A 69,068-nucleotide genomic window follows, 5' to 3' on the forward strand; every position below is an offset into this window, starting at 1 on the left:
TTATGGGGCCAGGCTTCCAGCATGGACCCATATTGTTATTGGCATTATTCCGTTTCTTCTTCTTCTTCTTCTGCCGTTTTTGGCAGTTCTGGCTGAACCGTGCAGTCGCTTTTTATGAAACTCGGCCATATGATAGATGGTCATGAAAAACGATCAAAAAATAAATCTCACAATCTTTTGTCAAAAGGTGGCGCTATAGCACTCAGTTGAAAATGACAACTTTGAACAGGTACAACTCATGCCCTGTTTCACCTACAGCCATGAAACTTCGATGCACACATGCGTCTCCTCATGCTGAACAACTTTCACACTCTGACTTTTGACCTCTGACCTTTAGATCTCCCACCATTTTGAATTATATGAAAAACAGTTAAAACCTATCTCCTCCTGGGATTTTTGAGTAATCTGCACGAAACTTTTTACACATGAACTTTGGACCTATACCAAAAAACGTTTGCAAAATATCTTCCATAAGTGAAAAAATGAAGCTTTAATGAGCCAATGAATATTGCAGTTTTATGACAATTATTCATCTGCCCCTAACACATACATGCAGACTTACCATTCTTTGAAACTTTGCAGAAATGTAAAGGGCCATTCCAAATATCACTGAAACCAATCTTACTCCAATTGGTCAAACGGGGGCGCTATAGCAATTTTTTGAAAATTGAAACTTTAAACAGGCAAAAGTCATGCCTCGTTTGGCCGACAGCCATTAGACCTGCTTACACATGTGCCTTGACTAATGAGGAACACATCTATCACGTTGACCAGTAAGCACCGCCCTTAGATTGTCCGCAATCTTGAGCAGTTTGAAAAACACTTAAACCCAGGATTTTTCAGCTATTTGCGTGAAACTGTATGATCTGTGTGATCTCCTTTTTCACAGGTTCTTGTCTGTTGGTGGCTTCTCGCTTAAATGTGTGCCCCACAACCTGAAGGTCACCAGTTCAAGCCTCACTTGGTGCAGACTTCATCTAAGTTGCATTTCACACAACATGACTATCAATGAATACATCTGCAATTGTTAAAGATAACATGAAATACTTAATTGAGTGTTTTTTACATACAGCTGATCTACAATCTCACAACTTTTCAGATAGCAATGAGAGTATGTTTTTTCAATGTATAACATACTTCATTGTGAAAATAGCCGATGTACAATCTGACAACTTTTAATGGTTTGTGAGCTTGTAGATCGGCTACTTTCACTAGTTTTGCTTCTGAGGAGATGTACAATTTCTTAATTGGTAAATGGTTTGTGAACGAGTGATCTTAGTGTTAGTGAAACAGGGGCTTGGGTCATGACAGAAGGCAAGAGTTTGTGATCCTCAACAGACAATATCAGCCTGGACAAAGCTATAGCACTATAGGTAGTGTTACAGCTACCTAAGAGTGCCTCACGACCACAAGGTTGCTGGTTCAAGCCTCACTTGATGCACACTCATTTAAGTTGAATTGCAAAAAACATGACTCAATCTATTCCGTTTCCATGGCTCTCTCTCTCTCTCTTCAATCTATTCCGTTTCCATGTCTTTCTCTTCAATCTATTCCGTTTCCATGTCTCTCTCTCTGTCTCTTCGATCTATTCCGTTTCTATCTTCAATCTATTCCGTCTCTCTCTCTCTCTCTCTCTCTCTCTCTCTCTCTCTCTCTCTCTCTCTCTCTCTCTCTCTCTCTCTCTCTCTCTCTCTCTCTCTCTCTCTCTCTCTCTCTCTCTCTCTCTCTCTCTCTCTCTCTCTCTCTCTGAGGGTCGGCCATAGCTGAGTGGTTAGGGAGCCAGAGGCTCTGGTTGCCCCAGGTACGATTCCAGGCCAGGTCAGCAAATGTGTCGATGAAATTTGTCCCTGAGCAAGACTCTTAACCCCTAATTGCTCACAGGCCCTCATTGGAAACAAGACCGCAAGGACTTTCGTGAACTGACCTGTTAAAGGAATTATCATTTCTCTTTCTCTCTCCTGGCCCCATATTATCGCTGCTTGCAGCTATATTTGTAATTGTTTTCCACCTGTGTCCTGTTGTGCCCCAGCCAATCCCTGTGCTGATTTGTCTTGTGTTCACCTGTGTCCAGTTAACCCTGTGTCTATATATATTCCCCTGTTTGTTCAGTTCCTTGTCAGGTCGTCATTTAATGTTAGCGTGTTATGTATTGTGCTTTGGCTACAAGCCATTCGGTATTTTGAGTACTTGTTTTGCCTTCCCCATTTTATGGGTAGCCTCTGTTTGGTTAATGAACCTCAAAACTTTATCTTTGCTGTCTGTCGTACTGCTTTTGGGTCCTCTGAACTCGCACCCTGACAGTTGGCTGTGTTCTGTTCTGTCTAGGGGGCGGTGGATGAGGAGGGTCCACGGTGACAACCCCGCACGCCGGGGCCCACTGTTGCCTCGTTACGCCGCTGCAAGAACCCCCAAAATTGTATGTGATATGATATTTGACCGCCGACCCCATCTGAAAATATTTTGTTCCAGGGACCCCCAGAAGCAAAGATTTTTTTCAAAAATAGCAGATCTACAAGATCCACTATTTTTGGAATAGGCAAACATATGCATAAAGTGGTTAAAATTATTGTGACCCTATATTAACTACTTTTTCTGAGGACCAGGGCCCCATCCCCCAAGGACCACTTTGATAACCAATGTGCCATATATACTGTATACTGTATCTCTAAAATGACAGAGATGCTTCCCCGGTTTTAATGGGTTAAAAAAAGAAAATCAAAATTTTCTCTGGCACTGATGAAATCGTATCTTGAAGGAAAAACCCAGTGTGACAGAGTGGTGGATGATGATGTATCATCTGCTCTGAGATATGACACGGGAGTACCCCAGGGTTCTATTTTGGGACCTTTATCATTCAGCGTGTATATCAGTGATCTGCCTAGTGTCTGCAATGGGTGTGATATTCAAATGTAGGTTGACGACACAGTTACGTATCTATGGCCATGCATAAAACAATGAGCAGGCAAACTTGTAACCAAATGGCCTACAGATACCTGCCTATGCCTGAATATAAAAAAGAGTATGTCTTACGGTTGCAACAGTTAATCAAACTAATCTATTTAATCAATTATAAAATAATTCTATTGAAATCAATGTAAAATGTTTAAACATTTTCAAAGATAACACAAAAATCATATACGTTTTAATGTCAGCTCTGCAAGCTCACAATGCGTTGCATCGTGACGCGTTGATCTGCTATTTTCGAAAAGCCAAAATATCTAGCTCCCTTAGAGGAGCGAGTTACTTCCGGGGCCATTTTTGTGGGTTCGCTACACCTGTAACAAAGTATTTTTACATTGTGGTATTGATACTTTTACTTAACCACTTGTACACCAGCGTCCTTATTCTAGGGGGGAACATTAGCCAAAAACGGCAGATCTCTAAGACGGCAGGGGCTTAAGCATTAAAACGGACCTGAGTTGCAACAGCACTTGGACCGCTTTCTTACGTGTACACCACATGTCTTCGTCAACAAAAGCCTACAAGCTCAAAATGTGCGACACATTGAGAGCTTGTAGATCTGCTACAGAATAGAGTTGCTGGGGTTCAAGTGGTTAACACAACCTTGGAGAAGGGCTTATTGCCAATCAGTTATGTGAGCATGAATTATAACTCAACTCCTCAATGCACAACTCTGCACTGCAATAGTTGTGTTTTCTCTTCTTGTTTGTTATTCGAGGCCTGCTGTCCCCCTTCTCTGAATAATCAATTACTGCTAGATTAATTAACACAAAAACAGGCTTTTGCTTGCTTACAGTGTATCTTTGCCGTCAGACAGAAAACTTGATATCGTCTCTCTTGGGTGGAAACATCATATGTCCATAACGCCCCCCCCCCCCCCTCATCTAGACTGAGTGGCAAGACATTGAGCAGCATGGAGCATTGGAGTTTGGAAGTGCTCGTTGGAAATCACGTAACGGTCCTGCTTATCACCTGTTTCTAAATGTCACATAATGCAGGAGGCAGCAGGACGTTGCGTTTTGGAAAACAAGCGCTTCCAAACTCTGACACTTAGAAAAATAATCACCTGCACGGAATCTATAGGCTCTATGCACAGCAGCCATATTATCACTTCCTTCACAGGTGTTACCAATGATACTAATGAGGCTCTGTTCCATTTAGTGTAGCACTGTGGTTTCCACGACCCCCATAACTCTCAAAGTTACACACCTGTAAGGGGCCATTTGGAAGCCCATGAGGGTCCCTGGACCCCAACTGTAGACCCACTGGTGTAACAGAGTGTTTCCAGTGGGCCAACATGCACAATATCAGCACCCTGTCACTCTGTTTGACCAGAATGGAACAGAGCCTTCATTAGTATCATTGGTAACACCTGTGAATGTCTTCATAATATGGCTGCTGTGAATAGAGCCTATTGACAGAAAGTAGCTCATAACATGTCTACGGTGGATTGCTTTAAGCAGGGCTGCCAGCAGTTGAAAATTAGCCACTTGGCTAACACTGCCACATTTATTTTGTGGTTAATTATTGCCTATTGTCCCTGATTAATAAACAAACGAAACAAAACAAACTAATTCTATTTATCGCAGTTGGAGTTAATTGCATTTACATGTCAGCATTACTGCATTTTAATCTCTCGCAAAGGCGGTATTATCCTCTGATTGCAGAATTAGCTGCTGCCTTAAGACATCAGGTGTTCATTTGTGGTGAGGCACTTAATAAATGTTAAGCAACCTGGTATTGGTAGTGTGTTAATCCCACGATTTTTGTAACATTTTTTCACCCAGTGCCAATTGCATATAAGCTTGTAATCCTGAGTCCTACTCTCCCTCTGCCAGCCTGGGGAGAGCCCCTAAGAGCCCCGAACTGAGCTCATGCTTCTTTCAATGCATGAGGAGTGAGCAGGCCGCTTCTTATCACCTGACAGGGGGGAGTTTCCCCGGTAGGACGTAGCGCATGTAGGGAACACGTTATCCTCGTTGTACCCGATACACGCTGACGAGGGCTTAGTGGACTATACTAATTATCAGTACTCGGAGGTCACTCTATGACCTCAGTACTATGATTTCATATGTTGTAATGGCCCACAATGGAAACACGCTTCAGCTTTTTTGTGTTTACTTCATTTGCCGCTTTTAATTGGTGATACTGTGTCTTTAATTGTTGCCAATAAATACCTCTATTCTCTTCTATATTGACAACATCAAGGGGACACTGACTAGACAGACACACAGACGGACAGATCGAGAGTTTAGGGTTTAGGGGATTTAGGGTTCTGGACACTCATTTATTCTATACCGACATCCCACTCAGCACTGCACTCCGTTGGGAGCTTGGCATACACACCAAGTTTGAAGTCAATCAGTCGGACGGTTCTGGAGAGATGGACATTAAATTAATTAATTAATTATTAAATATTTTATTTCTCTTTTGGGTCTCGAGCTGAAAGCATTCGTGAATCCCTGGTGTAGTGGTATTTTGTCAGAAACGGAAAGTCTTGACCTTGTAAAAACGAACTGTCCTAAATCGGGTATATCAAGTGTCAAAAAAGAATCAGGGATGTAACTGAAACTGCGGGCCGGAGAATAACGATATATAATAATAATGATAAACTTTATTTGTATAGCACCTTTCATGACATGAAATGCAGCTCAAAGTGCATTACAGAGCAAGAATAAAGCACAAGTGCTTTACGGGGAAACTACAAATGATTAACAATAAAGCAAAAGATAAAAGAAAAAACATAAAACAACACTCAAAACATAGCAAAAAAGGCAGTGAATCAGGTAAAAACAATGAGGACATGAATAACAACACAGAGATTTTAAAAATCGACTAAAGGAAGAGTGAAGAAATAGGTCTTAAAGCTATCTACAGAGGCTGCCTGTTTTAGGTGTAATGGGAGTTTATTCCAATCCGTCGGCCCGTAGTAGCAGAATATCATTGTCTGTCTGCCTGTTGCTTTCTGTCTCTCTACCCTGGCCTTGTTTTTGGACTTTGATTATTCTGCCTGCTGAGATCTACAAGCCCACAACGCCTCGCGCTGCGAGGCGTTGTGGGCTTGTAGATCGGCTATTTTTTGGCAAAGAGGTATAGGTGTGTAGAGGGAAAAAAGAGCAGACCAAGTAAACAAAAAATATATAATTTACTTGAGCACCTGCCCCTCAAAATGTCTGTGCACGCCACTGAGTAGCAGCTTGGAGCCTCTGCAGTCACCACCTCTCAATGCAAGTTAGCTTGAGCTGCTAAGCTAAACTGCTAAGCAGGAGGACATAACTACACATAAAAACAAACATTGTGGAGACAAACGGCCACCATCAAAATACCCCCTGGTCATAATGCTACTTCATGTGTGTAAGATTAGCCATTTTGTTACCTCGATGACCTGCAACAAGACAGTTAAAACACATAACAAGACAGCTAAAACACATGATTTGTATGCATGGGGATCTCATCTTAAACAAGCTTAGTGCTTAATGAGCTTTCCAGTTTAGTAGACCTTGTATTGTGAATTTTTACTTCCATGTACTGTTATGTACTGTTGATAAGTATGAAATAATGAGAGCAATTATGATGCCCTGATTATCCCAGGCTTATCACTGAAACCCGGACCCTGTGTGATTGGTATGATTTGAGGTAAAAAGGTGATCGACTATAAAAGGTAATGTTTCAATAAATGAGACGACAACGACAGGTCAAAATAGGGTAATTATTATTACAAAAGAGTTATTAATTACAGTTATATTAGTTACAGTTATATTGAGTTTGCACAGAGCTATGATATAGAGGCGATACAAAAATAGCGATCAATAGCGACCGTAGTGTTAGAATAAAAGTCACAACTGGAGTTCCATGAGGCAGAGTTTCAGATATTAAAGGGGCAGCTTAGGGTTCCTTATCACAAGCAGGGGGTTGCTGTGACCTCGCAGGCCACAGTTCCCGGCAGTAGGTTGACGTCAGAGGGCCCAGGCTGGTAGCTGCTGTAGAAGGTCTTGTGAATCATATCCATGATCCGGGGCAAGAGTCAATTTTGATAGGAAGGCTCCAGGAATCCATAACAAGACAGTTTCTCATGATGGGATAGACACAACTTTTCATGTGCAAGCGACGCCTTGGCCAGGCAGTATACAGTTCATGGCTGCACACTTGTGTGTGTCCGAGGAGGGAAAGATGGCCTTCTGTATTTCACGTGATGTTAAAAACCTTTATGCATACATATGTCTTATACCAACAAATCATTAACAAACAAGCAATAATTAAGTTATCAATTCTCCCTTTATGTTCATGATTTCAAGTATATGACATCACAAAAAAAATAAAATGCATCAAAGTGTTTCCCTGCGACATGTTAAGATACATATGGGCTTAATGACTTCAAATGGATTGGAAGTACAATGTATTTTAAGGACTGTATAATTTAAATCGAAATGTAGATTAACAAACCTTACATTGTGACAAAGTGGCTTAATGCCTGTAAAAAAAATAAATGGTTATTTATTTATTTAATATATATATATATATATATATATTATTATTTTTTCTCAAAAGGGTTGTATAAGTTATTAACTTAAATTTATTCTTCAGATATTACTTAGAAATGTTTTTACTTCTTTGAAAGGACTGTATATAATGGTTATTCATTCAATTAGGAAGCAAAACAGGGTTATACTTCATGAGATTTCGAGACACCACACAAAGTTCTCCCCGTGTAAAAGCAGCACAACTCGAGCTTTAGCACATGGCAAACAACACACTGTCAATGTCCAATGTCAAGGACCATCCTGTTGTCAGGATGGCTTCAAAATCGGAAACTACTCAAGCCGGCTAGGGTTGTTATATCTTTCATACCTTCATGCTGAAAAGCTACCCACCACATACACCATTTTCAATTTACCAGGGGTCTGCTACATTGGCAGCCCTCACACTGACCAGGGGTCTGTTATTAGTACCCCTCATACTGACATTTGAAGCAGTGAGTGGTTGGGTCTCGGTGGGATCTCAGATCCATCAGGACGTGCACTCATGATTCACCCTGGGGAGAACCACGGCAAATATTAACAACCTTACCAGCGGTCTTCTTGAAGTAGTAGTCCTACCTCAGTTCAGTGGAGGGACATTTGAACAGTGTGGTTTTGCCATGTGACAAAACTACAACCTGGTGCTTTATTTAGGGAAAACTTACGTGGGATGGTCCCAAAACCCAAGAAATACTTCCCGATTGCAATACTTCCTGATTGCATGTACATGGGGTTTATTTTGGTAGGAGGAATCATGTAAATGGGTTAAGTACAGCCTGAATTAAATAGATTAAATATAACCTGAATTAAATACAAACTGTTTGTGCAATTTTCAATCAAATGTTTTCAATCTAATGTATATTCAACAAATCAAATCAATTATTCATCTACAAATCTCTCCCCTTGTCACATTCAATGGGTAATGGAGGTGACATGGAAAAGAAACAAATCAGATTTAAACACAATGGGAAAATTAAAATGTAAAAGAAAATATGGAAATATTAATTTAAAGTTTCATTCTGAAGGGTACATTTATTTCCACCGAGCTTAGGACAACTGTGAAAACGAATGACTCTTCACTGAGTTATTCTTTTATCTTTCATCTAAACCCTTAAAAACAAGCAAATGCATTCCAGGATTCGTATTAATATGCAAATCAGTTGTGGGGTCCAGCCCACTTACCTCAGAGGTCAAACTATTTACAGCGTAATACGAATTGGCCTGGAACGTGAGCATACTGTGTTTTGTTCTGAAAATAGACAAACAACAAAAGTGAAAGTACAAAAAGAAAACAAATAAATAAATACATATATTCATATATCTATATACATATGTATGCATGGCGTAACATCGCATAAATACATATATAAATAAAAATTCAACTTTCCAATATATTTATATATACCTCCATGCATGGCGGGACATCGCATAGATACAGTATATATGAAAGAACTATAATTAAAATATTTAAACTTAAAATATAACAATGAAAAAATAAAAACAAACATATTCGTTGTGAAGAGTTGGAGTTAGATAAAGTACATCAAAATAAATTGAAAAGAAAACACAAACTTTAAAAAACAGCAGATCTACAAGCTTAGTTAAAAATGATCAAATATCTTTAAAACTTTAAAATAGTTCTTCTTATTCATCGTTAAAATGTTTCCAAAGAATAGTATAAAGAATATTATAATATTGTAATTTATTAAATCTAATATTCACTGATAAGTATTGAATTTAATGGAATCTGTAGGAGGGACGTGGTAAAGTCATGTGGCAGGGAAGCTGATACTTCCTGTTGAATTATGGGTAATGGAGTCTCAGAGAGGCCATCTTTGATGTATGAGCATACAAATGGAGTCTAAGAGAGGCCATCTTTGATGGACGAGGATACAAAATTAAAGAAAATCAAAAAAATGTAGAACTTATTAGTTAAGGAATATATATATATATATATATATATATATATATATATATATATATATATATATATATATATATATATATATATATATACATATGTACATGTCTATTATATATAAATGCACACCCATACATGTGGCTAATGAGAGATGGAACTAGAACAGTCAAAATATGGTTATAGAGGGGGAGTTTAAGATGTGTTTCCATTTTCACTGCCGCAGCAGTGAGAGGGGAAATAAAATGAGTACTGCTTCTTGCAGCATGAATAAAACCACAGAGAATAATCACATACCTGGGTTGAGTTTAGTAGTTGACTTAGTCTGTCTAGCAGACAAAATGAACTCTTGTGATTGCTAAGCAACCATTTTTATCGATTAATGGTCTACCACAACAATAATTTATGAAAACATATACACGAAAGTAACAATTTGAACTAACAACTAATACTCACATCCAGTCCTACACATCGTACACCGCTAAGTGTGTAATGGCGGTTATACAGATATATACAGAGTAAAATAGATATATTAGTTCTCGTGACAAACATTAACCTATGTTTCACATAGTACACAAAAGTAATTTACGCGAATGACGAGGGGTCCGCACACTTATCTATATTTGATCACCACCCTCCTCCTGGTGTGAGACCAGCATAATGATTTATACATGCACCGAAAACCAATGACGTGGTATTTCAAAGGTACATACCATAAATCCATATACATATATACATATTTATGCATGGCGAAACATAGCATAAGTATATATATATAAATAAATAACTGGGAATATTCATAACTGAGAATATCCAGCTGCTTAGTCAAACACCAGTGTAAAAAAAATGTTGAGGATGTCGTGGCATACAGACCGTGTGCGGTAATAACATAACCTTCGTACGTCATTTTTCTACGCTTTACCATAGCACAAGAGTGGCTGCCCTCGAGCAGCCTAAATGTTAACCGCGGAGAGGAAGGAAGAGAAAAAGAGAGAGAGAGAGAGAGAGAGAGAGATAGAGAGAGAGAGAGAGATAGAGAGATATATAGTGAAATATTGTATTTTTAACTCATTCAGTGCCAGGCTTTTTCAAGCTTGTTGATCCCTGTGCCAAGGAATAGGCTATCATTTTACCTTTTCAATTGGTCACAGAGTGTTTGTCTTCAGTGTGATTGATCCCCTGATGGTTGCTAATCACTGAGTCACTTCAGGTGTGGTTTCACAAATTTCAACGAGGTCATCGTGACCTCGTTGACATTTGTTTTTGATGTTTGAATGTGGCATGTCACACTCAGAAATACAGGGTTTACAATGGTAGGAAAAAAGTTTTTTTTTTCTCCGTTTCCTTTTTAACATTGAAGTGGATGGAGCAATAAGTTTTTGAAAATCGTTTTCTCCTAGTTCCTTTGAGATAAAAATAAAAAAAAAATACCCCCAAAAAAATAAAAATAAAATAAAAATTTTATTTTGAATTTTTTTTTTTTTTTTAGGAGACGTCAAAAGACGTCATTGGCACTAATGGCCAATTGAAAACAGCCGTCAAAAGACGTCATTGGCATTGAATGAAGAACGTTTAGTCTAGAATCTCTTCATGGCAGTGGAGAGGGGCGCTCTAACAGACTATAGTCAGAGTTTGGCACGCTCAAAGCCCTGAAAAGCTTCCCCGTTCAAAAAGCTAGAAAAACGAAAATAAATAATGACCTATATAAGTGACAGTCTAGACCATATATAAAATATATATATATATATATATATATATATATACATTATAGATATACATTCAAGAATGTTTTTCATGAATTTAAGGGGATTATAAAACATTTTAGTTTAATAAAATAATAAAATAAAATAAAATAAAATTAAGGGGTAGTCTGCTCAGAAAGTCTTGTTTGTGTAACATAAATGAAACAAATTACAGTGTAAGAAAAATAAGTAACTCTTGAAACGTAATGTCTAATGATTATAACAATAAAATGTAAATCAATTCCCTCCTTTGACCCGACATAAAAGTCAGGAAAATGAGCGATTGGATGACAAAGGGTATCTGGCGTTTATACCTATATATACATACATACATACATACATATGCATGTCGATATACATATAACCACAGATACAAAGAATTACTGGTATTTATATCCATACGTACGCATCCTGTAGGCATCAAGGTAGACCCATGCCGGTACACATACTGTACGTATGTATATACATACAAAAAAAAAACACAGATCTACGATCTAAAAAATATTATCTGTATTTAGAAAAAGGTTCACCAAAAGCGTCCTTGTAAGCGTTAATCTGATATAAAGGTTAGTGTTGTATTTTTAGCATGAATTCGTTTCTGACAAGCATGTTCGACAAAAATATGTTTCCCATGCCAGATGACCCCGGAAACAGAAGCTACCGGGTTTTCCCATAAATCGCCCCGGAAGTATAAGCCCGCAATGATTTATGGGAAATGAAGTCATCTATCTAACGGTTGGTTACATACATAGAAAAAAATCAGCATTCAAAGTATTTACAATTATCTGAATTTATGGAGCATAACCGAGAAAGTTGAATAGTTGACAAAGAGAAAACGTATTATTTAAAACTTATTATTAAGGCAAAATATATTTACTGGTTCAATGAATTAGAACAGAAGGTTCAAACAAAGGAATATAAAATGTATTATTAAGGCATTAAAACTTATTGTTAAAGCTCAATATATTAAATGGATGGATGGTTTAATCTACAGTGGTCAAAATAAAACCGGTCAAAGGTAAATAAATATATATATATATATATATATATTAAACGCTCACCCCCCGCACCACCCCGGCCGGAGGTGGTGAGAGAAAGAGACAGATAAGATATAGTAATCAATAAAAATACATTAGAGTGTAGCGCTTCACTCCATTCATGAATAACGAGCTACATAATGACCACAGTAGATAAGAAAATGTATGAGACATTTAGGAATGTCCTAATAACCGACTAAGTTGAATAGCCGACAAAGATTGTCTTAAAGATTGTCTTAAACTCCCTAGGCTCTGTACGCCTGTCATAAAGAGACTTCATTTTGCTCTGAGACTGTCCTAAATTCTCCTTTGCACATTCCACTGCCAAAGTCAACCGGTGTCTAAAACCATTGACATAATCAAGGAGACTTTTAGGGGGTTCAGATACTCTCCAGCTGTCCTCCAAAATAGCCATAGGGCCTCAAACTTTGTGACCAAACACCAAGTCATTTGGACTGAAACCTGTGCTCTCTTGGACCACCTCTAGAGGCTAACAAAAGCCATGGTAAACCCTCCTCCCAATCTTTCCCAAGCTCTGTACAGTATGAGCGCAACATGGCCTTAAGAGTTTGATGGAACCGCTCTAAGGCCCCCTGCGACTGAGCATGATAGGCCGAAGCCTTGTTATGCTTAACATGCAGCTGCTTGAGAACTTCTGCAAACATATGGGAGGTGAAGTTGGAACCTTGGTCACTTTGGCAAATTCGAGGAATTCCAAAGACAGAGATAAACTGCGTTAGAGCTTTCACGACTGACCTAGTGGTTATGGTTCGAAGTGAATAAGCTGCTGGGTAACGGGTTACTTGGCACATAACTGTGAGAAAAAAATTACTGCCCTGCTTTGAAGGAGGCAAGGGCCCAACACAGTCAATAATGAGATGTTCAAATGATTTCTCCAGTGCCGGAATAGGAGACAGTGGAGCTGGCTTAATTGACTGGTTCGGCTTGCTTTTCAACTGACAAGTATGACACTCTTTGATGTATGCAGAAATGTCACACTTCAAACGGGGCCAGAAACAATGTCGCAAAACACGATTGTAAGTTTTCCTCACACCCTGGTGCCCAGCAATATTGTTATGACACGTTTGTAACACCAATGTCCGAAATGTCTTTGGAACCACAAACTGAAAAAATGGATCCCCTCCAAGAGCTTCTGCATGAGGAACCCATTTGCGAAACAGCAAACCCTCCTGCAGAAAATAACCATGCACTACTGTTCACCTTGTCAACAGACATGACTTTACCAAACATCTCTTGCAAACTGGGATCATTTTTCTGTTCTGCAGCCAAATCAGCATGTGACATAGACTTAAACTGCTCAGGTAGAGTCAAATCCAATAGACCAGAAGAACCCATATCCCGATCCGTAACGCAATCTGAGGCGGCCATGGCACGTGTAACAGCGCAAGCTGGATAAACCACTGCCCCCTCAGATGCAATGTCCGGCCGTATAGGACCAGGCCACTTTCTAGTCACAATATTTGGTACCTGATCAGCCCAGACACGTTCGCCACATAGGTCGTTACCGAGAATGATGTCAACCCCTGCAACAGGCAACTCGGGCCGCACCCCAATGTGAACCTCTCCACTAACCAAGTCTGAAATGAGAGACAGTTCATGTACAGGAACAGAAAACACAAACATGCCCATTCCCTGAATCAGAATACTCTCGCCTGTATCAGTTTTAGTTGTAAAAGGTAACACAGACTCTCGTACAAAAGAATCAATCGATCCACAGTCTCCAAGACTTTCACTGGCACTTTTTTGTCGCTTCCCATCACAGATACAAACCCATTAGAAATGAATGGCAAGTATGCCTCAATAGTTTTTGGCTTAAGAGTGCATTCTGCTGTCCTAAAGGTAAAGCCACAGGGCTGAGTGAGTTGGCAAGTGCAGCTGGTTTCACTTGTGAAATGGTGAACTTCCCTTTAGATTTAAGGACTGGACACTCCTTTTTCCAGTGTCCCTCAGCCTTGCAATAATGACATGCCTCTGATTTGTCATCCTGCACCTGGTGTCACCTTGTTCTCAACCTTGTTGTCAACCTTGTTGCCATGGAACTCTGAACCACCCTTTACACGAGAAAACCTCTTATCAGTACCACTGTAGTTACCACTGTAGTTATGCCTGTATAACAACACATACTCATCTGCTAAAACAGCAGCCTCAGCAGGTGTTCTTACTTTGCTCTCATTGATATAGGTGGCCACATTAACTGGTACTGTATTCTTGAATTGTTCCAAGACAACAAGATTAAACAATTGTTCAAAATTCTGAACCTCTGAGGATGAACACCAGCGTGAGAATTGTGTAGTCAAATCTCTGACAAATTCAACATGGGATTGTTTGTCCTGTTTTCTCCAATTACGAAACCGCTGCCTGTATGCCTCTGGCACCAATTTATATTTTTAGGACAGCTGCCTTCACGTTTGTGTAGCTCATGCTATCAATAGGGCTTAACGCTGCAAAAGCCTCCTGTGCTTTACCTGTGAGTACAGATTGCAACATTAAAGTGCGGTCTACATCAGGCCAGTGTCTTGCATCTGTGATTCTTTCAAATAACAAAAAAAATGTGTCAGGATCCTTTTCGTTAAACCTGGGTAATAGCCTCAAGTTTGTACTGATGTCAGAGGATTTGGGACCTCCCCCCCTTTCAGGAGTGAGAGAGAGCAATGCATCGGAGGTTAGAAGGCCTTGTTGAATCAATTCAATTTTTTTGTATTCAACGTCCAATTTTGCCATTTCAGTTTGCTGTTTTATTTTAGCAACTTCCACCAAATGCTGTTGTTTAAGCACCAAAAGTTCTTTCTTTTCTTGAAACCCAAGACCAGAATCGACAAAAACATCATCTTCGTCACTCTCCTTCTCCTCAACATTACTCTCATGAATGTTCTCCTGCACTTCCTCCTCTTTTAGAATGCCTTTAGTTACCAAACTCCCCAATACATTGGCCTTTACCGCATCCTTCAGAGTTTCATTTACTGTTATTTCAAAACGCCCTGCAATTAACAGCAATTGGTCCCTTGTGCACTTATTCAATAACTCCACTGAAGGAGATTTAACAAAATCCTCAACGACTGAGCTCATTGTGTGCAGATTACAAAAGAAATAATACGAAATGCAAGTGTTGGAACTGTGAACACAGGGCGCGGCACAAACTTAACAAAGTGGAGCAAACCCCTACCTACCTAATGTTGGCCCCCTGGGTATGAGGATTCGTCCCTCGTCACCTATTGTGACCCCCAGGATCTGGCCCTACCCAAAATCACCACTAAGGGGAAATAACAAAATGAACAAAACACTAGCACTCTACCAGTACCAGCCTAGGGATTTGCACCAATTAACCAAAACCTATGCCCTGAATTCACCTCCCAACACTTACCTTAATGTTGAACCTGCACACACTAGGGCAAAATGCTCCCTCTCTCTCCAGGACCTAGTAGCAAAACAAACAAACACTTGTGTGAAAACTCCAAACAAACAAATTTCAACCAATGTCAATTTCAAAGGACTCGTGGTGGTAGGGCTCGTGGTAGTGCTCGTTGTGGTAGGACTCGTGGTGGCAGGGCTTGTTGTGGTAGGACTCGTGGTGGTAGGGCTCGTTGTGGTAGGGCTCGTTGTTGTAGGGCTCGTTGTGGTAAGACTCGTTGTGGTAGTGCTTGTGGTGGTAGGGCTTGTAGTGGTAAGGCTCGTTGTGGTAGGACTTGTGGTAGGACTTGTGGTGGTAGGGCTCGTTTTGGTAGAACTCGTGGTGGTAAGGCTTGTTGTGGTAGGGCTCGTTGTGGTAGGACTTGTGGTGGTAGGGCTCGTTGTTGTAAGGCTCGTTGTGGTAGGACTCGTGGTGGTAGGGCTCGTTGTGGTAGGACTCGTTGTGGTAGGGCTCGTGGTTGTAGGGCTCGTAGTGGTAGAGCTTGTGGTAGGGCTTGTTGTGGTAGAGCTTGTTGTGGTAGGGCTCGTTGTGGTAGGACTCGTGTTGGTAGAACTCGTTGTGGTAGGACACGTTGTGGTAGGACTCGTGATGGTAGGGCTCGTTGTGGTAGGACTGGTGGTGGTAGGGCTCGTGGTGGTAGAGTTTGTTATGGTAGGGCTCTTTGTGGTAGGGCTCGTTGTGGTAGGGCTCGTGGTGGTAGGGCTTGTGGTGGTATAGCTTGTTGTGGTAGGGCTCTTTGTGGTAGGGCTCGATGTGGTAGAACTCGAGGTGGTAGTAGGGCTCGTCGTGGTAGGGCTCGTCGTGGTAGGATTCGTCGTGGTAGGATTCGTCGAGGTAGGGCTCGTTGTGGTGGAGCTCGTTGTGGTAGGGCTCGTTGTGGTAGAACTCGTAGTGGTAAAGCTCGTAGTGGTAGGGCTCGTCGTGGTAGGGCTCGTCGAGGTAGGGCTCGTCGAGGTAGGGCTCGTTGTGGTACAGCTCGTTGTGGTAGGGCTCGTTGTGGTACGGCTCGTAGTGGTAGAGCTCGTAGTGGTAGAGCTCGTAGTGGTAGGGCTCGTCGTGGTAGGGCTCGTTGCCGTAGGGCTTGTCGTGGTAGTGCTCGTGGTTGTAGAGCTCGTTGTGGTAGGGCTCGTTGTGGTAGGGCTTGTAGTGGTAGGGCTCGTTGTGGTAGAGCTCGTTGTGATCGAACTCGTGGAACGAGTCCTACTCTGTTAGGGCTCTTTGTGGTAGGACTCGTGGTGTTAGGACTTGTTGTGGTAGGACTGGTGGTGGTAGGGCTTGTAGTGGTAGGGCTCGTTGTGGTAGGACTCGTTGTGGTAGGGCTTGTGGTTGTAATGCTTTTGGTGGTAGGGCTTGTAGTGGTAGGGCTCGTTGTGGTAGGACTCGTTGTGGTAGGACTCGTTGTGGTAGGACTCGTTGTGGTAGGACTCGTTGTGGTAGGACTTGTTGTCATAGGACTGGTTGTGGTAGGGCTCGTAGTGGTAGGACTCGTTGTGGTAGGACTCGTTGTGGTAGGGCTCCTAGTGGTAGGGCTTGTGGTGGTAGGGCTCGTAGTGGTAGAGCTCGTTGTTGTAGGACTCGTTGTGGTAGGGCTCGTGGTGGTAGGGCTTGTAGTTGTAGGGCTTGTTGTGGTAGAACTCTTTGTGGTAGTGCTCGTTGTGGTAGAGCTCGTGGTGGTAGGGCTTGTGGTGGTAGGGCTTGTACTGGTAGGACTTGTGGTGGTAGGACTCGTGGTGGTAGGGCTCGTTGTGGTAGGACTCGTGGTAGTAGGGCTCGTTGTGGTAGGACTCGTTGTGGTAGGGCTCGTTGTGGTAGGGCTCGTGGTGGTAGGACTTGTGGTGCTAGAGCTCGTTGTGGTAGGACTCGTTGTGGTAGGACTCGTTGTGGTAGGGCTCGTTGTGGTAGGACTCGTTGTGGTAGAGCTCGTAGTGGTAGGACTCGTTGTGCTAGGACTCGTTGTGGTAGGACTTGTTGTGGTAGGGCTCGTAGTGGTAGGACTCATTGTGGTAGGACTCGTTGTATTAGGGCTCGTTGTGGTAGGACTCGTGGTGGTATGGCTCGTTGTGGTAGGACTCGTGGTGGTAGGACTTGTTGTGGTAGGACTCGTGGTGGTAGGGCTCGTAGTGGTGGGGCTCGTTGTGGTAGGACTCGTGGTGGTAGGACTTGTTGTGGTAGGACTGGTGGTGGTAGGGCTCGTAGTGGTAGGACTTGTTGTGGTAGGACTCGTTGTGGTAGGGCTCGTAGTGGTAGGGCTCGTGGTTGTAGGGTTTGTGCTGGTAGGACTTGTGGTGGTAGGACTCGTGGTGGTAGGGCTCGATGTGGTAGGACTCGTTGTGGTAGAGCTCGTAGTGGTAGGACTCGTTGTGGTAAGACTCGTTGTGGTAGGACTTGTTGTGGTAGGGCTCGTAGTGGTAGGACTCGTGGTGGTAGAACTTGTTGTGGTAGGACTGGTTGTGGTAGGGCTCGTAGTGGTAGAGCTCGTTGTGGTAGGGCTCGTGGTGGTAGGACTCGTGGTGGTAGGACTTGTTGTGGTAGGACTCGTGGTAGTAGGGCTCGTAGTGGTGGGGCTCGTTGTGATAGGACTCGTGGTGGTAGGACTTGTTGTTGTAGGACTGGTGGTGGTAGGGCTCGTAGTGGTAGGACTTGTTGTGGTACGACTCGTTGTGGTAGGGCTCGTGGTGGTAGTGCTCGTGGTGGTGGGGCTCGTAGTAGTAGAGCTCGTTGTGGTAGGACTCGTTGTGGTAGGGCTCGTGGTGGTAGAGCTTGTAGTAGTAGCACTTGTTGTGGTAGGACTCGTGGTGGTAGAACTCGTTGTGGTAGTGCTCGTGGTGGTAGAGCTCGTGGTGGTAGGGCTCGTGGTGGTAGGACTTGTGGTGGTAGGACTCGCGGTGGTAGGGCTCGTTGTGGTAGGACTAGTGGTGGTAGAACTCGTTGTGGTAGGGCTCGTTGTGGTAAGGCTCGTGGTCGTAGGACTTGTGGTGCTAGAGCTCGTTGTGGTAGGACTCGTTGTGGTAGGACTCGTTGTGGTAGGGCTCGTTGTGGTAGGACTCGTTATGGTAGGGCTCGTAGTGGTAGGACTCGTTGTGGTAGGACTCGTTGCGGTAGGACTTGTTGTGGTAGGGCTCGTAGTGGTAGGACTCGTTGTGGTAGGACTCGTTGTGGTAGGGCTCGTACTGGTAGGACTCGTTGTGGTAGGACTCGTTGTGGTAGGAGTCGTTGTGGTAGGGCTCGTTGTGGTAGGGCTCGTAGTGGTAGGGCTCGTTGTGGTAGTGCTCGTGGTGGTAGGACTCGTGGTGGTAGGACTCGTGGTGGTAGGGCTCGTAGTGGTGGGGCTCGTTGTGGTAGGACTCGTGGTGGTAGGGCTCGTGGTGGTAGGTTTTGTGGTGGTAGGGCTTGTAGTGGTAGGGCTTGTTGTGGTAGGACTCATGGTGGTAGGGCTCGTTGTGGTAGGGCTCGTGGTGGTAGGACTCGTGGTGGTAGGACTTGTTGTGGTAGGACTCGTGGTGGTAGGGCTTGTTGTGGTAGGACTCGTGGTGGTAGGGCTTGTTGTGGTAGGACTCGTGGTGGTAGGACTCGTTGTGGTAGGACTCGTTGTGGTAGGAGTCGTTGTGGTAGGGCTCGTTGTGGTAGGGCTCGTAGTGGTAGGGCTCGTTGTGGTAGTGCTCGTGGTGGTAGGACTCGTGGTGGTAGGGCTCGTAGTGGTGGGGCTCGTTGTGGTAGGACTCGTGGTGGTAGAGCTCGTGGTGGTAAGTTTTGTGGTGGTAGGGCTTGTAGTGGTAGGGCTTGTTGTGGTAGGACTCATGGTGGTAGGGCTCATTGTGGTAAGGCTCGTGGTGGTAGGACTCGTGGTGGTAGGACTTGTTGTGGTAGGACTCTTGGTGGTAGGGCTTGTTGTGGTAGGACTCGTGGTGGTAGGACTCGTGGTGGTAGGGCTCGTAGTGGTAGGGCTCGTTGTGGTAGGGCTCGTAGTGGTAGGGCTCGTTGTGGTAGGGCTCGTAGTGGTAGGACTCGTTGTGGTAGGACTCGTGGTGGTAGGGCTTGTTGTAGTAGGACTCGTGGTGGTAGGACTCGTGGTGGTAGGGCTCGTAGTGGTAGGGCTCGTTGTGGTAGGGCTCGTAGTGGTAGGACTCGTTGTGGTAGGACTCGTTGTGGTAGGACTCGTGGTGGTAGGGCTCGTTGTGGTAGGATTCGTGGTGGTAGGGCTCGTTGTGGTAGGATTCGTGGTGCTAGGGCTCGTTGTGGTAGGGCTCGTTGTGGTAGGACTCGTTTTGGTTGGACTTGTTGTGGTAGAGCTCGTAGTGGTGGGGCTCGTTGTGGTAGGACTCGTGGTGGTAGGGCTCGTGGTGGTAGGTTTTGTGGTGGTAGGGCGTGTAGTGGTAAGGCTTGTTGTGGTAGGACTCATGGTGGTAGGGCTCGTTTTGGTAGGGCTCGTGGTGGTAGGACTCGTGGTGGTAGGACTCGTGGTGGTAGGACTTGTTGTGGTAGGACTCGTGGTGGTAGGGCTTGTTGTGGTAGGACTCGTGGTGGTAGGGCTTGTTGTAGTAGGATTCGTGGTGGTAGGACTCGTGGTGGTAGGGCTCGTAGTGGTAGGGCTCGTTGTGGTAGGGCTCGTAGTGGTAGGGCTCGTTGTGGTAGGGCTCGTAGTGGTAGGACTCGTTGTGGTAGGGCTCGTGGTGGTAGGTTTTGTGGTGGTAGGGCTTGTAGTGGTAGGGCTCGTGGTGGTAGGACTCGTGGTGGTAGGACTTGTTGTGGTAGGACTCGTGGTGGTAGGGCTTGTTGTGGTAGGACTCGTGGTGGTAGGGCTTGTTGTGGTAGGACTCGTGGTGGTAGGACTCGTGGTGGTAGGGCTCGTAGTGGTAGGGCTCGTAGTGGTAGGATTGGTTGTGGTAGGGCTCGTGGTGGTAGGTTTTGTGGTGGTAGGGCTTGTAGTGGTAGGGCTTGTTGTGGTAGGGCTCGTGGTGGTAGGACTCGTGGTGGTAGGACTTGTTGTGGTAGGACTCGTGGTGGTAGGGCTTGTTGTGGTAGGTCTCGTGGTGGTAGGGCTTGTTGTGGTAGGACTCGTGGAAGTAGGACTCGTGGTATTAGGGCTCGTAGGGTTAGGGCTCGTTGTGGTAGGGCTCGTAGTGGTAGGGCTCGTTGTGGTAGGGCTCGTAGTGGTAGGACTCGTTGTGGTAGGACTTGTTGTGGTAGGGCTCGTAGTGGTAGGACTCGTTGTGGTAGGACTCGTAGTGGTAGGACTCGTTGTGGTAGGACTCGTGGTGGTAGGGCTTGTTGTAGTAGGACTCGTGGTGGTAGGACTCGTGGTGGTAGGGCTCGTAGTGGTAGGGCTCGTTGTGGTAGGGCTCGTAGTGGTAGGACTCGTTGTGGTAGGGCTCGTGGTGGTAGGTTTTGTGGTGGTAGGGCTTGTAGTGGTAGGGCTTGTTGTGGTAGGGCTCGTGGTGGTAGGACTCGTGGTGGTAGAACTTGTTGTGGTAGGACTCGTGGTGGTAGGGCTTGTTGTGGTAGGACTCGTGGTGGTAGGGCTTGTTGTGGTAGGACTCGTGGAGGTAGGACTCGTGGTAGTAGGGCTCGTAGTGGTAGGGCTCGTTGTGGTAGGGCTCGTAGTGGTAGGGCTCGTTGTGGTAGGGCTCATAGTGGTAGGACTCGTTGTGGTAGGACTTGTTGTGGTAGGGCTCGTAGTGGTAGGACTCGTTGTGGTAGGACTCGTTGTGGTAGAGCTCGTACTGGTAGGACTCGTTGTGGTAGGACTCGTTGTGGTAGGAGTCGTTGTGGTAGGGCTCGTTGTGGTAGGGCTCGTAGTGGTAGGGCTCGTTGTGGTAGGGCTCGTGGTGGTAGAGCTCATGGTGGTAGGGCTCGTAGTGGTGGGGCTCGTTGTGGTAGGACTTGTGGTGGTAGGGCTCGTGGTGGTAGGTTTTGTGGTGGTAGGGCTTGTAGTGGTAGGGCTTGTTGTGGTAGGACTCATGGTGGTAGGGCTCGTTGTGGTAGGGCTCGTGGTGGTAGGACTTGTTGTGGTAGGACTCGTGGTGGTAGGGCTTGTTGTGGTAGGACTCGTGGTGGTAGGGCTTGTTGTAGTAGGACTCGTGGTGGTAGGACTCGTGGTGGTAGGGCTCGTAGTGGTAGGGCTCGTTGTGGTAGGGCTCGTAGTGGTAGGGCTCGTTGTGGTAGGGCTCGTAGTGGTAGGGCTCGTTGTGGTAGGGCTCGTAGTGGTAGGACTCGTTGTGGTAGGACTCGTGGTGGTAGGGCTTGTTGTAGTAGGACTCGTGGTGGTAGGACTCGTGGTGGTAGGGCTCGTAGTGGTAGGGCTCGTTGTGGTAGGGCTCGTAGTGGTAGGGCTCGTTGTGGTAGGGCTCGTAGTGGTAGGACTCGTTGTGGTAGGACTCGTTGTGGTAGGACTCGTGGTGGTAGGGCTCGTTGTGGTAGGATTCGTGGTGGTAGAGCTCGTTGTGGTAGGATTCGTGGTGCTAGGGCTCGTTGTGGTAGGGCTCGTTGTGGTAGGACTCGTTGTGGTTGGACTTGTTGTGGTAGAGCTCGTAGTGGTGGGGCTCGTTGTGGTAGGACTCGTGGTGGTAGGGCTCGTGGTGGTAGGTTTTGTGGTGGTAGGGCGTGTAGTGGTAGGGCTTGTTGTGGTAGGACTCATGGTGGTAGGGCTCGTTGTGGTAGGGCTCGTGGTGGTAGGACTCGTGGTGGTAGGACTCGTGGTGGTAGGACTTGTTGTGGTAGGACTCGTGGTGGTAGGGCTTGTTGTGGTAGGACTCGTGGTGGTAGGGCTTGTTGTAGTAGGACTCGTGGTGGTAGGACTCGTGGTGGTAGGGCTCGTAGTGGTAGGGCTCGTTGTGGTAGGGCTCGTAGTGGTAGGGCTCGTTGTGGTAGGGCTCGTAGTGGTAGGACTCGTTGTGGTAGGGCTCGTGGTGGTAGGTTTTGTGGTGGTAGGGCTTGTAGTGGTAGGGCTCGTGGTGGTAGGACTCGTGGTGGTAGGACTTGTTGTGGTAGGACTCGTGGTGGTAGGGCTTGTTGTGGTAGGACTCGTGGTGGTAGGGCTTGTTGTGGTAGGACTCGTGGTGGTAGGACTCGTGGTGGTAGGGCTCGTAGTGGTAGGGCTCTTAGTGGTAGGACTCGTTGTGGTAGGGCTCGTGGTGGTAGGTTTTGTGGTGGTAGGGCTTGTAGTGGTAGGGCTTGTTGTGGTAGGGCTCGTGGTGGTAGGACTCGTGGTGGTAGGACTTGTTGTGGTAGGACTCGTGGTGGTAGGGCTTGTTGTGGTAGGACTCGTGGTGGTAGGGCTTGTTGTGGTAGGACTCGTGGAAGTAGGACTCGTGGTGGTAGGGCTCGTAGTGGTAGGGCTCGTTGTGGTAGGGCTCGTAGTGGTAGGGCTCGTTGTGGTAGGGCTCGTAGTGGTAGGACTCGTTGTGGTAGGACTTGTTGTGGTAGGGCTCGTAGTGGTAGGACTCGTTGTGGTAGGACTCGTTGTGGTAGGGCTCGTACTGGTAGGACTCGTTGTGGTAGAACTCGTTGTGGTAGGAGTCGTTGTGGTAGGGCTCGTTGTGGTAGGGCTCGTTGTGGTAGTGCTCGTGGTGGTAGGACTCGTGGTGGTAGGGCTCGTAGTGGTGGGGCTCGTTGTGGTAGGACTCGTGGTGGTAGGGCTCGTGGTGGTAGGTTTTGTGGTGGTAGGGCTTGTAGTGGTAGGGCTTGTTGTGGTAGGACTCATGGTGGTAGGACTTGTTGTGGTAGGACTCGTGGTGGTAGGGCTTGTTGTGGTAGGACTCGTGGTGGTAGGGCTTGTTGTAGTAGGACTCGTGGTGGTAGGACTCGTGGTGGTAGGGCTCGTAGTGGTAGGGCTCGTTGTGGTAGGGCTCGTAGTGGTAGGGCTCGTTGTGGTAGGGCTCGTAGTGGTAGGACTCGTTGTGGTAGGACTCGTTGTGGTAGGACTCGTGGTGGTAGGGCTCGTTGTGGTAGGGCTCGTGGTGGTAGGACTCGTGGTGGTAGGACTCGTGGTGGTAGGACTTGTTGTGGTAGGACTCGTGGTGGTAGGGCTTGTTGTGGTAGGACTCGTGGTGGTAGGGCTTGTTGTAGTAGGACTCGTGGTGGTAGGACTCGTGGTGGTAGGGCTCGTAGTGGTAGGGCTCGTTGTGGTAGGGCTCGTAGTGGTAGGGCTCGTTGTGGTAGGGCTCGTAGTGGTAGGACTCGTTGTGGTAGGGCTCGTGGTGGTAGGTTTTGTGGTGGTAGGGCTTGTAGTGGTAGGGCTCGTGGTGGTAGGACTCGTGGTGGTAGGACTTGTTGTGGTAGGACTCGTGGTGGTAGGGCTTGTTGTGGTAGGACTCGTGGTGGTAGGGCTTGTTGTGGTAGGACTCGTGGTGGTAGGACTCGTGGTGGTAGGGCTTGTAGTGGTAGGGCTCTTAGTGGTAGGACTCGTTGTGGTAGGGCTCGTGGTGGTAGGTTTTGTGGTGGTAGGGCTTGTAGTGGTAGGGCTTGTTGTGGTAGGGCTCGTGGTGGTAGGACTCGTGGTGGTAGAACTTGTTGTGGTAGGACTCGTGGTGGTAGGGCTTGTTGTGGTAGGACTCGTGGTGGTAGGGCTTGTTGTGGTAGGACTCGTGGAAGTAGGACTCGTGGTGGTAGGGCTCGTAGTGGTAGGGCTCGTTGTGGTAGGGCTCGTAGTGGTAGGGCTCGTTGTGGTAGGGCTCGTAGTGGTAGGACTCGTTGTGGTAGGACTTGTTGTGGTAGGGCTCGTAGTGGTAGGACTCGTTGTGGTAGGACTCGTTGTGGTAGGGCTCGTACTGGTAGGACTCGTTGTGGTAGGACTCGTTGTGGTAGGAGTCGTTGTGGTAGGGCTCGTTGTGGTAGGGCTCGTTGTGGTAGTGCTCGTGGTGGTAGGACTCGTGGTGGTAGGGCTCGTAGTGGTGGGGCTCGTTGTGGTAGGACTCGTGGTGGTAGGGCTCGTGGTGGTAGGTTTTGTGGTGGTAGGGCTTGTAGTGGTAGGGCTTGTTGTGGTAGGACTCATGGTGGTAGGACTTGTTGTGGTAGGACTCGTGGTGGTAGGGCTTGTTGTGGTAGGACTCGTGGTGGTAGGGCTTGTTGTAGTAGGACTCGTGGTGGTAGGACTCGTGGTGGTAGGGCTCGTAGTGGTAGGGCTCGTTGTGGTAGGGCTCGTAGTGGTAGGGCTCGTTGTGGTAGGGCTCGTAGTGGTAGGACTCGTTGTGGTAGGACTCGTTGTGGTAGGACTCGTGGTGGTAGGGCTCGTTGTGGTAGGATTCGTGATGGTAGGGCTCGTTGTGGTAAGATTCGTGGTGCTAGGGCTCGTTGTGGTAGTGCTCGTGGTGGTAGGACTCGTGGTGGTAGGGTTCGTAGTGGTGGGGCTCGTTGTGGTAGGACTCGTGGTGGTAGGGCTCGTGGTGGTAGGTTTTGTGGTGGTAGGGCTTGTAGTGGTAGGACTTGTTGTGGTAGGACTCGTGGTGGTAGGGCTTGTTGTGGTAGGACTCGTGGTGGTAGGGCTTGTTGTAGTAGGACTCGTGGTGGTAGGACTCGTGGTGGTAGGGCTCGTAGTGGTAGGGCTCGTTGTGGTAGGGCTCGTAGTGGTAGGGCTCGTTGTGGTAGGGCTCGTAGTGGTAGGACTCGTTGTGGTAGGACTCGTGGTGGTAGGGCTTGTTGTAGTAGGACTCGTGGTGGTAGGACTCGTGGTGGTAGGGCTCGTAGTGGTAGGGCTCGTTGTGGTAGGGCTCGTAGTGGTAGGGCTCGTTGTGGTAGGGCTCGTAGTGGTAGGACTCGTTGTGGTAGGACTCGTGGTGGTAGGGCTCGTTGTGGTAGGATTCGTGGTGGTAGGGCTCGTTGTGGTAGGATTCGTGGTGCTAGGGCTCGTTGTGGTAGGGCTCGTTGTGGTAGGACTCGTTGTGGTTGGACTTGTTGTGGTAGAGCTCGTAGTGGTGGGGCTCGTTGTGGTAGGACTCGTGGTGGTAGGGCTCGTGGTGGTAGGTTTTGTGGTGGTAGGGCGTGTAGTGGTAGGGCTTGTTGTGGTAGGACTCATGGTGGTAGGGCTCGTTGTGGTAGGGCTCGTGGTGGTAGGACTCGTGGTGGTAGGACTCGTGGTGGTAGGACTTGTTGTGGTAGGACTCGTGGTGGTAGGGCTTGTTGTGGTAGGACTCGTGGTGGTAGGGCTTGTTGTAGTAGGACTCGTGGTGGTAGGACTCGTGGTGGTAGGGCTCGTAGTGGTAGGGCTCGTTGTGGTAGGGCTCGTAGTGGTAGGGCTTGTTGTGGTAGAGCTCCTAGTGGTAGGACTCGTTGTGGTAGGGCTCGTGGTGGTAGGTTTTGTGGTGGTAGGGCTTGTAGTGGTAGAGCTCGTGGTGGTAGGACTCGTGGTGGTAGGACTTGTTGTGGTAGGACTCGTGGTGGTAGGGCTTGTTGTGGTAGGACTCGTGGTGGTAGGGCTTGTTGTGGTAGGACTCGTGGTGGTAGGACTCGTGATGGTAGGGCTCGTAGTGGTAGGGCTCGTAGTGGTAGGACTCGTTGTGGTAGGGCTCGTGGTGGTAGGTTTTGTGGTGGTAGGGCTTGTAGTGGTAGGGCTTGTTGTGGTAGGGCTCGTGGTGGTAGGACTCGTGGTGGTAGGACTTGTTGTGGTAGGACTCGTGGTGGTAGGGCTTGTTGTGGTAGGACTCGTGGTGGTAGGGCTTGTTGTGGTAGGACTCGTGGTGGTAGGGCTCGTAGTGGTAGAGCTCGTTGTGGTAGGGCTCGTAGTGGTAGGGCTCGTTGTGGTAGGGCTCGTAGTGGTAGGACTCGTTGTGGTAGGACTTGTTGTGGTAGGGCTCGTAGTGGTAGGACTCGTTGTGGTAGGACTCGTTGTGGTAGGGCTCGTACTGGTAGGACTCGTTGTGGTAGGACTCGTTGTGGTAGGAGTCGTTGTGGTAGGGCTCGTTGTGGTAGGGCTCGTTGTGGTAGTGCTCGTGGTGGTAGGGCTCGTGGTGGTAGGGCTCGTAGTGGTGGGGCTCGTTGTGGTAGGACTCGTGGTGGTAGGAGTCGTGGTGGTAGGTTTTGTGGTGGTAGGGCTTGTAGTGGTAGGGCTTGTTGTGGTAGGACTCATGGTGGTAGGACTTGTTGTGGTAGGACTCGTGGTGGTAGGGCTTGTTGTGGTAGGACTCGTGGTGGTAGGGCTTGTTGTAGTAGGACTCGTGGTGGTAGGACTCGTGGTGGTAGGGCTCGTAGTGGTAGGGCTCGTAGTGGTAGGGCTCGTTGTGGTAGGGCTCGTAGTGGTAGGACTCGTTGTGGTAGGACTCGTTGTGGTAGGACTCGTGGTGGTAGGGCTCGTTGTGGTAGGATTCGTGGTGGTAGGGCTCGTTGTGGTAGGATTCGTGGTGCTAGGGCTCGTTGTGGTAGGGCTCGTTGTGGTAGGACTCGTTGTGGTTGGACTTGTTGTGGTAGGGCTCGTAGTGGTGGGGCTCGTTGTGGTAGGACTCGTGGTGGTAGGGCTCGTGGTGGTAGGTTTTGTGGTGGTAGGGCGTGTAGTGGTAGGGCTTGTTGTGGTAGAACTCGTGGTGGTAGGGCTTGTTGTAGTAGGACTCGTGGTGGTAGGACTCGTGGTGGTAGGGCTCGTAGTGGTAGGGCTCGTTGTGGTAGGGCTCGTAGTGGTAGGGCTCGTTGTGGTAGGGCTCGTAGTGGTAGGACTCGTTGTGGTAGGGCTCGTGGTGGTAGGATTTGTGGTGGTAGGGCTTGTAGTGGTAGGGCTCGTGGTGGTAGGACTCGTGGTGGTAGGACTCGTGGTGGTAGGGCTTGTTGTGGTAGGACTCGTGGTGGTAGGGCTTGTTGTGGTAGGACTCGTGGTGGTAGGACTCGTGGTGGTAGGGCTCGTAGTGGTAGGGCTCGTAGTGGTAGGACTCGTTGTGGTAGGGCTCGTGGTGGTAGGTTTTGTGGTGGTAGGGCTTGTTGTGGTAGGGCTCGTGGTGGTAGGGCTCGTGGTGGTAGGACTCGTGGTGGTAGGACTTGTTGTGGTAGGACTCGTGGTGGTAGGGCTTGTTGTGGTAGGACTCGTGGTGGTAGGGCTTGTTGTGGTAGGACTCGTGGTGCTAGGACTCGTGGTGGTAGGGCTCGTAGTGGTAGGGCTCGTTGTGGTAGAGCTCGTAGTGGTAGGGCTCGTTGTGGTAGGGCTCGTAGTGGTAGGGCTCGTTGTGGTAGGACTTGTTGTGGTAGGGCTCGTAGTGGTAGGACTCGTTGTGGTAGGACTCGTGGTGGTAGGGCTTGTTGTGGTAGGACTCGTGGTGGTAGGACTCGTGGTGGTAGGGCTCGTAGTGGTATGGCTCGTTGTGGTAGGGCTCGTAGTGGTAAGGCTCGTTGTGGTAGGGCTCGTAGTGGTAGGACTCGTTGTGGTAGGGCTCGTGGTGGTAGGTTTTGTGGTGGTAGGGCTTGTAGTGGTAGGGCTTGTTGTGGTAGGGCTCGTGGTGGTAGGACTCGTGGTGGTAGGACTCGTTGTGGTAGGACTCGTGGTGGTAGGGCTTGTTGTGGTAGAGCTCGTGGTGGTAGGGCTTGTTGTGGTAGGACTCGTGGTGGTAGGGCTCGTGGTGGTAGGACTTGTTGTGGTAGGACTCGTGGTGGTAGAGCTTGTTGTGGTAGGACTCGTGGTGGTAGGGCTTGTTGTGGTAGGACTCGTGGTGGTAGGACTCGTGGTGGTAGGGCTCGTAGTGGTAGGGCTCGTTGTGGTAGGGCTCGTAGTGGTAGGACTCGTTGTGGTAGGGCTCGTGGTGGTAGGTTTTGTGGTGGTAGGGCTTGTAGTGGTAGGGCTCGTGGTGGTAGGACTCGTGGTAGTAGAACTTGTTGTGGTAGGACTCGTGGTGGTAGGGCTTGTTGTGGTAGGACTCGTGGTGGTAGGGCTTGTTGTGGTAGGACTCGTGGTGGTAGGACTCGTGGTGGTAGGGCTCGTAGTGGTAGGGCTCGTAGTGGTAGGACTCGTTGTGGTAGGGCTCGTGGTGGTAGGGCTTGTTGTGGTAGAACTCGTGGTGGTAGGGCTTGTTGTGGTAGGACTCGTGGTGGTAGGACTCGTGGTGGTAGGGCTCGTAGTGGTAGGGCTCGTAGTGGTAGGACTCGTTGTGGTAGGGCTCGTGGTGGTAGGTTTTGTGGTGGTAGGGCTTGTAGTGGTAGGGCTTGTTGTGGTAGGGCTCGTGGTGGTAGGACTCGTGGTGGTAGGACTTGTTGTGGTAGGACTCGTGGTGGTAGGGCTTGTTGTGGTAGGACTCGTGGTGGTAGGGCTTGTTGTGGTAGGACTCGTGGAGGTAGGACTCGTGGTGGTAGGGCTCGTAGTGGTAGGGCTCGTTGTGGTAGGGCTCGTAGTGGTAGGGCTCGTTGTGGTAGGGCTCGTAGTGGTAAGACTCGTTGTGGTAGGACTTGTTGTGGTAGGGCTCGTAGTGGTAGGACTCGTTGTGGTAGGACTCGTTGTGGTAGAGCTCGTACTGGTAGGACTCGTTTTGGTAGGACTCGTTGTGGTAGGAGTCGTTGTGGTAGGGCTCGTTGTGGTAGGGCTCGTAGTGGTAGGGCTCGTTGTGATAGTGCTCGTGGTGGTAGGACTCGTGGTGGTAGGGCTCGTAGTGGTGGGGCTCGTTGTGGTAGGACTCGTGGTGGTAGGGCTCGTGGTGGTAGGTTTTGTGGTGGTAGAGCTTGTAGTGGTAGGGCTTGTTGTGGTAGGACTCATGGTGGTAGGGCTCGTTGTGGTAGGGCTCGTGGTGGTAGGACTCGTGGTGGTAGGACTTGTTGTGGTAGGACTCGTGGTGGTAGTGCTTGTTGTGGTAGGACTCGTGGTGGTAGGGCTTGTTGTAGTAGGACTCGTGGTGGTAGGACTCGTGGTGGTAGGGCTCGTAGTGGTAGGGCTCGTTGTGGTAGGGCTCGTAGTGGTAGGGCTCGTTGTGGTAGGGCTCGTAGTGGTAGGATTTGTTGTGGTAGGACTCGTGGTGGTAGGGCTTGTTGTAGTAGGACTCGTGGTGGTAGGACTCGTGGTGGTAGGGCTCGTAGTGGTAGGGCTCGTTGTGGTAGGGCTCGTAGTGGTAGGGCTCGTTGTGGTAGGGCTCGTAGAGGTAGGACTCGTTGTGGTAGGACTCGTTGTGGTAGGACTCGTGGTGGTAGGGCTCGTTGTGGTAGGATTCGTGGTGGTAGGGCTCGTTGTGGTAGGATTCGTGGTGCTAGGGCTCGTTGTGGTAGGTCTCGTTGTGGTAGGACTCGTTTTGGTTGGACTTGTTGTGGTAGAGCTCGTAGTGGTGGGGCTTGTTGTGGTAGGACTCGTGGTGGTAGGGCTCGTGGTGGTAGGTTTTGTGGTGGTAGGGCGTGTAGTGGTAGGGCTTGTTGTGGTAGGACTCATGGTGGTAGGGCTCGTTGTGGTAGGGCTCGTGGTGGTAGGACTCGTGGTGGTAGGACTCGTGGTGGTAGGACTTGTTGTGGTAGGACTCATGGTGGTAGGGCTTGTTGTGGTAGGACTCGTGGTGGTAGGGCTTGTTGTAGTAGGACTCGTGGTGGTAGGACTCGTGGTGGTAGGGCTCGTAGTGGTAGAGCTCGTTGTGGTAGGGCTCGTATTGGTAGGGCTCGTTGTGGTAGGGCTCGTATTGGTAGGACTCGTTTTGGTAGGGCTCGTGGTGGTAGGTTTTGTGGTGGTAGGGCCTGTAGTGGTAGGGCTCGTGGTGGTAGGACTCGTGGTGGTAGGACTTGTTGTGGTAGGACTCGTGGTGGTAGGGCTTGTTGTGGTAGGACTCGTGGTGGTAGGGCTTGTTGTGGTAGGACTCGTGGTGGTAGGACTCGTGGTGGTAGGGCTCGTAGTGGTAGGGCTCGTAGTGGTAGGACTCGTTGTGGTAGGGCTCGTGGTGGTAGGTTTTATGGTGGTAGGGCTTGTAGTGGTAGGGCTTGTTGTGGTAGGGCTCGTGGTGGTAGGACTCGTGGTGGTAGGGCTCGTGGTGGTAGGTTTTGTGGTGGTAGGGCTTGTTGTGGTAGGGCTCGTGGTGGTAGGACTCGTGGTGGTAGGACTTGTTGTGGTAGGACTCGTGGTGGTAGGGCTTGTTGTGGTAGGACTCGTGGTGGTAGGGCTTGTTGTGGTAGGACTCGTGGTGCTAGGACTCGTGGTGGTAGGGCTCGTAGTGGTAGGGCTCGTTGTGGTAGAGCTCGTAGTGGTAGGGCTCGTTGTGGTAGGGCTCGTAGTGGTAGGGCTCGTTGTGGTAGGACTTGTTGTGGTAGGGCTCGTAGTGGTAGGACTCGTTGTGGTAGGACTCGTGGTGGTAGGGCTTGTTGTGGTAGGACTCGTGGTGGTAGGACTCGTGGTGGTAGGTTTTGTGGTGGTAGGGCTTGTTGTGGTAGGGCTCGTGGTGGTAGGACTCGTGGTGGTAGGGCTCGTGGTGGTAGGTTTTGTGGTGGTAGGGCTTGTTGTGGTAGGGCTCGTGGTGGTAGGACTCGTGGTGGTAGGACTCGTTGTGGTAGGACTCGTGGTGGTAGGGCTTGTTGTGGTAGGACTCGTGGTGGTAGGGCTTGTTGTGGTAGGACTCGTGGTGCTAGGACTCGTGGTGGTAGGGCTCGTAGTGGTAGGGCTCGTTGTGGTAGAGCTCGTAGTGGTAGGGCTCGTTGTGGTAGGGCTCGTAGTGGTAGGGCTCGTTGTGGTAGGACTTGTTGTGGTAGGGCTCGTAGTGGTAGGACTCGTTGTGGTAGGACTCGTGGTGGTAGGGCTTGTTGTGGTAGGACTCGTGGTGGTAGGACTCGTGGTGGTAGGGCTCGTAGTGGTAGGGCTCGTTGTGGTAGGGCTCGTAGTGGTAGGACTCGTTGTGGTAGGGCTCGTGGTGGTAGGTTTTGTGGTGGTAGGGCTTGTAGTGGTAGGGCTCGTGGTGGTAGGACTCGTTGTGGTTGGACTTGTTGTGGTAGGGCTCGTAGTGGTGGGGCTCGTTGTGGTAGGACTCGTGGTGGTAGGGCTTGTGGTGGTAGGTTTTGTGGTGGTAGGGCTTGTAGTGGTAGGGCTTGTTGTGGTAGGGCTCATGGTGGTAGGGCTCGGGGTGGTAGGTTTTGTGGTGGTAGGGCTTGTAGTGGTAGGGCTTGTTGTGGTAGGGCTCGTGGTGGTAGGACTCGTGGTGGTAGGACTCGTTGTGGTAGGACTCGTGGTGGTAGGGCTTGTTGTGGTAGGGCTCGTGGTGGTAGGGCTTGTTGTGGTAGGACTCGTGGTGGTAGGACTCGTTGTGGTAGGACTTGTTGTGGTAGGACTCGTGGTGGTAGAGCTTGTTGTGGTAGGACTCGTGGTGGTAGGGCTTGTTGTGGTAGGACTCGTGGTGGTAGGACTCGTGGTGGTAGGGCTCGTAGTGGTAGGGCTCGTTGTGGTAGGGCTCGTAGTGGTAGGACTCGTTGTGGTAGGGCTCGTGGTGGTAGGTTTTGTGGTGGTAGGGCTTGTGGTGGTAGGGCTCGTGGTGGTAGGACTCGTGGTGGTAGAACTTGTTGTGGTAGGACTCGTGGTGGTAGGGCTTGTTGTGGTAGGACTCGTGGTGGTAGGGCTTGTTGTGGTAGGACTCGTGGTGGTAGGACTCGTGGTGGTAGCGCTCGTAGTGGTAGGGCTCGTAGTGGTAGGACTCGTTGTGGTAGGGCTCGTGGTGGTAGGGCTTGTTGTGGTAGGACTCGTGGTGGTAGGGCTTGTTGTGGTAGGACTCGTGGTGGTAGGACTCGTGGTGGTAGGGCTCGTAGTGGTAGGGCTCGTAGTGGTAGGACTCGTTGTGGTAGGGCTCGTGGTGGTAGGTTTTGTGGTGGTAGGGCTTGTAGTGGTAGGGCTTGTTGTGGTAGGGCTCGTGGTGGTAGGACTCGTGGTGGTAGGACTTGTTGTGGTAGGACTCGTGGTGGTAGGGCTTGTTGTGGTAGGACTCGTGGTGGTAGGGCTTGTTGTGGTAGGACTCGTGGAGGTAGGACTCGTGGTGGTAGGGCTCGTAGTGGTAGGGCTCGTTGTGGTAGGGCTCGTAGTGGTAGGGCTCGTTGTGGTAGGGCTCGTAGTGGTAGGGCTCGTAGTGGTAGGACTCGTTGTGGTAGGACTCGTTGTGGTAGAGCTCGTACTGGTAGGACTCGTTGTGGTAGGACTCGTTGTGGTAGGAGTCGTTGTGGTAGGGCTCGTTGTGGTAGGGCTCGTAGTGGTAGGGCTCGTTGTGGTAGTGCTCGTGGTGGTAGGACTCGTGGTGGTAGGGCTCGTAGTGGTGGGGCTCGTTGTGGTAGGACTCGTGGTGGTAGGGCTCGTGGTGGTAGGTTTTGTGGTGGTAGAGCTTGTAGTGGTAGGGCTTGTTGTGGTAGGACTTATGGTGGTAGGGCTCGTTGTGGTAGGGCTCATGGTGGTAGGACTCGTGGTGGTAGGACTTGTTGTGGTAGGACTCGTGGTGGTAGTGCTTGTTGTGGTAGGACTCGTGGTGGTAGGGCTTGTTTTAGTAGGACTCGTGGTGGTAGGACTCGTGGTGGTAGGGCTCGTAGTGGTAGGGCTCGTTGTGGTAGGGCTCGTAGTGGTAGGGCTCGTTGTGGTAGGGCTCGTAGTGGTAGGACTCGTTGTGGTAGGACTCGTGGTGGTAGGGCTTGTTGTAGTAGGACTCGTGGTGGTAGGACTCGTGGTGGTAGGGCTCGTAGTGGTAGGGCTCGTTGTGGTAGGGCTCGTAGTGGTAGGGCTCGTTGTGGTAGGGCTCGTAGTGGTAGGACTCGTTGTGGTAGGACTCGTTGTGGTAGGATTCGTGGTGGTAGGGCTCGTTGTGGTAGGATTCGTGGTGGTAGGGCTCGTTGTGGTAGGATTCGTGGTGCTAGGGCTCGTTGTGGTAGGGCTCGTTGTGGTAGGACTCGTTGTGGTTGGACTTGTTGTGGTAGAGCTCGTAGTGGTGGGGCTCGTTGTGGTAGGACTCGTGGTGGTAGGGCTCGTGGTGGTAGGTTTTGTGGTGGTAGGGCGTGTAGTGGTAGGGCTTGTTGTGGTAGGACTCATGGTGGTAGGGCTCGTTGTGGTAGGGCTCGTGGTGGTAGGACTCGTGGTGGTAGGACTTGTGGTGGTAGGACTTGTTGTGGTAGGACTCGTGGTGGTAGGGCTTGTTGTGGTAGGACTCGTGGTGGTAGGGCTTGTTGTAGTAGGACTCGTGGTGGTAGGACTCGTGGTGGTAGGGCTCGTAGTGGTAGGGCTCGTTGTGGTAGGGCTCGTAGTGGTAGGGCTCGTTGTGGTAGGGCTCGTAGTGGTAGGACTCGTTGTGGTAGGACTCGTTGTGGTAGGACTCGTGGTGGTAGGGCTCGTTGTGGTAGGATTCGTGGTGGTAGGGCTCGTTGTGGTAAGATTCGTGGTGCTAGGGCTCGTTGTGGTAGTGCTCGTGGTGGTAGGACTCGTGGTGGTAGGGTTCGTAGTGGTGGGGCTCGTTGTGGTAGGACTCGTGGTGGTAGGGCTCGTGGTGGTAGGTTTTGTGGTGGTAGGGCTTGTAGTGGTAGGGCTTGTTGTGGTAGGACTCATGGTGGTAGGGCTCGTTGTGGTAGGGCTTGTTGTGGTAGGACTCGTGGTGGTAGGGCTTGTTGTGGTAGGACTCGTGGTGGTAGGGCTTGTTGTAGTAGGACTCGTGGTGGTAGGACTCGTGGTGGTAGGGCTCGTGGTGGTAGGGCTCGTTGTGGTAGGGCTCGTAGTGGTAGGGCTCGTTGTGGTAGGGCTCGTAGTGGTAGGACTCGTTGTGGTAGGACTCGTGGTGGTAGGGCTTGTTGTAGTAGGACTCGTGGTGGTAGGACTCGTGGTGGTAGGGCTCGTAGTGGTAGGGCTCGTTGTGGTAGGGCTCGTAGTGGTAGGGCTCGTTGTGGTAGGGCTCGTAGTGGTAGGACTCGTTGTGGTAGGACTCGTTGTGGTAGGACTCGTGGTGGTAGGGCTCGTTGTGGTAGGATTCGTGGTGGTAGGGCTCGTTGTGGTAGGATTCGTGGTGCTAGGGCTCGTTGTGGTAGGGCTCGTTGTGGTAGGACTCGTTGTGGTTGGACTTGTTGTGGTAGAGCTCGTAGTGGTGGGGCTCGTTGTGGTAGGGCTCGTGGTGGTAGGGCTCGTGGTGGTAGGGCTCGTGGTGGTAGGTTTTGTGGTGGTAGGGCGTGTAGTGGTAGGGCTTGTTGTGGTAGGACTCATGGTGGTAGGGCTCGTTGTGGTAGGGCTCGTGGTGGTAGGACTCGTGGTGGTAGGACTCGTGGTGGTAGGACTTGTTGTGGTAGGACTCGTGGTGGTAGGGCTTGTTGTGGTAGGACTCGTGGTGGTAGGGCTTGTTGTAGTAGGACTCGTGGTGGTAGGACTCGTGGTGGTAGAACTCGTAGTGGTAGGGCTCGTTGTGGTAGGGCTCGTAGTGGTAGGGCTCGTTGTGGTAGGGCTCGTAGTGGTAGGACTCGTTGTGGTAGGGCTCGTGGTGGTAGGTTTTGTGGTGGTAGGGCTTGTAGTGGTAGGGCTCGTGGTGGTAGGACTCGTGGTGGTAGGACTTGTTGTGGTAGGACTCGTGGTGGTAGGGCTTGTTGTGGTAGGACTCGTGGTGGTAGGGCTTGTTGTGGTAGGACTCGTGGTGGTAGGACTCGTGGTGGTAGGGCTCGTAGTGGTAGGGCTCGTAGTGGTAGGACTCGTTGTGGTAGGGCTCGTGGTGGTAGGTTTTGTGGTGGTAGGGCTTGTAGTGGTAGGGCTTGTTGTGGTAGGGCTCGTGGTGGTAGGACTCGTGGTGGTAGGACTTGTTGTGGTAGGACTCGTGGTGGTAGGGCTTGTTGTGGTAGGACTCGTGGTGGTAGGGCTTGTTGTGGTAGGACTCGTGGAAGTAGGACTCGTGGTGGTAGGGCTCGTGGTGGTAGGGCTCGTTGTGGTAGGGCTCGTTGTGGTAGGGCTCGTAGTGGTAGGGCTCGTTGTGGTAGGGCTCGTAGTGGTAGGACTCGTTGTGGTAGGACTTGTTGTGGTAGGGCTCGTAGTGGTAGGACTCGTTGTGGTAGGACTCGTTGTGGTAGGGCTCGTACTGGTAGGACTCGTTGTGGTAGGACTCGTTGTGGTAGGAGTCGTTGTGGTAGGGCTCGTTGTGGTAGGGCTCGTTGTGGTAGTGCTCGTGGTGGTAGGACTCGTGGTGGTAGGGCTCGTAGTGGTGGGGCTCGTTGTGGTAGGACTCGTGGTGGTAGGGCTCGTGGTGGTAGGTTTTGTGGTGGTAGGGCTTGTAGTGGTAGGGCTTGTTGTGGTAGGACTCATGGTGGTAGGACTTGTTGTGGTAGGGCTTGTTGTGGTAGGGCTTGTTGTGGTAGGACTCGTGGTGGTAGGGCTTGTTGTAGTAGGACTCGTGGTGGTAGGACTCGTGGTGGTAGGGCTCGTAGTGGTAGGGCTCGTTGTGGTAGGGCTCGTAGTGGTAGGGCTCGTTGTGGTAGGGCTCGTAGTGGTAGGACTCGTTGTGGTAGGACTCGTTGTGGTAGAACTCGTGGTGGTAGGGCTCGTTGTGGTAGGATTCGTGGTGGTAGGGCTCGTTGTGGTAGGATTCGTGGTGCTAGGGCTCGTTGTGGTAGGGCTCGTTTTGGTAGGACTCGTTGTGGTTGGACTTGTTGTGGTAGGGCTTGTAGTGGTGGGGCTCGTTGTGGTAGGACTCATGGTGGTAGGGCTCGTTGTGGTAGGACTCATGGTGGTAGGACTCGTTGTGGTAGGGCTCGTGGTGGTAGGGCTCGTTGTGGTAGGGCTCGTGGTGGTAGGACTCGTTGTGGTAGGACTCGTTGTGGTAGGGCTCGTACTGGTAGGACTCGTGGTAGGACTCGTTGTGGTAGGGCTCGTTGTGGTAGGGCTCGTTGTGGTAGTGCTCGTGGTGGTAGGACTCGTGGTGGTAGGGCTCGTAGTGGTGGGGCTCGTTGTGGTGGGACTCGTGGTGGTAGGGCTCGTGGTGGTAGGTTTTGTGGTGGTAGGGCTTGTAGTGGTAGGGCTTGTTGTGGTAGGACTCATGGTGGTAGGACTTGTTGTGGTAGGACTCGTGGTGGTAGGGCTTGTTGTGGTAGGACTCGTGGTGGTAGGGCTTGTTTTAGTAGGACTCGTGGTGGTAGGACTCGTGGTGGTAGGATTCGTGGTGGTAGGGCTCGTTGTGGTAAGATTCGTGGTGCTAGGGCTCGTTGTGGTAGTGCTCGTGGTGGTAGGACTCGTGGTGGTAGGGTTCGTAGTGGTGGGGCTCGTTGTGGTAGGACTCGTGGTGGTAGGGCTCGTGGTGGTAGGTTTTGTGGTGGTAGGGCTTGTAGTGGTAGGACTTGTTGTGGTAGGACTCGTGGTGGTAGGGCTTGTTGTGGTAGGACTCGTGGTGGTAGGGTTTGTTGTAGTAGGACTCGTGGTGGTAGGACTCGTGGTGGTAGGGCTCGTAATGGTACGGCTCGTTGTGGTAGGGCTCGTAGTGGTAGGGCTCGTTGTGGTAGGGCTCGTAGTGGTAGGACTCGTTGTGGTAGGGCTCGTGGTGGTAGGGCTTGTTGTAGTAGGACTCGTGGTGGTAGGACTCGTGGTGGTAGGGCTCGTAGTGGTAGGGCTCGTTGTGGTAGGGCTCGTAGTGGTAGGGCTCGTTGTGGTAGGGCTCGTAGTGGTAGGACTCGTTGTGGTAGGACTCGTGGTGGTAGGGCTCGTTGTGGTAGGATTCGTGGTGGTAGGGCTCGTTGTGGTAGGATTCGTGGTGCTAGGGCTCGTTGTGGTAGGGCTCGTTGTGGTAGGACTCGTTGTGGTTGGACTTGTTGTGGTAGAGCTCGTAGTGGTGGGGCTCGTTGTGGTAGGACTCGTGGTGGTAGGGCTCGTGGTGATAGGTTTTGTGGTGGTAGGGCGTGTAGTGGTAGGGCTTGTTGTGGTAGGACTCATGGTTGTAGGGCTCGTTGTGGTAGGGCTCGTGGTGGTAGGACTCGTGGTGGTAGGACTCGTGGTGGTAGGACTTGTTATGGTAGGACTCGTGGTGGTAGGGCTTGTTCTGGTAGGACTCGTGGTGGTAGGGCTTGTTGTAGTAGGACTCGTGGTGGTAGGACTCGTGGTGGTAGGGCTCGTAGTGGTAGGGCTCGTTGTGGTAGGGCTCGTAGTGGTAGGGCTCGTTGTGGTAGAGCTCGTAGTGGTAGGACTCGTTGTGGTAGGGCTCGTGGTGGTAGGACTTGTTGTGGTAGGACTCGTGGTGGTAGGGCTTGTTGTGGTAGAACTCCTGGTGGTAGGGCTTGTTGTGGTAGGACTCGTGGTGGTAGGACTCGTGATGGTAGTGCTCGTAGTGGTAGGGCTCGTAGTGGTAGGACTCGTTGTGGTAGGGCTCGTGGTGGTAGGTTTTGTGGTGGTAGGGCTTGTAGTGGTAGGGCTTGTTGTGGTAGGGCTCGTGGTGGTAGGACTCGTGGTGGTAGGACTTGTTGTGGTAGGACTCGTGGTGGTAGGGCTTGTTGTGGTAGGACTCGTGGTGGTAGGGCTTGTTGTGGTAGGACTCGTGGTGGTAGGGCTCGTAGTGGTAGAGCTCGTTGTGGTAGGGCTCGTGGTGGTAGGGCTCGTTGTGGTAGGATTCGTGGTGGTAGGGCTCGTTGTGGTAGGATTCGTGGTGCTAGGGCTCGTTGTGGTAGGGCTCGTTGTGGTAGGACTCGTTGTGGTTGGACTTGTTGTGGTAGAGCTCGTAGTGGTGGGGCTCGTTGTGGTAGGACTCGTGGTGGTAGGGCTCGTGGTGGTAGGTTTTGTGGTGGTAGGGCGTGTAGTGGTAGGGCTTGTTGTGGTAGGACTCATGGTGGTAGGGCTCGTTGTGGTAGGGCTCGTGGTGGTAGGACTCGTGGTGGTAGGACTCGTGGTGGTAGGACTTGTTGTGGTAGGACTCGTGGTGGTAGGGCTTGTTGTGGTAGGACTCGTGGTGGTAGGGCTTGTTGTAGTAGGACTCGTGTTGGTAGGACTCGTGGTGGTAGAGCTCGTAGTGGTAGGGCTCGTTGTGGTAGGGCTCGTAGTGGTAGGGCTCGTTGTGGTAGGGCTCGTATTGGTAGGACTCGTTGTGGTAGGGCTCGTGGTGGTAGGTTTTGTGGTGGTAGGGCCTGTAGTGGTAGGGCTCGTGGTGGTAGGACTCGTGGTGGTAGGACTTGCTGTGGTAGGACTCGTGGTGGTAGGGCTTGTTGTGGTAGGACTCGTGGTGGTAGGGCTTGTTGTGGTAGGACTCGTGGTGGTAGGACTCGTGGTGGTAGGGCTCGTAGTGGTAGGGCTCGTAGTGGTAGGACTCATTGTGGTAGGGCTCGTGGTGGTAGGTTTTGTGGTAGTAGGGCTTGTAGTGGTAGGGCTTGTTGTGGTAGGGCTCGTGGTGGTAGGACTCGTGGTGGTAGGACTTGTTGTGGTAGGACTCGTGGTGGTAGGGCTTGTTATGGTAGGACTCGTGGTGGTAGGGCTTGTTGTGGTAGGACTCGTGGAAGTAGGATTCGTGGTGGTAGGGCTCGTAGTGGTAGGGCTCGTTGTGGTAGGGCTCGTAGTGGTAGGGCTCGTTGTGGTAGGGCTCGTAGTGGTAGGACTCGTTGTGGTAGGACTTGTTGTGGTAGGGCTCGTAGTGGTAGGACTCGTTGTGGTAGGACTCGTTGTGGTAGGGCTCGTACTGGTAGGACTCGTTGTGGTAGGACTCGTTGTGGTAGGGCTCGTGGTGGTAGGACTCGTGGTGGTAGGACTTGTTGTGGTAGGACTCGTGGTGGTAGGGTTTGTTGTGGTAGGACTCGTGGTGGTAGGGCTTGTTGTAGTAGGACTTGTGGTGGTAGGACTCGTGGTGGTAGGGCTCGTGGTGGTAGGGCTCGTTGTGGTAGGGCTCGTAGTGGTAGGGCTCGTTGTGGTAGGGCTCGTAGTGGTAGGACTCGTTGTGGTAGGACTCGTGGTGGTAGGGCTTGTTGTAGTAGGACTCGTGGTGGTAGGACTCGTGGTGGTAGGGCTCGTAGTGGTAGGGCTCGTTGTGGTAGGGCTCGTAGTGGTAGGGCTCGTTGTGGTAGGGCTCGTAGTGGTAGGACTCGTTGTGGTAGGACTCGTTGTGGTAGGACTCGTGGTGGTAGGGCTCGTTGTGGTAGGATTCGTGGTGGTAGGGCTCGTTGTGGTAGGATTCGTGGTGCTAGGGCTCGTTGTGGTAGGGCTCGTTGTGGTAGGACTCGTTGTGGTTGGGCTTGTTGTGGTAGGACTCGTGGTGGTAGGGCTTGTTGTAGTAGGACTCGTGGTGGTAGGACTCGTGGTGGTAGAACTCGTAGTGGTAGGGCTCGTTGTGGTAGGGCTCGTAGTGGTAGGGCTCGTTGTGGTAGGGCTCGTAGTGGTAGGACTCGTTGTGGTAGGGCTCGTGGTGGTAGGTTTTGTGGTGGTAGGGCTTGTAGTGGTAGGGCTCGTGGTGGTAGGACTTGTGGTGATAGGACTTGTTGTGGTAGGACTCGTGGTGGTAGGGCTTGTTGTGGTAGGACTCGTGGTGGTAGGGCTTGTTGTGGTAGGACTCGTGGTGGTAGGACTCGTGGTGGTAGGGCTCGTAGTGGTAGGGCTCGTAGTGGTAGGACTCGTTGTGGTAGGGCTCGTGGTGGTAGGTTTTGTGGTGGTAGGGCTTGTAGTGGTAGGGCTTGTTGTGGTAGGGCTCGTGGTGGTAGGACTCGTGGTGGTAGGACTTGTTGTGGTAGGACTCTTGGTGGTAGGGCTTGTTGTGGTAGGACTCGTGGTGGTAGGGCTTGTTGTGGTAGGACTCGTGGAAGTAGGACTCGTGGTGGTAGGGCTCGTAGTGGTAGGGCTCGTTGTGGTAGGGCTCGTAGTGGTAGGGCTCGTTGTGTTAGGGCTCGTGGTAGGACTCGTTGTGGTAGGACTTGTTGTGGTAGGGCTCGTAGTGGTAGGACTCGTTGTGGTAGGACTCGTTGTGGTAGGGCTCATACTGGTAGGACTCGTTGTGGTAGGACTCGTTGTGGTAGGAGTCGTTGTGGTAGGGCTCGTTGTGGTAGGGCTCGTTGTGGTAGTGCTCGTGGTGGTAGGACTCGTGGTGGTAGGGCTCGTAGTGGTGGGGCTCGTTGTGGTAGGACTCGTGGTGGTAGGGCTCGTGGTGGTAGGTTTTGTGGTGGTAGGGCTTGTAGTGGTAGGGCTTGTTGTGGTAGGACTCATGGTGGTAGGACTTGTTGTGGTAGGGCTTGTTGTGGTAGGGCTTGTTGTGGTAGGACTCGTGGTGGTAGGGCTTGTTGTAGTAGGACTCGTGGTGGTAGGACTCGTGGTGGTAGGGCTCGTAGTGGTAGGGCTCGTTGTGGTAGGGCTCGTAGTGGTAGGACTCGTTGTGGTAGGACTCGTTGTGGTAGGACTTGTGGTGGTAGGGCTCGTTGTGGTAGGATTCGTGGTGGTAGGGCTCGTTGTGGTAGGATTCGTGGTGCTAGGGCTCGTTGTGGTAGGGCTCGTTGTGGTAGGACTCGTTGTGGTTGGACTTGTTGTGGTAGGGCTTGTAGTGGTGGGGCTCGTTGTGGTAGGACTCGTGGTGGTAGGGCTCGTGGTGGTAGGTTTTGTGGTGTTAGGGCGTGTAGTGGTAGGGCTTGTTGTGGTAGGACTCATGGTGGTAGGGCTCGTTGTGGTAGGGCTCGTGGTGGTAGGACTCGTTGTGGTAGGACTCGTTGTGGTAGGGCTCGTATTGGTAGGACTCGTTGTGGTAGGACTCGTTGTGGTAGGAGTCGTTGTGGTAGGGCTCGTTGTGGTAGTGCTCGTGGTGGTAGGACTCGTGGTGGTAGGGCTCGTAGTGGTGGGGCTCGTTGTGGTAGGACTCGTGGTGGTAGGGCTCGTGGTGGTAGGTTTGGTGGTGGTAGGGCTTGTAGTGGTAGGGCTTGTTGTGGTAGGACTCATGGTGGTAGGACTTGTTGTGGTAGGACTCGTGGTGGTAGGGCTTGTTGTGGTAGGACTCGTGGTGGTAGGGCTTGTTGTAGTAGGACTCGTGGTAGTAGGACTCGTGGTGGTAGGGCTCGTAGTGGTAGGGCTCGTTGTGGTAGGGCTCGTAGTGGTAGGGCTCGTTGTGGTAGGGCTCGTAGTGGTAGGACTCGTTGTGGTAGGACTCGTTGTGGTAGGACTCGTGGTGGTAGGGCTCGTTGTGGTAGGATTCGTGGTGGTAGGGCTCGTTGTGGTAAGATTCGTGGTGCTAGGGCTCTTTGTGGTAGTGCTCGTGGTGGTAGGACTCGTGGTGGTAGGGTTCGTAGTGGTGGGGCTCGTTGTGGTAGGACTCGTGGTGGTAGGGCTCGTGGTGGTAGGTTTTGTGGTGGTAGGGCTTGTAGTGGTAGGACTCGTGGTGGTAGGGCTTGTTGTGGTAGGACTCGTGGTGGTAGGGTTTGTTGTAGTAGGACTCGTGGTGGTAGGGCTCGTAGTGGTAGGGCTCGTTGTGGTAGGGCTCGTAGTGGTAGGGCTCGTTGTGGTAAGGCTCGTAGTGGTAGGACTCGTTGTGGTAGGGCTCGTGGTGGTAGGGCTTGTTGTAGTAGGACTCGTGGTGGTAGGACTCGTGGTGGTAGGGCTCGTAGTGGTAGGGCTCGTTGTGGTAGGGCTCGTAGTGGTAGGGCTTGTTGTGGTAGGGCTCGTAGTGGTAGGACTCGTTGTGGTAGGACTCGTGGTGGTAGGGCTCGTTGTGGTAGGATTCGTGGTGGTAGGGCTCGTTGTGGTAGGATTCGTGGTGCTAGGGCTCGTTGTGGTAGGGCTCGTGGTGATAGGTTTTGTGGTGGTAGGGCGTGTAGTGGTAGGGCTTGTTGTTGTAGGACTCATGGTGGTAGGGCTCGTTGTGGTAGGGCTCGTGGTGGTAGGACTCGTGGTGGTAGGACTCGTGGTGGTAGGACTTGTTGTGGTAGGACTCGTGGTGGTAGGGCTTGTTGTGGTAGGACTCGTGGTGGTAGGGCTTGTTGTAGTAGGACTCGTGGTGGTAGGACTCGTGGTGGTAGGGCTCGTAGTGGTAGGGCTCGTTTTGGTAGGGCTCGTAGTGGTAGGGCTCGTTGTGGTAGAGCTCGTAGTGGTAGGACTCGTTGTGGTAGGGCTCGTGGTGGTAGGTTTTGTGGTGGTAGGGCTTGTAGTGGTAGGGCTCGTGGTGGTAGGACTCGTGGTGGTAGGACTTGTTGTGGTAGGGCTCGTGGTGGTAGGGCTTGTTGTGGTAGGACTCGTGGTGGTAGGGCTTGTTGTGGTAGGACTCGTGGTGGTAGGACTCGTGATGGTAGGGCTCGTAGTGGTAGGGCTCGTACTGGTAGGACTCGTTGTGGTAGGGCTCGTGGTGGTAGGTTTTGTGGTGGTAGGGCTTGTAGTGGTAGGGCTTGTTGTGGTAGGGCTCGTGGTGGTAGGACTCGTGGTGGTAGGACTTGTTGTGGTAGGACTCGTGGTGGTAGGGCTTGTTGTGGTAGGACTCGTGGTGGTAGGGCTTGTTGTGGTAGGACTCGTGGTGGTAGGGCTCGTAGTGGTAGAGCTCGTTGTGGTAGGGCTCGTAGTCGTAGGGCTCGATGTGGTAGGGCTCGTAGTGGTAGGACTCGTTGTGGTAGGACTTGTTGTGGTAGGGCTCGTAGTGGTAGGACTCGTTGTGGTAGGACTCGTTGTGGTAGGGCTCGTACTGGTAGGACTCGTTGTGGTAGGACTCGTTGTGGTAGGAGTCGTTGTGGTAGGGCTCGTTGTGGTAGGGCTCGTTGTGGTAGTGCTTGTGGTGGTAGGACTCGTGGTGGTAGGGCTCGTAGTGGTCGGGCTCGTTGTGGTAGGACTCGTGGTGGTAGGGCTCGTGGTGGTAGGTTTTGTGGTGGTAGGGCTTGTAGTGGTAGGGCTTGTTGTGGTAGGACTCATGGTGGTAGGACTTGTTGTGGTAGGACTCGTGGTGGTAGGGCTTGTTTTGGTAGGACTCGTGGTGGTAGGGCTTGTTGTAGTAGGACTCGTGGTGGTAGGACTCGTGGTGGTAGAGCTCGTAGTGGTAGGGCTCGTAGTGGTAGGGCTCGTTGTGGTAGGGCTCGTAGTGGTAGGACTCGTTGTGGTAGGACTCGTGGTGGTAGGGCTCGTTGTGGTAGGATTCGTGGTGGTAGGGCTCGTTGTGGTAGGATTCGTGGTGCTAGGGCTCGTTGTGGTAGGGCTCGTTGTGGTTGGACTTGTTGTGGTAGGGCTCGTAGTGGTGGGGCTCGTTGTGGTAGGACTCGTGGTGGTAGAGCTCGTGGTGGTAGGTTTTGTGGTGGTAGGGCGTGTAGTGGTAGGGCTTGTTGTGGTAGGACTCATGGTGGTAGGGCTCGTTGTGGTAGGGCTCGTGGTGGTAGGACTCGTGGTGGTAGGACTTGTTGTGGTAGGACTCGTGGTGGTAGAGCTTGTTGTGGTAGGACTCGTGGTGGTAGGGCTTGTTGTAGTAGGACTCGTGGTGGTAGGACTCGTGGTGGTAGGGCTCGTAGTGGTAGGGCTCGTTGTGGTAGGGCTCGTAGTGGTAGGGCTCGTTGTGGTAGGGCTCGTAGTGGTAGGATTCGTTGTGGTAGGGCTCGTGGTGGTAGGTTTTGTGGTGGTAGGGCTTGTAGTGGTAGGGCTCGTGGTGGTAGGACTCGTGGTGGTAGGACTTGTTGTGGTAGGACTCGTGGTGGTAGGGCTTGTTGTGGTAGGACTCGTGGTGGTAGGGCTTGTTGTGGTAGGACTCGTGGTGGTAGGACTCGTGGTGGTAGGGCTCGTAGTGGTAGGGCTCGTAGTGGTAGGACTCGTTGTGGTAGGGCTCGTGGTGGTAGGTTTTGTGGTGGTAGGGCTTGTTGTGGTAGGGCTCGTGGTGGTAGGACTCGTGGTGGTAGGACTTGTTGTGGTAGGACTCGTGGTGGTAGGGCTTGTTGTGGTAGGACTCGTGGTGGTAGGGCTTGTTGTGGTAGGACTCGTGGTGCTAGGACTCGTGGTGGTAGGGCTCGTAGTGGTAGGGCTCGTTGTGGTAGAGCTCGTAGTGGTAGGGCTCGTTGTGGTAGGGCTCGTAATGGTAGGGCTCGTTGTGGTAGGACTTGTTGTGGTAGGGCTCGTAGTGGTAGGACTCGTTGTGGTAGGACTCGTGGTGGTAGGGCTTGTTGTGGTAGGTTTTGTGGTGGTAGGGCTTGTAGTGGTAGGGCTTGTTGTGGTAGGACTCATGGTGGTAGGGCTCGTTGTGGTAGGGCTCGTGGTGGTAGGACTCGTGGTGGTAGGACTTGTTGTGGTAGGACTCGTGGTGGTAGGGCTTGTTGTGGTAGGACTCGTGGTGGTAGGGCTTGTTGTAGTAGGACTCGTGGTGGTAGGCCTCGTGGTGGTAGGGCTCGTAGTGGTGTGGCTCGTTGTGGTAGGGCTCGTAGTGGTAGGGCTCGTTGTGGTAGGGCTCGTAGTGGTAGGACTCGTTGTGGTAGGGCTCGTGGTGGTAGGTTTTGTGGTGGTAGGGCTTGTAGTGGTAGGGCTTGTTGTGGTAGGGCTCATGGTGGTAGGACTCGTGGTGGTAGGACTCGTTGTGGTAGGACTCGTGGTGGTAGGGCTTGTTGTGGTAGGGCTCGTGGTGGTAGGGCTTGTTGTGGTAGGACTCGTGGTGGTAGGACTCGTGGTGGTAGGACTTGTTGTGGTAGGACTCGTGGTGGTAGAGCTTGTTGTGGTAGGACTCGTGGTGGTAGGGCTTGTTGTGGTAGGACTCGTGGTGGTAGGACTCGTGGTGGTAGGGCTCGTAGTGGTAGGGCTCGTTGTGGTAGGGCTCGTAGTGGTAGGACTCGTTGTGGTAGGGCTCGTGGTGGTAGGTTTTGTGGTGGTAGGGCTTGTAGTGGTAGGGCTCGTGGTGGTAGGACTCGTGGTGGTAGAACTTGTTGTGGTAGGACTCGTGGTGGTAGGGCTTGTTGTGGTAGGACTCGTGGTGGTAGGGCTTGTTGTGGTAGGACTCGTGGTGGTAGGACTCTTGGTGGTAGGGCTCGTAGTGGTAGGGCTCGTAGTGGTAGGACTCGTTGTGGTAGGGCTCGTGGTGGTAGGGCTTGTTGTGGTAGGACTCGTGGTGATAGGGCTTGTTGTGGTAGGACTCGTGGTGGTAGGACTCGTGGTGGTAGGGCTCGTAGTGGTAGGGCTCGTAGTGGTAGGACTCGTTGTGGTAGGGCTCGTGGTGGTAGGTTTTGTGGTGGTAGGGCTTGTAGTGGTAGAGCTTGTTGTGGTAGGGCTCGTGGTGGTAGGACTCGTGGTGGTAGGACTTGTTGTGGTAGGACTCGTGGTGGTAGGGCTTGTTGTGGTAGGACTCGTGGTGGTAGGGCTTGTTGTGGTAGGACTCGTGGAGGTAGGACTCGTGGTGGTAGGGCTCGTAGTGGTAGGGCTCGTTGTGGTAGGGCTCGTAGTGGTAGGGCTCGTTGTGGTAGGGCTCGTAGTGGTAGGACTCGTTGTGGTAGGACTTGTTGTGGTAGGGCTCGTAGTGGTAGGACTCGTTGTGGTAGGACTCGTTGTGGTAGAGCTCGTACTGGTAGGACTCGTTGTGGTAGGACTCGTTGTGGTAGGAGTCGTTGTGGTAGGGCTCGTTGTGGTAGGGCTCGTAGTGGTAGGGCTCGTTGTGGTAGTGCTCGTGGTGGTAGGACTCGTGGTGGTAGGGCTCATAGTGGTGGGGCTCGTTGTGGTAGGACTCGTGGTGGTAGGGCTCGTGGTGGTAGGTTTTGTGGTGGTAGAGCTTGTAGTGGTAGGGCTTGTTGTGGTAGGACTCATGGTGGTAGGGCTCGTTGTGGTAGGGCTCGTGGTGGTAGGACTCGTGGTGGTAGGACTTGTTGTGGTAGGACTCGTGGTGGTACTGCTTGTTGTGGTAGGACTCGTGGTGGTAGGGCTTGTTGTAGTAGGACTCGTGGTGGTAGGACTCGTGGTGGTAGGGCTCGTAGTGGTAGGGCTCGTTGTGGTAGGGCTCGTAGTGGTAGGGCTCGTTGTGGTAGGGCTCGTAGTGGAAGGACTCGTTGTGGTAGGACTCGTGGTGGTAGGGCTTGTTGTAGTAGGACTCGTGGTGGTAGGACTCGTGGTGGTAGGGCTCGTAGTGGTAGGGCTCGTTGTGGTAGGACTCGTTGTGGTTGGACTTGTTGTGGTAGAGCTCGTAGTGGTGGGGCTCGTTGTGGTAGGACTCGTGGTGGTAGGGCTCGTGGTGGTAGGTTTTGTGGTGGTAGGGCGTGTAGTGGTAGGGCTTGTTGTGGTAGAACTCATGGTGGTAGGGCTCGTTGTGGTAGGGCTCGTGGTGGTAGGACTCGTGGTGGTAGGACTTGTTGTGGTAGGACTCGTGGTGGTAGGGCTTGTTGTGGTAGGACTCGTGGTGGTAGGGCTTGTTGTAGTAGGATTCGTGGTGGTAGGACTCGTGGTGGTAGGGCTCGTAGTGGTAGGGCTCGTTGTGGTAGGGCTCGTAGTGGTAAGGCTCGTTGTGGTAGGGCTCGTATTGGTAGGACTCGTTGTGGTAGGGCTCGTGGTGGTAGGTTTTGTGGTGGTAGGGCCTGTAGTGGTAGGGCTCGTGGTGGTAGGACTCGTGGTGGTAGGACTCGTTGTGGTAGGACTCGTGGTGGTAGGGCTTGTTGTGGTAGGACTCGTGGTGGTAGGGCTTGTTGTGGTAGGACTCGTGGTGGTAGGACTCGTGGTGGTAGGGCTCGTAGTGGTAGGGCTCGTAGTGGTAGGACTCATTGTGGTAGGGCTCGTGGTGGTAGGTTTTGTGGTGGTAGGGCTTGTAGTGGTAGGGCTTGTTGTGGTAGGGCTCGTGGTGGTAGGACTCGTGGTGATAGGACTTGTTGTTGTAGGACTCGTGGTGGTAGGGCTTGTTATGGTAGGACTCGTGGTGGTAGGGCTTGTTGTGGTAGGACTCGTGGAAGTAGGACTCGTGGTGTTAGGGCTCGTAGTGGTAGGGCTCGTTGTGGTAGGGCTCGTAGTGGTAGGGCTCGTTGTGGTAAGGCTCGTAGTGGTAGGACTCGTTGTGGTAGGACTTGTTGTGGTAGGGCTCGTAGTGGTAGGACTCGTTGTGGTAGGACTCGTTGTGGTAGGGCTCGTACTGGTAGGACTCGTTGTGGTAGGACTCGTTGTGGTAGGAGTCGTTGTGGTAGGGCTCGTTGTGGTAGGGCTCGTTGTGGTAGTGCTCGTGGTGGTAGGACTCGTGGTGGTAGGGCTCGTAGTGGTGGGGCTCGTTGTGGTAGGACTCGTGGTGGTAGGTTTTGTGGTGGTAGGGCTTGTAGTGGTAGGGCTTGTTGTGGTAGGACTCATGGTGGTAGGACTTGTTGTGGTAGGACTCGTGGTGGTAGGGCTTGTTGTGGTAGGACTCGTGGTGGTAGGGCTTGTTGTAGTAGGACTCGTGGTGGTAGGACTCGTGGTGGTAGGGCTCGTAGTGGTAGGGCTCGTTGTGGTAGGGCTCGTAGTGGTAGGGCTCGTTGTGGTAGGGCTCGTAGTGGTAGGACTCGTTGTGGTAGGACTCGTTGTGGTAGGACTCGTGGTGGTAGGGCTCGTTGTGGTAGGATTCGTGGTGGTAGGGCTCGTTGTGGTAAGATTCGTGGTGCTAGGGCTCGTTGTGGTAGTGCTCGTGGTGGTAGTGCTCGTGGTGGTAGGGTTCGTAGTGGTGGGGCTCGTTGTGGTAGGACTCGTGGTGGTAGGGCTCGTGGTGGTAGGTTTTGTGGTGGTATGGCTTGTAGTGGTAGGGCTTGTTGTGGTAGGACTCATGGTGGTAGGGCTCGTTGTGGTAGGGCTCGTGGTGGTAGGACTCGTGGTGGTAGGACTTGTTGTGGTAGGACTCGTGGTGGTAGGGCTTGTTGTGGTAGGACTCGTGGTGGTAGGGCTTGTTGTAGTAGGACTCGTGGTGGTAGGACTCGTGGTGGTAGGGCTCGTGGTGGTAGGGCTCGTTGTGGTAGGGCTCGTAGTGGTAGGACTCGTTGTGGTAGGACTCGTGGTGGTAGGGCTTGTTGTAGTAGGACTCGTGGTGGTAGGACTCGTGGTGGTAGGGCTCGTAGTGGTAGGGCTCGTTGTGGTAGGGCTCGTAGTGGTAGGGCTCGTTGTGGTAGGACTCGTTGTGGTAGGACTCGTTGTGGTAGGACTCGTGGTGGTAGGGCTCGTTGTGGTAGGATTTGTGGTGGTAGGGCTCGTTGTGGTAGGATTCGTGGTGCTAGGGCTCGTTGTGGTAGGGCTCGTTGTGGTAGGACTCGTTGTGGTTGGACTTGTTGTGGTAGAGCTCGTAGTGGTGGGGCTCGTTGTGGTAGGACTCGTGGTGGTAGGGCTCGTGGTGGTAGGGCTCGTGGTGGTAGGTTTTGTGGTGGTAGGGCGTGTAGTGGTAGGGCTTGTTGTGGTAGGACTCATGGTGGTAGGGCTCGTTGTGGTAGGGCTCGTGGTGGTAGGACTCGTGGTGGTAGGACTCGTGGTGGTAGGACTTGTTGTGGTAGGACTCGTGGTGGTAGGGCTTGTTGTGGTAGGACTCGTGGTGGTAGGGCTTGTTGTAGTAGGACTCGTGGTGGTAGGACTCGTGGTGGTAGAACTCGTAGTGGTAGGGCTCGTTGTGGTAGGGCTCGTAGTGGTAGGACTCGTGGTAGGGCTCGTGGTGGTAGGTTTTGTGGTGGTAGGGCTTGTAGTGGTAGGGCTCGTGGTGGTAGGACTCGTGGTGGTAGGACTTGTTGTGGTAGGACTCGTGGTGGTAGGGCTTGTTGTGGTAGGACTCGTGGTGGTAGGGCTTGTTGTGGTAGGACTCGTGGTGGTAGGACTCGTGGTGGTAGGGCTCGTAGTGGTAGGACTCGTTGTGGTAGGGCTCGTGGTGGTAGGTTTTGTGGTGGTAGGGCTTGCAGTGGTAGGGCTTGTTGTGGTAGGGCTCGTGGTGGTAGGACTCATGGTGGTAGGACTTGTTGTGGTAGGACTCGTGGTGGTAGGGCTTGTTGTGGTAGGGCTCGTGGTGGTAGGGCTTGTTGTGGTAGGACTCGTGGAAGTAGGATTCGTGGTGGTAGGGCTCGTAGTGGTAGGGCTCGTTGTGGTAGGGCTCGTAGTGGTAGGGCTCGTTGTGGTAGGGCTCGTAGTGGTAGGACTCGTTGTGGTAGGACTTGTTGTGGTAGGGCTAGTAGTGGTAGGACTCGTTGTGGTAGGACTCGTTGTGGTACGGCTCGTACTGGTAGGACTCGTTGTGGTAGGACTCGTTGTGGTAGGAGTCGTTGTGGTAGGGCTCGTTGTGGTAGGGCTCGTTGTGGTAGTGCTCGTCGTGGTAGGACTCGTGGTGGTAGAGCTCGTAGTGGTGGGGCTCGTTGTGGTAGGACTCGTGGTGGTAGGGCTCGTGGTGGTAGGTTTTGTGGTGGTAGGGCTTGTAGTGGTAGGGCTTGTTGTGGTAGGACTCGTGGTGGTAGAGCTCGTAGTGGTGGGGCTCGTTGTGGTAGGACTCGTGGTGGTAGGGCTCGTGGTGGTAGGTTTTGTGGTGGTAGGGCTTGTAGTGGTAGGGCTTGTTGTGGTAGGACTCATGGTGGTAGGACTTGTTGTGGTAGGACTCGTGGTGGTAGGGCTTGTTGTGGTAGGACTCGTGGTGGTAGGGCTTGTTGTAGTAGGACTCGTGGTGGTAGGACTCGTGGTGGTAGGGCTCGTAGTGGTAGGGCTCGTTGTGGTAGGGCTCGTAGTGGTAGGGCTCGTTGTGGTAGGGCTCGTAGTGGTAGGACTCGTTGTGGTAGGACTCGTTGTGGTAGGACTCGTGGTGGTAGGGCTCGTTGTGGTAGGATTCGTGGTGGTAGGGCTCGTTGTGGTAGGATTCGTGGTGCTAGGGCTCGTTGTGGTAGGGCTCGTTGTGGTAGGACTCGTTGTGGTTGGACTTGTTGTGGTAGGGCTTGTAGTGGTGGGGCTCGTTGTGGTAGGACTCGTGGTGGTAGGGCTCGTGGTGGTAGGTTTTGTGGTGGTAGGGCGTGTAGTGGTAGGGCTTGTTGTGGTAGGACTCATGGTGGTAGGGCTCGTTGTGGTAGGGCTCGTGGTGGTAGGACTCGTGGTGGTAGGACTCGTGGTGGTAGGACTTGTTGTGGTAGGACTCGTGGTGGTAGGGCTTGTTGTGGTAGGACTTGTGGTGGTAGGGCTTGTTGTAGTAGGACTCGTGGTGGTAGGACTCGTGGTGGTAGGGCTCGTAGTGGTAGGGCTCGTTGTGGTAGGGCTCGTAGTGGTAGGGCTCGTTGTGGTAGGGCTCGTAGTGGTAGGACTCGTTGTGGTAGGGCTCGTGGTGGTAGGTTTTGTGGTGGTAGGGCTTGTAGTGGTAGGGCTCGTGGTGGTAGGACTCGTGGTGGTAGGACTTGTTGTGGTAGGACTCATGGTGGTAGGGCTTGTTGTGGTAGGACTCGTGGTGGTAGGGCTTGTTGTGGTAGGACTCGTGGTGGTAGGACTCGTGGTGGTAGGGCTCGTAGTGGTAGGGCTCGTAGTGGTAGGACTCGTTGTGGTAGGGCTCGTGGTGGTAGGTTTTGTGGTGGTAGGGCTTGTAGTGGTAGGGCTTGTTGTGGTAGGGCTCGTGGTGGTAGGACTCGTGGTGGTAGGACTTGTTGTGGTAGGACTCGTGGTGGTAGGGCTTGTTGTGGTAGGACTCGTGGTGGTAGGGCTTGTTGTGGTAGGACTCGTGGTGGTAGGACTCGTGGTGGTAGGGCTCGTAGTGGTAGGGCTCGTAGTGGTAGAGCTCGTAGTGGTAGGGCTCGTTGTGGTAGGGCCCGTAGTGGTAGGACTCGTTGTGGTAGGACTTGTTGTGGTAGGGCTCGTAGTGGTAGGACTCGTTGTGGTAGGACTCGTTGTGTTAGGGCTCGTATTGGTAGGACTCGTTTTGGTAGGACTCGTTTTGGTAGGAGTCGTTGTGGTAGGGCTCGTTGTGGTAGGGCTCGTAGTGGTAGGGCTCGTTGTGGTAGTGCTCGTGGTGGTAGGACTCGTGGTGGTAGGACTCGTGGTGGTAGAAGTTGTTGTGGTAGGGCTCGTAGTGGTGGGGCTCGTTGTGGTAGAACTCGTGGTGGTAGGGCTCGTGGTGGTAGGTTTTGTGGTGGTAGGGCTTGTAGTGGTAGGGCTCGTAGTGGTAGGGCTCGTTGTGGTAGGGCTCGTAGTGGTAGGACTCGTTGTGGTAGGGCTCGTGGTGGTAGGTTTTGTGGTGGTAGGGCTTGTAGTGGTAGGGCTCGTGGTGGTAGGACTCGTGGTGGTAGGACTTGTTGTGGTAGGACTCGTGGTGGTAGGGCTTGTTGTGGTAGGACTCGTGGTGGTAGGGCTTGTTGTGGTAGGACTCGTTGTGGTAGGACTCGTTGTTGTAGGGCTCGTGGTGGTAGGACTCGTGGTGGTAGGACTTGTTGGGGTAGGACTCGTTGTGGTAGAGCTCGTGGTGGTAGAGCTCGTATTGGTAGATCTCGTTGTGGTAGGACTTGTGGTGGTAGGACTCGTTGTGGTAGGGCTCGTTGTGGTAGTGCTCGTGGTGGTAGGACTCGTGGTGGTAGGACTTGTTGTGGTAGGACTGGTGATGGTAGGTGATCTATTGAAGATTCTGAGTTTCAAATGTACTTCTATTTTTTTAGGACTTCTAGGACTCGTGTGGGTAGGGCTCGTTGTGGAAGGACTCGTGGTGGTAGGGCTCGTTGTTGTAGGGCTCGTAGTGGTAGGACTTGTGGTGCTAGAGCTCGTTGTGGTAGGACTCGTTGTGGTAGGGCTCGTTGTGGTAGTGTTCGTGGTGGTAGGACCTGTGGTGGTAGGGCTCGTTGTGGTAGGATTCGTGGTGCTAGGGCTCGTTGTGGTAGGGCTCGTTGTGGTAGGACTCGTTGTGGTTGGACTTGTTGTGGTAGAGCTCGTAGTGGTGGGGCTCGTTGTGGTAGGACTCGTGGTGGTAGGGCTCGTGGTGGTAGGTTTTGTGGTGGTAGGGCGTGTAGTGGTAGGGCTTGTTGTGGTAGGACTCATGGTGGTAGGGCTCGTTGTGGTAGGGCTCGTGGTGGTAGGACTCGTGGTGGTAGGACTTGTTGTGGTAGGACTCGTGGTGGTAGGGCTTGTTGTGGTAGGACTCGTGGTGGTAGGGCTTGTTGTAGTAGGATTCGTGGTGGTAGGACTCGTGGTGGTAGGGCTCGTAGTGGTAGGGCTCGTTGTGGTAGGGCTCGTAGTGGTAGGGCTTGTTGTGGTAGGGCTCGTATTGGTAGGACTCGTTGTGGTAGGGCTCGTGGTGGTAGGTTTTGTGGTGGTAGGGCCTGTAGTGGTAGGGCTCGTGGTGGTAGGGCTCGTGGTGGTAGGACTTGTTGTGGTAGGACTCGTGGTGGTAGGGCTTGTTGTGGTAGGACTCGTGGTGGTAGGGCTTGTTGTGGTAGGACTCGTGGTGGTAGGACTCGTGGTGGTAGGGCTCGTAGTGGTAGGGCTCGTAGTGGTAGGACTCATTGTGGTAGGGCTCGTGGTGGTAGGTTTTGTGGTGGTAGGGCTTGTAGTGGTAGGGCTTGTTGTGGTAGGGCTCGTGGTGGTAGGACTCGTGGTGGTAGGACTTGTTGTGGTAGGACTCGTGGTGGTAGGGCTTGTTATGGTAGGACTCGTGGTGGTAGGGCTTGTTGTGGTAGGACTCGTGGAAGTAGGACTCGTGGTGTTAGGGCTCGTAGTGGTAGGGCTCGTTGTGGTAGTGCTTGTAGTGGTAGGGCTCGTTGTGGTAAGGCTCGTAGTGGTAGGACTCGTTGTGGTAGGACTTGTTGTGGTAGGGCTCGTAGTGGTAGGACTCGTTGTGGTAGGACTCGTTGTGGTAGGGCTCGTACTGGTAGGACTCGTTGTGGTAGGACTCGTTGTGGTAGGAGTCGTTGTGGTAGGGCTCGTTGTGGTAGGGCTCGTTGTGGTAGTGCTCGTGGTGGTAGGGCTCGTAGTGGTGGGGCTCGTTGTGGTAGGACTCGTGGTGGTAGGGCTCGTGGTGGTAGGTTTTGTGGTGGTAGGGCTTGTAGTGGTAGGGCTTGTTGTGGTAGGACTCGTGGTGGTAGGGCTCGTAGTGGTGGGGCTCGTTGTGGTAGGACTCGTGGTGGTAGGGCTCGTGGTGGTAGGTTTTGTGGTGGTAGGGCTTGTAGTGGTAGGGCTTGTTGTGGTAGGACTCATGGTGGTAGGACTTGTTGTGGTAGGACTCGTGGTGGTAGGGCTTGTTGTGGTAGGACTCGTGGTGGTAGGGCTTGTTGTAGTAGGACTCGTGGTGGTAGGACTCGTGGTGGTAGGGCTTGTAGTGGTATGGCTCGTTGTGGTAGGGCTCGTAGTGGTAGGGCTCGTTGTGGTAGGGCTCGTAGTGGTAGGACTCGTTGTGGTAGGACTCGTTGTGGTAGGACTCGTGGTGGTAGGGCTCGTTGTGGTAGGATTCGTGGTGGTAGGGCTCGTTGTGGTAAGATTTGTGGTGCTAGGGCTCGTTGTGGTAGTGCTCGTAGTGGTAGTGCTCGTGGTGGTAGGGTTCGTAGTGGTGGGGCTCGTTGTGGTAGGACTCGTGGTGGTAGGTTTTGTGGTGGTATGGCTTGTAGTGGTAGGGCTTGTTGTGGTAGGACTCATGGTGGTAGGGCTCGTTGTGGTAGGGCTCGTGGTGGTAGGACTCGTGGTGGTAGGACTCGTGGTGGTAGAACTCGTAGTGGTAGGGCTCGTTGTGGTAGGGCTCGTAGTGGTAGGGCTCGTTGTGGTAGGGCTCGTAGTTGTAGGACTCGTTGTGGTAGGGCTCGTGGTGGTAGGTTTTGTGGTGGTAGGGCTTGTAGTGGTAGGGCTCGTGGTGGTAGGACTCGTGGTGGTAGGACTTGTTGTGGTAGGACTCGTGGTGGTAGGACTTGTTGTGGTAGGACTCGTGGTGGTAGGGCTTGTTGTGGTAGGACTCGTGGTGGTAGGACTCGTGGTGGTAGGGCTCGTAGTGGTAGGGCTCGTAGTGGTAGGACTCGTTGTGGTAGGGCTCGTGGTGGTAGGTTTTGTGGTGGTAGGGCTTGTAGTGGTAGGGCTTGTTGTGGTAGGGCTCGTGGTGGTAGGACTCGTGGTGGTAGGACTTGTTGTGGTAGGACTCGTGGTGGTAGGGCTTGTTGTGGTAGGGCTCGTGGTGGTAGGGCTTGTTGTGGTAGGACTCGTGGAAGTAGGACTCGTGGTGGTAGGGCTCGTAGTGGTAGGGCTCGTTGTGGTAGGGCTCGTAGTGGTAGGGCTCGTTGTGGTAGGACTCGTAGTGGTACGACTCGTTGTGGTAGGACTTGTTGTGGTAGGGCTCGTAGTGGTAGGACTCGTTGTGGTAGGACTCGTTGTGGTACGGCTCGTACTGGTAGGACTCGTTGTGGTAGGACTCGTTGTGGTAGGAGTCGTTGTGGTAGAGCTCGTTGTGGTAGGGCTCGTTGTGGTAGTGCTCGTCGTGGTAGGACTCGTGGTGGTAGAGCTCGTAGTGGTGGGGCTCGTTGTGGTAGGACTCGTGGTGGTAGGGCTCGTGGTGGTAGGTTTTGTGGTGGTAGGTCTTGTAGTGGTAGGGCTTGTTGTGGTAGGACTCATGGTGGTAGGACTTGTTGTGGTAGGACTCGTGGTGGTAGGGCTTGTTGTGGTAGGACTCGTGGTGGTAGAGCTTGTTGTAGTAGGACTCGTGGTGGTAGGACTCGTGGTGGTAGGGCTCGTAGTGGTAGGGCTCGTTGTGGTAGGGCTCGTAGTGGTAGGGCTCGTTGTGGTAGGGCTCGTTGTGGTAGGGCTCGTAGTGGTAGGACTCGTTGTGGTAGGACTTGTTGTGGTAGGACTCGTGGTGGTAGGGCTCGTTGTGGTAGGATTCGTGGTGGTAGGGCTCGTTGTGGTAGGATTCGTGGTGCTAGGGCTCGTTGTGGTAGGGCTCGTTGTGGTAGGACTCGTTGTGGTTGGACTTGTTGTGGTAGGGCTTGTAGTGGTGGGGCTCGTTGTGGTAGGACTCGTGGTGGTAGGGCTCGTGGTGGTAGGTTTTGTGGTGGTAGGGCGTGTAGTGGTAGGGCTTGTTGTGGTAGGACTCATGGTGGTAGGGCTCGTTGTGGTAGGGCTCGTGGTGGTAGGACTCGTGGTGGTAGGACTCGTGGTGGTAGGACTTGTTGTGGTAGGACTCGTGGTGGTAGGGCTTGTTGTGGTAGGACTCGTGGTGGTAGGGCTTGTTGTAGTAGGACTCGTGGTGGTAGGACTCGTGGTGGTAGGGCTCGTAGTGGTAGGGCTCGTTATGGTAGGGCTCGTAGTGGTAGGGCTCGTTGTGGTAGGGCTCGTAGTGGTAGGACTCGTTGTGGTAGGGCTCGTGGTGGTAGGTTTTGTGGTGGTAGGGCTTGTAGTGGTAGGGCTCGTGGTGGTAGGACTCGTGGTGGTAGGACTTGTTGTGGTAGGACTCATGGTGGTAGGGCTTGTTGTGGTAGGACTCGTGGTGGTAGGGCTTGTTGTGGTAGGACTCGTGGTGGTAGGACTCGTGGTGGTAGGGCTCGTAGTGGTAGGGCTCGTAGTGGTAGGACTCGTTGTGGTAGGGCTCGTGGTGGTAGGTTTTGTGGTGGTAGGGCTTGTAGTGGTAGGGCTTGTTGTGGTAGGGCTCGTGGTGGTAGGACTCGTGGTGGTAGGACTTGTTGTGGTAGGACTCGTGGTGGTAGGGCTTGTTGTGGTAGGACTCGTGGTGGTAGGGCTTGTTGTGGTAGGACTCGTGGTGGTAGAACTCGTGGTGGTAGGGCTCGTAGTGGTAGGGCTCGTAGTGGTAGGGCTCGTTGTGGTAGGGCTCGTAGTGGTAGGACTCGTTGTGGTAGGACTTGTTGTGGTAGGGCTCGTAGTGGTAGGACTTGTTGTGGTAGGACTCGTTGTGGTAGGGCTCGTATTGGTAGGACTCGTTTTGGTAGGACTCGTTTTGGTAGGAGTCGTTGTGGTAGGGCTCGTTGTGGTAGGGCTCGTAGTGGTAGGGCTCGTTGTGGTAGTGCTCGTGGTGGTAGGACTCGTGGTGGTAGGACTCGTGGTGGTAGAAGTTGTTGTGGTAGGGCTCGTAGTGGTGGGGCTCGTTGTGGTAGAACTCGTGGTGGTAGGGCTCGTGGTGGTAGGTTTTGTGGTGGTAGGGCTTGTAGTGGTAGGGCTCGTAGTGGTAGGGCTCGTTGTGGTAGGGCTCGTAGTGGTAGAACTCGTTGTGGTAGGGCTCGTGGTGGTAGGTTTTGTGGTGGTAGGGCTTGTAGTGGTAGGACTCGTTGTGGTAGAGCTCGTGGTGGTAGAGCTCGTATTGGTAGATCTCGTTGTGGTAGGACTTGTGGTGGTAGGACTCGTTGTGGTAGGGCTCGTTGTGGTAGTGCTCGTGGTGGTAGGACTCGTGGTGGTAGGACTTGTTGTGGTAGGACTGGTGATGGTAGGTGATCTATTGAAGATTCTGAGTTTCAAATGTACTTCTATTTTTTTAGGACTTCTAGGACTCGTGTGGGTAGGGCTCGTTGTGGTAGGACTCGTGGTGGTAGGGCTCGTTGTTGTAGGGCTCGTAGTGGTAGGACTTGTGGTGCTAGAGCTCGTTGTGGTAGGACTCGTTGTGGTAGGGCTCGTTGTGGTAGTGTTCGTGGTGGTAGGACCTGTGGTGGTAGGTCTTGTTGTGGTAGGACTGGTGGTGGTAGGGCTTGTAGTGGTAGGACTCGTTGTGGTAGGGCTCGTTGTGGTAGGACTCATTGTGGTAGGGCTCGTTGTGGCAGGAGTCATTGTGGTAGGGTTCGTAGTCGTAGGACTCGTTGTGGTAGAGCTCGTGGTGGTAGGTTTTGTGGTGGTAATGCTTGTGGTGGTAGGACTCGTTGTGGTGGGACTCGTTGTGGTAGGACTCGTTGTGGTAGGGCTCGTTGTGGTAGGACTCGTTGTGGTAGGGCTCGTAGTGGTAGGACTTGTTGTGGTAGAGCTCGTTGTGGTAGGACTCCTTGGTGTAGGGCTCGTTGTGGTAGTACTCGTTGTGGTAGGGCTCGTAGTGGTAGGGCTCGTTGTGGTAGTGCTCGTGGTGGTAGGACTCGTGGTGGTAGGACTTGTTGTGGTAGGACTCGTGGTGGTAGAACTCGTAGTGGTGGGGCTCGTTGTGGTAAGACTCGTGGTGGTAGGACTTGGTGTGGTAGGACTGGTGGTGGTAGGGCTCGTTGTGTTAGGACTCGTTGTGGTAGGGCTCGTAGTGGTAGGGCTCGTGGTGGTATGGCTCGTAGTGGTAGAGCTTGTCTTGGTAGGACTCGTTGTGGTAGGGCTCGTGGTGGTAGGGCTTGTAGTGGTAGGGCTTGTTGTGGTAGTAGAACTCGTTGTGGTAGTGCTCGTGGTGGTAGAGCTCGTGGTGGTAGGGCTTGTGGTGGTAGGGCTTGTACTGGTAGGACTTGTGGTGGTAGGACTCGTGGTGGTAGGGCTCGTTGTGGTAGGACTCGTGGTGGTAGGGCTCGTTTTGGTAGGACTCGTTGTGGTAGGGCTCGTTGTGGTAGGGCTCGTGGTGGTAGGACTTGTGGTGCTAGGACTTGTGGTGCTAGAGTTCGTTGTGGTAGGACTCGTTGTGGTAGGACTCGTTGTGGTAGGGCTCGTAGTGGTAGGACTTGTGGTGGTAGGTCTTGTTGTGGTAGGACTGGTGGTGGTAGGGCTTGTAGTGGTAGGACTAGTTGTGGTAGGGCTCGTTGTGGTAGGACTCGTTGTGGTAGGGCTCGTTGTGGTAGTACTCGTTGTGGTAGGGTACGTAGTGGTGGGGCTTTTTGTGGTAGGACTGGTGGTGGTAGGGCTCGTAGTGGTAAGACTTGTTGTTGTAGGACTCGTTTTGGTAGGGCTCGTACTGGTAGGGCTCGTGGTGGTAGGGCTCGTGGTGGTAGGGCTCGTAGTGGTATAGCTCGTTGTAGTAGGACTCGTTGTGGTAGGGCTCGTGGTGGTAGAGCTTGTAGTAGTAGGGCTCGTTGTGGTAGGACTCGTGGTGGTAGAACTCGTTGTGGTAGTGCTCGTGGTGGTAGAGCTCGTGGTGGTAGGGCTCGTGGTGGTAGGACTTGTGGTGGTAGGATTCGTGGTGGTAGGGCTCGTTGTGGTAGGACTCGTGGTGGTAGGGCTCGTTGTGGTAGGACTCGTTGTGGTAGGCTTCGTTGCGGTAGGGCTCGTGGTCGTAGGACTTGTGGTGCTAGAGCTCGTTGTGGTAGGACTCGTTGTGGTAGGACTCGTTGTGGTAGGGCTCGTAGTGGTAGGACTCGTTGTGGTAGGGCTCGTTGTGGTAGTACTCGTTGTGGTAGGGCTCGTAGTGGTAGAGCTCGTTGTGGTAGGGCTCGTGGTGGTAGGACTCGTGGTGGTAGGACTTGTAGTGGTAGGACTCGTGGTGGTAGAGCTCATAGTGGTGGGGCTTGTTCTGGTAGGACTCATGGTGGTAGGACTTGTTGTGGTAGGACTGGTGGTGGTAGGGCTCGTAGTGGTAGAACTTGTTGTGGTAGGACTCGTTGTGGTAGGGCTCGTAGTGGTAGGGCTCGTGGTGGTAGGGCTCGTAATGGTAGAGCTCGTTGTAGTAGGACTCGTTGTGGTAGGGCTCGTGGTGGTAGAGCTTGTAGTAGTAGGGCTTGTTGTGGTAGGACTCGTGGTGGTAGAACTCGTTGTGGTAGTGCTCGTGGTGATAGAGCTCGTGGTGGTAGGGCTTGTGGTGGTAGGACTTGTGGTGGTAGGACTCGTGGTGGTAGGGCTCGTTGTGGTAGGACTCGTGGTGGTAGGGCTCGTTGTGGTAGAACTTGTTTTGGTAGGGCTCGTTGTGGTAGGGCTCGTGATCATATGACTTGTGCTGCTAGAGCTCGTTGTGGTAGGACTCGTTGTGGTAGGACTCGTTGTGGTAGGGCTCGTTATGGTAGGACTCGTTGTGGTAGGGCTCGTAGTGGTAGGACTCGTTGTGGTAGGACTCGTTGTGGTAGGACTCGTTGTGGTAGGGCTCGTAGTGGTAGGACTCGTTGTGGTATGACTCGTTGTGGTAGGGCTCGTAGTGGTAGGACTTGTGGTGGTAGGTCTTGTTGTGGTAGGACTGGTGGTGGTAGGGCTCGTTGTGGTAGGACTCGTTGTTGTAGGGCTCGTTGTGGTAGGACTCGTGGTGGTAGGACTCGTTGGGGTAGGACTCGTTGTGGTAGAGCTCGTGGTGGTAGAGCTCGTAGTGGTAGAGCTCGTTATGGTAGTTCTCGTGGTGGTAAGACTCGTGGTGGTAGGCCTTGTTGTGGTAGGACTGATGATGGTAGTTGATCTATTGAAGATTCTGACTTTCAAATGTACTTTTATTTTTTTAGGACTTCTAGGACTCGTGTTGGTAGGGCTTGTTGTGGTAGGACTCGTGGTGGTAGGGCTCGTTGTTGTAGGGCTCGTAGTGGTACGACTTGTGGTGCTATAGCTCGTTGTGGTAGGACTCGTTGTGGTAGGGCTCGTTGTGGTATTGCTCGTGGTGGTAGGACCTGTGGTGGTAGGTCTTGTTGTGGTAGGACTGGTGGTGGTAGGGCTTGTAGTGGTAGGACTCGTTGTGGTAGGGCTCGTTGTGGTAGGACTCGTTGTGGTAGGGCTCGTTGTGGCTGGACTCATTGTGGTAGGACTCGTAGTGGTAGGACTCGTTGTGGTAGAGCTCGTGGTGGTAGGTTTTGTGGTGGTAATGCTTGTGGTGCTAGAGCTCATTGTGGTAGGGCTCGTTGTGGTAGGACTCGTTGTGGTAGGGCTCGTAGTGGTAGTAGGGCTCGTAGTGGTAGGACTCGTTGTGGTAGGACTCGTTGTGGTAGGACTTGTTGTGATAGAGCTCGTAGTGGTAGGACTCGTTGTGGTAGGACTCGTTGTGGTAGGGCTCGTAGTGGTAGGACTTGTGGTGGTAGTTCTTGTTGTGGTAGGACTGGTGGTGGTAGGGCTTGTAGTGGTGGGGCTTGTTGTGGTAGGACTCGTGGTGGTAGGACTTGTTGTGGTAGGACTGGTGGTGGTAGGGCTCGTAGTGGTAGGACTTGTTGTGGTAGGACTCGTTGTGGTAGAGCTCGTAGTGGTAGGGCTCGTTGTGGTAGGGCTCGTAGTGGTAGAGCTCGTTTTGGTAGGACTCGTTGTGGTAGGGCTCGTGGTGGTAGAGCTTGTAGTAGTAGGGCTTGTTGTGGTAGGACTCGTGGTGGTAGAACTCGTTTTGGTAGTGCTCGTGGTGGTAGAGCTCGTGGTGGTAGGGCTTGTGGTGGTAGGACTTGTGGTGGTAGGACTCGTGGTGGTAGGGCTCGTTGTGGTAGGACTCGTGGTGGTAGGGCTCGTTGTGGTAGGACTCGTTGTGGTAGGGCTCGTGGTCGTAGGACTCGTGGTGCTAGAGTTCGTTGTGGTAGGAGTCGTTGTGGTAGGGCTCGTTGTGGTAGGACTCGTTGTGGTAGGGCTCGTAGTGGTAAAACTCGTTGTGGTAGGACTCGTTGTGGTAGGACTTGTTGTGGTAGGGCTCGTAGTGGTAGGACTCGTTGTGGTAAGGCTCGTAGTGGTAGGACTTGTGGTGGTAGGACTTGTTGTGGTAGGACTCTTGTGGGTAGGGCTCTTTGTTTTAGGACTCGTTGTGGTAGGACTTGTTGTGGTAGGACTCTTGTGGGTAGGGCTCGTTGTGGTAGGACTCGTTGTGGTAGGACTTGTTGTGGTAGGACTCTTGTGGGTAGGACTCGTGGTGGTAGGGCTCGTTGTTGTAGGGCTCGTAGTGGTAGGACTTTTGGTGCTAGAGCTCGTTGTGGTAGGACTCGTTGTGGTAGGGCTCGTTGTGGTAGTGCTCGTGGTGGTAGGACCTGTGGTGGTAGGTCTTGTTGTGGTAGGAGTGGTGGTGGTAGGGCTTGTAGTGGTAGGACTCGTTGTGGTAGGGCTCGTTGTGGTAGGACTCATTGTGGTAGGGCTCGTTGTGGCAGGAGTCATTGTGGTAGGGTTCGTAGTGGTAGGACTCGTTGTGGTAGAGCTCGTGGTGGTAGGTTTTGTGGTGGTAATGCTTGTGGTGGTAGGACTCGTTGTGTTGGGACTCGTTGGGGTAGGACTCGTTGTGGTAGGGCTCGTTGTGGTAGGACTCGTTGTGGTAGGGCTCGTAGTGGTAGGACTTGTTGTGGTAGAGCTCGTTGTGGTAGGACTCCTTGGTGTAGGGCTCGTTGTGGTAGTACTCGTTGTGGTAGGGCTCGTTGTGGTAGTGCTCGTGGTGGTAGGACTCGTGGTGGTAGGACTTGTTGTGGTAGGACTCGTGGTGGTAGAACTCGTAGTGGTGGGGCTCGTTGTGGTAAGACTCGTGGTGGTAGGACTTGCTGTGGTAGGACTGGTGGTGGTAGGGCTCGTAGTGGTAGGACTCGTTGTGGTAGGACTCGTTGTGGTAGGGCTCGTAGTGGTAGGGCTCGTGGTGGTATGGCTCGTAGTGGTAGAGCTTGTTATGGTAGGACTCGTTGTGGTAGGGCTCGTGGTGGTAGGTTTTGTAGTGGTAGGGCTTGTTGTGGTAGTAGAACTCGTTGTGGTAGTGCTCGTGGTGGTAGAGCTCGTGGTGGTAGGGCTTGTGATGGTAGGGCTTGTACTGGTAGGACTTGTGGTGGTAGGACTTGTGGTGGTAGGACTTGTTGTGGTAGGAGTGGTGGTGGTAGGGCTTGTAGTGGTAGGACTCGTGGTGGTAGGGCTCGTTGTGGTAGGACTCGTTGTGGTAGGGCTCGTTGTGGTAGTACTCGTTGTGGTAGGGCTCGTAGTGGTAGAGCTCGTTGTGGTAGGGCTCGTGGTGGTAGGACTCGTGGTGGTAGTACTTGTTGTGGTAGGACTCGTGGTGGTAGGGTTCGTAGTGGTGGGGCTTTTTGTGGTAGGAGTGGTGCTGGTAGGGCTCGTAGTGGTAAGATTTGTTGTAGGACTCGTTGTGGTAGGGCTCGTAGTGGTAGGGCTCGTGGTGGTAGGGCTCGTAGTGGTATACCTCGTTGTAGTAGGACTCGTTGTGGTAGGGCTCGTGGTGGTAGAGCTTGTAGTAGTAGGGCTTGTTGTGGTAGGACTCGTGGTGGTAGAAGTCGTTGTGGTAGTGCTCGTGGTGGTAGAGCTCGTGGTGGTAGGGCTCGTGGTGGTAGGACTTGTGGTGGTAGGACTCGTGCTGGTAGGGCTCGTTGTGGTAGGACTCGTGGTGGTAGGGCTCGTTGTGGTAGGACTCGTTGTGGTAGGCTTCGTTGCGGTAGGGCTCGTGGTCGTAGGACTTGTGGTGCTAGAGCTCGTTGTGGTAGGACTCGTTGTGGTAGGACTCGTTGTGGTACGACTCGTTGTGGTAGGGCTCGTAGTGGTAGGACTCGTTGTGGTAGGGCTCGTAGTGGCAGAGCTCGTTGTGGTAGGGCTCGTGGTGGTAGGACTTGTAGTGGTAGGACTCGTGGTGGTAGAGCTCATAGTGGTGGGGCTTGTTCTGGTAGGACTCATGGTGGTAGGACTTGTTGTGGTAGGACTGGTGGTGGTAGGGCTCGTAGTGGTAAAACTTGTTGTGGTAGGACTCGTTGTGGTAGGGCTCGTAGTGGTAGGGCTCGTGGTGGTAGGGCTCGTAGTGGTAGAGCTCGTTGTAGTAGGACTCGTTGTGGTAGGGCTCGTGGTGGTAGAGCTTGTAGTAGTAGGGCTTGTTGTGGTAGGACTCGTGGTGGTAGAACTCGTTGTGGTAGTGCTCGTGGTGATAGAGCTCGTGGTGGTAGGGCTTGTGGTGGTAGGACTTGTGGTGGTAGGACTCGTGGTGGTAGGGCTCGTGGTGGTAGGACTTGTGGTGGTAGGGCTCGTTGTGGTAGGACTTGTTTTGGTAGGGCTCGTTGTGGTAGGGCTCGTGATCGTATGACTTGTGGTGCTAGAGCTCGTTGTGGTAGGACTCGTTGTGGTAGGGCTCGTTATGGTAGGACTCGTTGTGGTAGGGCTCGTAGTGGTAGGACTCGTTGTGGTAGGACTCGTTGTGGTAGGACTTGTTGTGGTAGGGCTCGTAGTGGTAGGACTCGTTGTGGTATGACTCGTTGTGGTAGGGCTCGTAGTGGTAGGACTTGTGGTGGTAGGTCTTGTTGTGGTAGGACTGGTGGTGGTAGGGCTCGTTGTGGTAGGACTCGTTGTTGTAGGGCTCGTTGTGGTAGGACTCGTGGTGGTAGGACTCGTTGGGGTAGGACTCGTTGTGGTAGAGCTTGTGGTGGTAGAGCTCGTAGTGGTAGAGCTCGTTGTGGTAGGACTTTTGGTGGTAGGACTCGTTGTGGTAGGGCTCGTTATGGTAGTTCTCGTGGTGGTAGGACTCGTGGTGGTAGGCCTTGTTGTGGTAGGACTGATGATGGTAGTTGATCTATTGAAGATTCTGACTTTCAAATGTACTTTTATTTCTTTAGGACTTCTAGGACTCGTGTTGGTAGGGCTCGTTGTGGTAGGACTCGTGGTGGTAGGGCTCGTTGTTGTAGGGCTCGTAGTGGTAGGACTTGTGGTGCTATAGCTCCTTGTGGTAGGACTCGTTGTGGTAGGGCTCGTTGTCGTAGTGCTCGTGGTGGTAGGACCTGTGGTGGTAGGTCTTGTTGTGGTAGAACTGGTGGTGGTAGGGCTTGTAGTGGTAGGACTCGTTGTGGTAGGGCTCGTTGTGGTAGGACTCGTTGTGGTAGGGCTCGTTGTGGCAGGACTCATTGTGGTAGGGCTCGTAGTGGTAGGACTCGTTGTGGTAGAGCTCGTGGTGGTAGGTTTTGTGTTGGTAATGCTTGTGGTGCTAGAGCTCATTGTGGTAGGACTCGTTGTGGTAGGACTCGTTGTGGTAGGGCTCGTTGTGGTAGGACTCGTTGTGGTAGGGCTCGTAGTGGTAGGACTCGTTGTGGTAGTGCTTGTGGTGGTAGGACTCGTGGTGGTAGAACTTGTTTTGGTAGGACTCGTGGTGGTAGGGCTCGTAATGGTGGGGCTCGTTGTGGTAGGACTCGTGGTGGTAGGGCTCGTGGTGGTAGGTTTTGTGGTGGTAGGGCTTGTCGTGGTAGGGCTTGTTGTGGTAGGACTCATGGTGGTAGGGCTCGTTGTGGTAGGGCTCGTGGTGGTAGGACTTGTGGTGGTAGGACTTGTTGTGGTAGGCCTGGTGGTGGTAGGGCTTGTTGTGGTAGGGCTCGTAGTGGTAGGGCTCGTTGTGGTAGGGCTCGTAGTGGTAGGGCTCGTTATGGTAGGGCTCGTAGTGGTAGGACTCGTTGTGGTAGGACTCGTTGTGGTAGGACTCGTGGTGGTAGGGCTCGTAGTGGTAGGGCTCATGGTGGTAGGGCTCGTAGTGGTAGAACTTGTTGTGGTAGGACTCGTTGTGAACATCAAGAGAACTGTGAAAGAAAAAGTATTACAATGTCATGTGTATCGTCAATGGAAAAAAATTAACTATTAACTGGATTTCAACTTCAACCAATTCAATCCGGGAACGCATATTATGACGAGGGGGTATTTTAATGGTGGGAAAGTTGGCCATTTGTCTCCACAATGTTTGTTTTGTAGTATTGTCCTCCATGCTGAGCAGCTTAGCTTAGCATCTTAGCTTAGCATCTTAGCTTAGCAGCTAAAGCTAACTTGCACTGAAGTAGTGACTGCAGTAGTGCTGCACAATTAATCGAAAAAAGATCGTGATCTCGATTCAGACTCCTATGCAATCTCGACTTTAAATTATGGCGATTTTTTTTTTTTTTTTACATTGAATCTTTTTTTTTAATATATTTACAAGATAATCGTGTGAGAATCGTGATTTCAATTCTTATGGAGGAAAATCGTGATTCTCATTTTAGCAAGAATCGTGCAGCCCTAGACTGCAGAGGCCCCAAGCTGCTACTGTGTGACTGTGTTGTGATTAATTAATGAATTCTACCCACTGTAATAGTAATACTATTTTGGAAAAAACAGAACTATTTGGTGTCATGTATTTATGTTATTTTTTTGTAAAACATTTTTTTGTTTAAATGTTATTTCTGTTTGTATTATTCTGTTTATGTCCAGTTACAGTATGGCTATCAATCAAAAAGAAAGCCAATGCATCCTGTTATGATAATGTGATGAAGAAACGTGCCTTAAATTCATTGTTTATGTGTTTAACTGTCTTGTTGCAGTTCCATAATGTCCAGTAATATTTAATACGTAAATAGGTCCAGTAAATAGATAGGTAGTACGTACTAGTGATGCGCGGGTTGACCCGTTAGCCGCGGGTTAACCCACGGCACGGGCGGACAGTCAAGATTTCAGAGGCAATTATGCGGGTTGCAGGTGTTGCGGGTCATCAACACCAATCTCACACGCAAAAAAAAACACATTTAAGCCTATTATCAATATTAATATTTGGATAAAACTACCATTAAAACCCATCATAATTATTTAAAGCTTTTTATCATGATCTGCCAATGTCAGTGTGGGTTCATTCCCGACAGCCTGGTGCTGCTGTGTCTCACAGCGCTGCAGTTATCCGATAGATCAGCCTATTCTTCGTACCATGGTGTTGCGCATTGAAAATATCAGACCTACAAGCTCACAACACGATCGCAACGCACCGCGTTGTGAGCGTGTATGTCTGCTATTTTCGATATGCAACAACACCGCCATATGGCAAAGCACAAATGAAGCTTTACACAGCTGCATCTCCTCCTCCTCAGCGCTGCGTACGGCTGGTTCGCTCGGGTGTAATGATAAACAGAACCGGGGTCACGAAGTGATAGAATATGAACCCACTTGACGATAATAAAACCTGTCAAAACCAGAACTCGTATGGGTCGTGGATATTATACAAGCAAGCACACTGACTGTCTGTCTGCAATGGATAAAGTGTTAGTGGCGAAAGTTGGTGACACACATACACATTGCACAGTGGTGTGTTCTAGATTTTTTTGGAGGGTATACTATAACAATTCCCCCCCAGTTACTCCTACACGCACGGCACGCTCCTGGGTGCAGCGTATCAGATGCGTATCCACGTATCAGATACGCTGTTTTGAACAGTTTTTGAAGGTATACGGTGGCGACGAAAAAAATCTACAGGGCATACTACGTATACAGCGTACCACGGTAGAACACATCACTGACATTGCAGGCAACTAAGGCAAGTAATCAACCTCCCTTGCGCCATCATTCATGTATAACATTAACAAAACTAAACACAAACTGTAGGTCTTGATTAACGTTGCTAGATGTAAAGGCCAAAACATATATTCATTTGTTTATACTGATGTGCGATGTAGGCTTCGGTGTCGCGCAGCAGTTCACTCACACTCACTCATGATTATCTTCTTTTTTTCACCGCGGGTCGAGGGGCGGGTCGAGTCGTTGATTTATATATAGTTTTGTGGCACGGTTTCGGTTCCGTGGCGGGGCGCGTCATGAAAAAACCCTTCCGCGCAACACTATTAGGTACAGTGTAGAGAGACAGGAATCACAGAGACTAGGGAAGTGACATACATCAAATGGTGCTGCTGGCTAAGAATTGAACACAGGGACACACCTGCCCTAACCATTGAGCTATCGGGTCACCCAGTTAGAGTTAATTTATTTGAATTTAAATTACTTTTTTTCCACATGTCCCTGCTACTTCTCCTGTCATTGTCTCCGCCAGGCCGAAAGGCATGGCGAGAGAGTATGTTTTACCCTCCGTCCGTCCGTCCGTGTGTCCGTCCGTCCGTCCGTCCGTCCTTCTGTCTGTTACCAGCTAATCTCCGCCACCGTTGCCCCAGTCGCTGTGAAACTGCACACACACACTCCCTCGATGCCACAGCAGAACCTCTGCCCCAAATTTTTCACATGGGCCTGTTATAGCGCCACCAGGAGGCCGATTTGTGCAAAACACATTTTTGGATATTACTCCTACAGATTGTATCCAAATATCACGCAAATCGGTACACAGTATCTCTATAGTCATGTGATCAAGACGGATCTGTCCGATATTTCATATTACATCCTGATTGGCTAAGGTTGGCTTCCAAAGTTGGCAGGATTGGTCCGTTTTGAACAAAATGTCTCAAATCATGAACGCAGTGTGTGATTTCCGTGAAAATTTGCACACACATTCCCACTAGGCCAAGGACGCAATGACCCCCTTTTCACATTGCCCTGTTATAGCGCCACCAGCAGGTCTAATTTAGCAAAACACATTTTTGCAACAAAATGCCTCAAATCATGAATGCATGCTCATTCCCACTAGGCAGAGGAAGAAATGCCACCCTTTTCACATTGTCCTATTATAGCGCCACCAGGAGGCCACAATCACGACGTGACCTGGCGGAGACCTGTGCTCCGAGGAGCACTTTTTCTAGTTTATATTGGATTGTTGCACACCAAGCAAATGTTCAACTATATTATATAGTATTGTTCTTATTGGACTTTTAATCTATTTTATTGAATGTCCTCTTCCATTAAGGAAATGATTCCAAATAAGCCTGCCGGCTTCTTCCTTTCCTCGCACAACTTGTTTTCTTTTTTTCATAACTACTGGACGTGCTAAATAAACAAAACTATAAACTAAACTAAACTACAGGTTGCTGACCTCCACGATACACCGTGCCACGCTCCAACGCAAGCTCTACACCTGCCGTTTAGCATCAGTTACTCTGGTACAGATAGATTGTGAGATATCTTGTACTGTATTATGCAAAGCTGATAGTTTGGCCTGAGGGTGGTGGTAGAGGAAAGGTCATGAAGGCACTCAAGATAGGGTTCTTCCTCCAGGGAGCATGAAGTTGGGAGCATGAAGTTCCCTAACTATTAAAGCAGTTAAGCCACCAATTTGTTTTTGAGATAATGTTGTGGAAGTTTCCATTTTAGTCTAAAGGTGGCATTAGAGGACAGGTTATTGGGTCACAGTAGCGGCCATCATTTGGGGAACATGTAGGCGCACGGGCCAATTCCTGCAAACCCATGTTAAATGGTGCATTTACTGTATATAGTGCCTACATCCAAAGAGCCAAATACTGTGCATTACTTTAACCCATTCACACACACATTCACACACCAACGGCAGAGGAAACCATGTAAGGCACCAATAACCTGTTAATTTTTGTGAGTAAAATGTGTGCATGTGGACATTTTGGCCTAATGGCGGTGAAAGTCAGTAGGAGATCATGCTCTGGCGATCATGAATGTGCTCAGTAAATTCCATGGCTACAATAATGGACACGGTGGAGGTGAGGTGCATTTTGCTGTATTCTACAGCAGTGGTTCAACCTTTTCAGTTAGCGACCCCCTCCCAAATAATCAAATTTGAACTGGGGACCCCCCAAAATAATCATATTTGAACTGGGGACCACCAAAAATAATCATATTTGAACTGGGGACCCCCCAAAATAATCATATTTGAACTGGGGACCCCCCAAAATAATCATATTTGAACTGGGGACCCCCCACCCTGATAAGCACTTGGAGTGTAGGAGTCGAGGCATTACATTTTGTTTGACTCGGTTCCACATGTATGTAAATACAGATTCACACTTTTCAACAGATTCACCTCTCAATTTGTGAATAGGGAACCGTGTGCTTTCTCTAGACTATGTCGTTATCTAGCATCGATACTTGTGACTAATATCAATGGGACAGTGCCACCAGAGATTCGAACCCAGTCTCCTGCGTGGGTTTTTGTTTTTTTAAAGGTCTTAAAAGTTAAAAGAAAGAAAACTTAAGTAATTGTCACTGGCATCCCCCCCCCCCCCCTCCCTCTGGGACCCCCACCCCCAGATTCACACTTTTCAACAGATTCACCTCTCAATTTGTGAATAGGGAACCAACCACACACAAGGTTCTCTGGGTACATTTTATTTAAACATTCTGATTTGCAGGGGGTTAGGTTTTATGATAATTTGTTTCAATAATCCTCCTCCAACATACATACAGCTGAATTAGTGTCT

Source organism: Gymnoscopelus microlampas, assembly GCF_963454915.1.
Source record: "Gymnoscopelus microlampas genome assembly, chromosome: 5".
Classification (NCBI taxonomy): Eukaryota; Metazoa; Chordata; class Actinopteri; order Myctophiformes; family Myctophidae; genus Gymnoscopelus; species Gymnoscopelus microlampas.